Raw genomic sequence first — 72,089 nt, forward strand, 5'->3', positions numbered from 1 at the left:
AGGAGTGGAAGCTGTTCTTGTGCTGAAGCATTTTTTGCTACATCACACATCCATGCACAGAGATCCTTTGTGGATGTTCTGAAAAAGCTCTCGGCATAACAAAATGAATACAACTCTTTTCGGCTTCATTTAGCTTGAAATTGCATATGCTGTGTTTTTCTATCTCGTGTTTCTCTTAATGTATTTTATTGGGGGATTTTTCCTAATATGGTTGCGTACTGTACATGCCTGATGCTTTTGTTGTAGCCTGCTTAAATGGCTTTACTTAATTTACGGACGCTCATCCAGTCTGCTCTTATCTTCCCCTGCTGTATCTCATTATCTACCGCAGCAGATTTACCCCAGCCTCATTAAAGTTTCATCTTATTTAATCAGCTAATCTAAATAAGTTATGTCACACCTAAAGAAATAAGCCAAAGTACATTGTTCTTTGGATTTTTAGTGCATTACACACCCATATTACATTTCTTCACAATACTTTACAACAAGGGCTGTATGTAAGTATAGTAGGATTTTTCTTTCCTGGGATAAATGTGAAGAAATGTGCAGATAAATGTGAAGAAAAGAAATAAAAGTATATAGTAATTAACTAAATTCAAAACTGAAATGACTCTGAAACCTAAAGATCATCATAGACAGAAATATATTCAATAAAAATACAAATAACTCCAAAATTATCAGAAAAACCTTAGGAACATGACACTAAAGCATCATCAGTGACATGTCAGTGAGTGGATATCAGAAGACAGGATTTCATGACAGAATCCCAACCCACCTGCTACTAAAGAATTCTGTTTAAGAGGGGCAGCCAATAGGAGGACAGCTGGCTCAAAGAGAGTGTGGCCCTAAAAGGAAGTGGAGCTAAACCTGCTCATTACAGACTGCGGTTACACTCAGAGGATACACTAAGACCTATGATAAATTAACAAAGATTATTTTAAACTGGAAAATAAATGAAAAGAATGCAAAAATATAACTGGGCATAGTAGACATGATAGGTCCCCCTTTAAAAACTCCGGCAAGCCTTCAAGAAGTCCAGCTCAGCAACTCGATTTAGAGGAGGTGAGAGGCTAAAGCTCTCTGTTTCCGCATCCACCTACTAGTAAAAGCACCTAAAACCTAGATTTAAGTTCAATTCAATTTGATTTTTACAGTGCCAACTCTTAACAACAGTTGTTTCAGTAAACTTTTGACAGATGAGATTCCAATAAGGAGACATCACTTTGAAAACTGAACATGATTTAATGAGGTAGAGAAATTAATGTGTTTGGCGATTAGACTCCGATGACCCATCATGGCAGAACCAAATCCCCCCCAGAGTCTAGACGCTGGTGGTGGTGAAGATGAAGACTGAGGCTTAAGTAGAGCTCGGGCTGAGGTGTCTGAGGGGGAGATGAGGAGGAGGTGGGTTTCATAAAAGAGAGTTGGAAAGGGTGAATGGCAGAGAGCATAGATTTAAACCATGCAAAGCAGAGGCTGATCGGCTCAAACAAGGCAGGTGAGAAGGTGATTGGACTACATGTTAGTATTGAGACTGACAACTTGGGAAACTGTTAGTGATGTAAAGAAAAGAAAAGTAGCCCAACACCCAGGAAAGCAGGCAGAGTGATTACAGATCTTCCTCACTGAACTTAACGCACAAGCTTAAAAAACGCTTACCTGTCATGCTGCTGAAAATGTGCTTTTTTTCCCTGTGAAAAGTTTGCTTTAGCATCGATGTTCCTTTTCTTTAAGGAAAATAATATATAATTGAAATTATAAACTACATTTGAATCTGTTAAAGCCCAGTGACACACAGATGAGCCAATGTGATCAGGATGCCCAACAGGTGTATGCCACTAAAAGTCCTCTTAAACAGGTGGCACCACCGTCAGACTCCTGCAGCAGAGCCAGTAACTGTAGCTGTTACTGATTAAGTTCCTGTCCTTTAAGCATGTGTGTCTCATGGGCCTGAAGGAAAGTTACATTTCCACCTGGCGGAAAGAGATGACTGTAAGTAATTACGGCACTCCGCAGGGTGTACCAGGTGATAACTGTGGCAGACAGATTTAACAAGCAATCCTTGGACTTTATGTACGCAGCAGGAAAGTATTAAAAGCATGTAAACACAGCAGAAAGCAAGCCACACTCAAATATGACGTACACACGGGACATGCACAAATAAAGCTGCTTGTTTACAAAGTGATGTCTTATTAAATATTAAAATTATTCACATTTTTTAAAATATGTTTCAGCTTGCTTTGCCCACAACCTTGTTTTTTAAAGGCAGTAATCAACACGCATCAAAAATGCTCCAAAACCAAAAGGGACCTTACAACCAGCTAGAGAGCCAGATATTTCACTCAGCATTGAAATGAGTTGATTTTACACATGAATCAGGCCCGAGTCTTTTCCACAGTTGCTCTTTGACACATGGAGCACACAAGAAAGACTGTTCTGCTGGATCCAGCGTGCAGTAGATGGAACAACCTATAACCTCACTTTGACAGTGACTCGCTCTGCTTTCATGTAGGCGCAATCGGACATCACACAGACTTTGTGGAAGCGAGCTGACGATGAAAAGAGTGTGGCTGTCACATCTAACTACATTGAATTCTCACACACGGTTACAGCTTTGCATCGGTCAGGCGGCCAGAATGACTGCAAATGAAGCCACTGTGGTCTGGGTGTGCAAAGGAACTTTTTGTTTGATTTTCTGCTGGCGTGTTTGAGTGTTTGATAACTTCAGTAGATATACCATTTAAAAGTAGAGACTAGTGTTCATCTCCACTGAATTTGTTGGCATTTTCACAAATTAAAGGATCCATTTGTGACCTTTCTTTTTTAAACATTTCACACAGAAAAAAATTACTCTGCCCAACTCAGGAGACCAGGGAAAATAACATCTGTCACAGAATATGTCCATTAGGATTTCAAGGTTTGCTGCACAAGTAGACAGTTGGCTGGCATGCTAAAGCAGAAAAAACAGACAGAGGAAGAAAATCAATAATAATAATAATAATAATAATAATAATAATAACAAGAAAACAAGGTCATAGAAGCCTATCACGAGGAAACTGTGCTATGCTATGGAGTGCTGAGTACGTGGACAATGGCACTAAGGAGAAAACACAGCCTATATCAACAAAGGAGGGAAAAACAGGTGCAGAATAATAGGACAGGGAAGCAAACAATACACACTAATGTTGATATATATTTTGGTTATTTATTGGTTATATCCTTTAGGATTTAATGTCATCTTTACACATTTGTAACATTACATCCAACAGTTGGATAGATTTTTCACTCTGGATTACTGTATGAGACACAGTGTTCACCTGAAACATCTTGACTAACACCTCCTTGACTAACCGATCAGGACGTCAATCGGTGTCATTTTTCAAGTATGAAAATGTGCATGTACATTACCCAGTACTGAAAGCTGAATAGCCTATTTACACTGCTTACTGTCAGGGTGCTGGGTCTGAGCGACCCAGGGTCCCTGAGGAGTTATGGACATGTGTATTTTTGGTGCTGATGTTTCTCGTCTTCCTGGTTTGTGGGTTTGTGCGTGTGTGTGGATGTGTGTGTGCTGAGCACTGGTCTACAGGGGTCTTCATGCCTGGTGGGTGTGTCCTGCCAGGTGGCTGGTCACGCCTAAGGACCTCACACCTGCAGCTGATCTGGTTTGTCGGGGGAGCTATATAAGGGTGTAGCTGAGAGCTCCTCGACGCGGGATCATTGAGTTACACTCCAAGTTAGTGTGTGTCTAGTCTAGTCTAGTGTAGTGTCGTGCAGGTCGTGTATGCCCGCGGGAGTTGTGTTTGACGGCTGCCTCTGTTGTTTCCCTGCAGGAGGAGCGTGGAGCAGAAGAGGACAGCACGCATGGGGTGTGCGGAAACATGGGAGCAGAGAGCACAAGCACAGACGTTTGAGTGAGACACGACACGGGAGTCTAGGGAGCTACGGGGATTTATTGTTTACTGGTTATTTACTTCACTGTAAATAAACGCACTGTCTTCATTAAAGAGTCCAGCATTTGGGTCCTCCTTCTTCACACCCCCACGGTTGGCCAGCGTCAACCGTGACACTTCTTCAATATTTTAGGATAAAATAACTAAAGAAACTCCAAATCCAAAAAGAAATTTAGTAAAATTTCAAATTTACTCTTCGATTTTTAGAATTTATAGCTTTCTTGTTTATTCATGCATACTGTAAACTCTATTGTGCATGCTGGAAGCACAATGGTGCAGAAATTAGCACAGCAAATATGTCGATTGGTCAGGTTAAATTCTTATGTACAGATGTGGGATAAATATAACTTTAATTGAGAAGAGTGTCCCATTTCAGTTCCACTTCATTTGTGTTTGAATGAATAAATACTTACCTGTTTTAGTAGGTTCTTTTTTTTTTTTTGTACATTAAGGTACAAAATTATGACAAAAAGGTTTGTACACTTGTAGTTTGTTAGAAGTACAAACTACAAGAGTTAAAATAGTATGTCATGTTAAGGGTACGAACATAGCTGGACTGGCCATCGGGCATACCGGGCATTTGCCTGGTGGGCCGATGGTGATTTTTCGTTTTTATGGGCCTTTGTCTTTTTTTTCTTCTTCTTTTTTTTCTAACGGCATAAACAACGAAAGGTGGTGGATTGGCCAGATGCTGCTCCATGTGTAAAATGTAAAAATAACTCAGTTGTTTGGTGGTGGATATGGCGAAGCTTCCACAGAGGCCAGCAGGTGGATGAGGGAAAGGGGAGGCAGGAGGAGCAGAGACCCAAGGCGGCTGCCAGTCTGAGTTTCACGTGAACTGAACTTCAGGTAAGAAGTTATGACCTGCAGTCTGTCTGGGTCAGATATAAACCAAGTTTAGGTGGAGTTTATTTTTGTTGTGCTGACTTTTTACTGTCAGTTACAAATACAATAACTGGTACTGGGTACTAACTAGCATGACAGAGTTTCTATACAGCTGGGTGGGTGCTATGATGTTACTGAAAGTGAACTTGATTCATTAGGTTAGTTAGTAGAGTTGCCAACCGTCTGGTAAAAAAGGAATGTCCATACTCAGAGAAAATATTATGCAGTTCGTATTGAGCTGAAAAGGAACACAGTTTGTCCCGAACTTCAGCTAGAATGAAAAAGACACAAAGCTGGAGTTATTCTGTGTGTTTACGCTGTCAGCTGCCTCTTCTTCTCTCATTCTCTCCCCTCCCCCTCTCCTGTTTCTACTTCAATCATGAAACTGATCAATGATCAGCTGATCGGCTTTTCTCTCTTGTTTGTTTATCGCCCACTTTGCGCCAGAAAGAGGAAACCAGCAGATGTCGCGCTAAACAACAGCAGCACGTTTAAGCTTGATCAGCCGTTGTTAGAATTTATTTAATATTAATTTCTAGTATCAGCTGATGTTTGCTGGAGCCACAGCTGTAAAAGCTGCTGGTCATGATATCGGTTTGGATATGTGGTGAGAGGGAAACATGAAGATGAAACCAGGAGATGTCCTTACTGAATCATTAGAGCTGAACAGGTGATGGAGAAACAGGTTTACCTTATAGGTGACATGAATGAGTTGAAGGGAAGTTATGAACTGTTTCTGAGAGACAAATAACACCAGGATCCTTTTCTATGTAGCTGACAGCTGGTAACTGTGCAGGGGCGGGTCTAGCAAAGTTTTGCCAGGGGGGCCAGGTAGGGAAAAGGGGGGCACAAATAAATACTTTTCTTTCTTTTTCTCATTTAAAATGTCTCGCTTTTAATAAATAATTATCTGAATCTTACAACCAAAGTTTTTATATGACGTAAAATGTATAGAAATCATACATATACCAACAAGACTGTACATCACTGTCACTACAGTGTTTGTTTTCATTAAAAGGCTTTATGGCTTTAATACCTGGTGGGCCGGTCTCTAGTCAAAATGCCCAGGCTGATTTTTTGTCCCGGTCGAGCCCTGTCTGAAGTACAAACCTCCCCTTTAAAAAACTCCCAACGGGCCATCAAATAGTCAATAAGTTATTGTACAGCTCGTTGTTTTGGCACACCTGTTAATTAAAGCAGTTACAAAGAAGTTAATCATCATTGAATGTACCGTTGATAACAAAAGGTTGATAGCACATTTGATATAAAGTGGGAAACTATCCATACAGGTCAAAAATGTTCTTTGTAACAGGCTGTAAACTTGCTATTTGATACAGTTTAGTTGGGTGTTTTAGTCTGTTGGGACTGACTCAAGTCAAATGCCAGAAACTGCAGATTTTGACAGTTGGTTTTATTTTTCAGCTCTGGAAGTTGCCATTAGGTACAATGGCAGTCCTTTAGGGAGTACCGCTTCTGTGGCAAACTTTTGTAAGCCTAAAGGTACAATAAGGTGCTTTATTTTCTGAGTGTAGCAAGAATTTGGGGCAATTACACCTGCATGAATGAGAGTAGGTGTCACTTTATTTAGTCTTGCAGACAACTTGCTTGCACAGAAATATCTCATTAAAGTTTGCTGTCAGGCTGCAGTTCTGCTGTTTGTGTTGTGGTGCTTTGAACAATGAAATTTCCTCTCTGTGTGATGACAACATTGCCTGTGCGGCTTCATAAGGCCTCTAAAAACTGCTTGCTAACTTCCTTCTTGCTCACATGGTTTCCTGGCAATCTGCCATGCCCCCCTCCCCTCTCTCATCCTCCCCTCCCTGGGTCCATAAGGCCGTTGTGCTGCCTGTCCCGTGTGAGACAGGAAGCAAGGCCCTATGGACAGTGACCTCACCGCAGGAAGAAAGTAGAGGGTGTGTGTACTGTATGCGGTTGTGCAGGATTGTAGGTTGTGCTGCCGCAGTCACTACACAAACAGAACAAAGACACAAATTTGTATATTTTCAGAGGAAATTTTTAATGTGTACATGTCCAGCATGGCTTGTTAACACACTCTACTAGAGGTGAACACACAACACAAATGTATAAAATCTTACATTTTCTAAAGAAAATAAAAACACAACCAAACCCCCCAAAATTAAAATAATTGGAATGTTATTAACAGAAACAAATCGAGTTTGGAGAGAAAAATATGCACAAATCAAATCAAAATAAGACAAATGATCAAAGACAAACAGAGTTTTTTTTTTCCATCTAGTCCCACACAGGGTTGAAGGTTTTTTTCTGTTTGTTTTTTTTTTCTTTCTTTTTTTCAGAAAATCACTGAAACATTACTCCGGCAGTAATGAAGAGAGATGCTGTGAGATGCCATGGTTCATTATCGATGGTCAGCACAGAAGTGACTGAATCCTTCAAAATATACTCTTCTCTACAGTAGCTGCAGTTAGTGGATGGAAACAGTTTTCCTAAGTTACTCAACAGTTTCAGTGTCTGTTTGAAGCACGACGAGAGCTGATCCGCTGCAGACGGATGCTGAAAGTCATTTGTCAGGTGCTGTTTTTGTTTCATTCCCGAGCTGATCGGTCGGGTTTGCCGAGTGGTGATTTCAGATGAGTGGTTTCAGAGTGGATGGGCTCAGAGAGCAAGCTGAGATGCACTCTGGGAAAAGAGAGAAGCATCTGGACAACCCACAATCCCCTTGGCTGGGGTCACTGTAAGCCACAAAGTTAACCCAAGACAAACTGAAACAGGAAAACAGTCTGTCAAGTCCAACAGATTTAGTTTTAATCTTTTTTAGTTCGTTATTTATTAATCTGTTTTTCCTCCTAGAGTTTGGGTTTTGCACAGGGCTGATGCAACGACTTTTTGAAGCTTGCAGTGATTAGGCAGTGCAGAGATACACTGTGACAGTGGGAAGCTGCAAGCTAAAAAGCACACTGTGTGGAGAGAGAAGACACGGCTACAATACAACCTGGCTTCAGACCGATTGTGGAGATTTTAACAGATGTTCATTAAAAAGAACAAAACATCAGGGTTGAATGAGAAATGCTTAACGTGCAGTCTTTACAGAAACACATCCTGAGAGAGATGAAAGCTCAGACTGAGATCAGCATATCCTAACCTTACCTAAAATTTGCATTAAGGGTATGCACTTCAAAATGAACTTCAGCTTTTGCAAGCTTTGAATCTGAATGTGACATCAACAAAAATCAAAGAAAATCGTGTTAAAAGTTGCTGAACAAGGAGGTGGATCTACTAGCAAGTTTGCTGTGTGTGACAATAATGTGTTAGTGTGTATGTATTAGAGAGACAGAAAATAGGGGGAGGACAAAGAGAGTGAGAGAGAAGGCCATTGTTTTTATTATCTTCCCCCGGGCTTTGAGGGCTGGGCCGAGCGTGGAGAGACGTGGAGTGTGGGAGATTTACAGTCAGAACACAGGCCTAGCTTATAGAGAGGAGGGCTGATTAACTCAACACCTCTACATGCACACAAACAGGCATCAATCAGCCCTGACAGATCTCTTTCCTAACCTTTCAATACTTCTCTTCTGCTTGGTGTCCTGAGACAAATAAACTGTATTAAGCCCGCCAGTGTCCCCTCACAGAAAATCGCTCAAACTGCTGAATCACCAAAACTGTGTTTCTGCGTGAGGCAAACTCAGGTGCACTGGACCTCTCTTTCAGACTTTTGAAGTGGTTACTTTAGCTTTGAAGTGGTTAACTCCCTGTGGGCTCTCTGTTTGGAGGTTATAGAGGAGAATAGGAGGCTTAATAAAGAAGAACTCCATAAACAACTGGGTGTCTAGCGCAATGAGTAGGCACTTTCTGAGCCTGTCCAGACGCTGGGCTGTCTGAACGCTCATTGATGTGCCCGAAGGACCAAATGGAAGAGCAGGACAGTAGAGGAGAGGGGGAGGGAGTGCTTTTAAAGCTGATTAGCTGCGTCCGCCAACCCCTCCTTCCCCACAAAAGCTTCATGGTGAGGAGATGAGGGATGGACACGGGACACCGTTTCCTGGCAACTGCTATCGACCTGCCTCAGATCAATCTCCAGACTTCTGGTGACGGCTGAGTTTGCTCTTCCTTTTCCTCCTTTCAGTATGGGTATCCTGTTAACTTCAGGTCTGACTACTTAGGTGTCTCACTTTGCCCTATCTTCTCTTAGTGGGAGGCCTAGCAGAACAGCAGTATCAGGTTAGGCCAATGCACTTACACTTTTATCCATGGACAGAGTGCTGGTGCCCAGTTTAGAAGTTTAATGTGTTTCAACCAAAAAATGACAAGAACTGCAAAAAGCTGGCACCAAACATTGTTTTGGATTTGACAATGTTCTACAGAAAAATCCTCCCATGACTGTCTGCCATAATATCCGCAACACAGAAATGACCCCAACTACTATTCAAAATCTTTTATAATATTTGATTCTTCACCTGTGGAAATGTGGGCTTTATTAAAAGGCACCGAGGCAGAAATGGCTTTGCAGTATGAATGCTGCCAATAAGGAGGCTCTAAAGCATGCATGTGCTTATACAAAACTACAAGTGAAACACTTTGACAAGCTTTCTTAAACGAGGCCTGTCACCTACTGTAAGCGAAAGTTTCCTCTTTGGCCAGCACTGTTGCTGAACTTGCAAGGGAATCTGGGTCACATGGGCTGTTGCCAACTCTCTCTCCCTCTTCTCTTTGTCTCCTCCTTCTTCCCACCCTTCCTTATTCCTGAGATCTAAACTTTGCAAGCTCAGGGAGCCGAGGTCAGGCGTGTTCCCTCAGTCCTCCTTCCCCCTTTCCTTTTCTCAGCTGCAAGAAATTCAGACTCTCGATACCCTCCCCATTTGTGTAACCTGAGCTGGGTGAGCTGAGCCAACCCCCCACCCCCCAGGTCAGAGTGGCAGCTTAGTTCTAAATGCTACCTCAGATAAACCTTCCTCCAATTTATGTCTGAAATCAAACCTCTAAACACTTTCACTCACACACTCATTTTATGCCTTATCTTCAGGCATAAACTCATCACGATGAGATAAATTGCTGCCATTAAGAAAAATGTTGACTTTAAAAGGTCACCACACCTGGTTTTAGCCTTTCATGACTCTTTATCAGCGTAGTCACCGTTTTACACCAATTTTCCAATGTGTGTCTGAATGCACAGACAAAGACTGAGAACTCCGTGTAATAAAGAGGCAATTTTCTGTGCATGCCTTCTTGAGAGATGAAACGAAAGCCGACTGTTTTGACTCAGTAAGGTCAAAGTTTAGTTTAGAGGTTAACGGCATTTGCGCACACCTGCTGTTATTTGATGAGGAGGATTAGTCTGTGTTCACATAAGCCCTCATGGCCTGAGCCCACCCTGGTGCTTACAGTAAGACTGCATATCATCCCAGAAGTTTCTTTAACATAATACTAGCAGTAAAAGATGCATTATGTACTGCATGGTAGACGAGCTGCACTACGTGAATGCTCTGTAACAGCCTTAGCTTTGTTTCCCCCTTTTATGTCTCTCGCACACCCAGATGCTCTCCCTCCTGTGTTATTTCACAGTGAGCTGACTTTGTTCATTAACTATTAGTCCGTCTCCTTCACGGCACAAAGGACAGGTCTTATTTTTGACATAAAAGAGGATCTCTGAGAATTAGCCCCACAGTTGAGAACTAAAGGAAGAGGTCCCCTCTATAGTCTATTTATCCTTTCAGCCAGAGAGGTCTTTAACAAGACAAGCTTCCAAATAAGGGAAAGAAAGAAGGCAGACCTACTGTCCATCAGTGTGAACACAAGATATGGAAGGCATTAGTCATCTGACCTTAAAGGGTTAATTTATTTGCAGTGCCAGTGTTTCTATCTGTTATGTTGTATATTGTAATGTAATCATAAAAGTATACGGGCTGATATCAAAATGACTACATGATGGCCTGAAACAACCAGTGAGACAACCACAGAGAACGTGACAGTAACATAAAACACTGTGGAAGTTAATATTCTGTTTATCTTAAGGCAATCTTAATTCATGGACAGAAAACCAATTGACCGCTCTCTCTGTTGATTACAGAATTATGTGACTGTGTTGCTAGTTAATTCTGTCTCCTGGCATAAAAAACATGAGTGAGGTTGAAAAGCTTAAAAGCTTTTAGCTGCCGGACTGGAAAACTAAATTTTTTCCAGAGACAAAAGTGGATATAGACATAGACAGAGTAACACTGTGTGTCTGCAGAGTGCATCGATTTGTTTGTCAATGAAGTTAAATAGCCAATTGTCAGTCTTAGGCTACTGTATCATATACCTAGCAAAATGTCTTTTTTCACTACTTTGCATTGTCTAAATAAATAATATGTTCACCAGAAGGTTACAAGAAATTAAAAGTATGTAATAGCCGCACAGCTCTGGCTTTATTATCTTGTTTGTTTAAACCCTGTTTGACTGATATACATGTAACCTTCTCAGATCTCACAGTCAATACAGAGTTATTATTAACATAAATAGGAGAGACTGCAACAATAAGATTTAATGGTTTAAAAACAAACCTGCCCTCCTCTGACTAACAATCTGAACTCTGAATTAACCTTCAGACTTACAATCACACCCTAATCACCATCAACAAGAGTCAAAGAGAATAATATCTGAGCTCGTAGCAGGTCCCAAAACACCTCTTCACAGATTCTCCTGCAGAGAAAAGGAAAGACAAGAAACACGGAGCTGATGAGAGGAAGGAAAGAACCCTTCTGGACCCCACTTGAAGCACTGTGGTCTGTCTACAAATCTTTTTAATGCTTTGAATTTCTTCCTTTTGTGGCAACTGAGATAGCATAAGCTGATGTCAGGTTATTAGCGAGGAAAAAGCCCCTACGGAGATTAGGGGAAGGAGGAGGGCGGAGCAGAGATGTGAGAGAGAATAGACCGGCCTTCCTGGTTTAGAAGTAATAATAACAACAACAACAAAAAAGTCACATAAAATGAACCAAAACAAAAAGAACAAAACTATGTGCAAACTTCTCTCATATAAATAGACTACAGTCACTGCATTGTAGAGCACCATGGGAGACAGGAGGAGGTTAGAGAGGTGTGTGTCTATGTGTGTGTGTGTGTGTGCGTGTGTGTGTTTGAGAATGTAAGACATAAGTTACGCTCGCGTCTAGTTTGTGTGTATGTATCATTACAGTATTTGCATGGATCTACTACCACAGAGCTGCAGGAGCCACTGAGCACAGAGACTGGAGACAGATGGATCACTGGGAAGAGGGCTAGATTAGAGGAGGAGGGGGCATCTAAGGTTTAAATCAAGTTCAGCGTTCAAAGACCTAACATCAGGGGTCAGACCCAGTCCTGAAGTGAGCGTTTGCAGTGCACCAGCAGGCGTGGTGCCCCTTTGCTCTGCAGCGTGTTGATGATGGCATAGATCAGTCCCAGGATGCACAGCACCAGGACCAGTGGGATGGTTACCATCAGGATGCTCATGGTCCGCTCCTGGCTGTCGTCCACCTTCAGTACCACATCCACCTCATTGGTCTTCTCCTCACGTCCCTCGCGAGAGTCTTGATCTTTGTCACCGTCTGAACCTTTGTCTTTGTCCGTTCCCCCGCGATCTGTTCCGTCCCGGTCTTTGCCCTTGTCGCCGTCACGTCCTGCGTCGGGGTTAAATGGCGGGCGGCTTACGTCTGGGTATTTGCGGCCCGAGTCTGTGTCCGTGTCTCTGTCGGGATCCAGGTCCACGCTGCAGCCCATGAAATCTCTCAGGATGGATTTTGGATAGCCCGGTTCGCTTTTCATACGGTGGTTGTCAAACTTCCAGTACTTGGAACCCTTATAGAAGTAGGTGTATGCTGAAATATAAATGAAGAAAACATGAGCCCACAAAGAATGTTAAAGCATGACTAAAAGAATAATTAGAGTTTTTGAGAGATCTTTAAAGAGTTACCAGATAACTGACAGCTGCACAGATTAAACAAGATATTTGTACATCTTAGAGAGAATAACAGTCTGTATTTGTTCCCCATTAGAGAGAAGTAGGTGGTTTCTCCATAATTTGAAGGTTTATACTGAGCTACGCTAACATGATCATTTTTTAAAAAAAAAAATCTAAATTATATTGAGCCTCTTGTCTTACCCTTGGCAAAAAAATAAGATTAATATATTTATCAAAAAGTCAAACTGTTGCTTTAATAACTTCAATATTTTACTCTAAATTCTCTCTGTTCAGTTGAGGCAATTAAAATTACTCAAGTGGCTATTGTCAGTCCAATAATTGCTTATTTCTAACATATCTGCAAAGAAAAAGAACTCCCCACCCAGAATGTTCAATAAATCCAATCATAGCAAAGCTCAAAATCACCTTTTTTGGATTATTATAGTATTAAAATCAATAAAACTAACAAGCTGAGGGACTTCAATGAGGCAATCAGGTGAAGAATCCCTGTTTGCACTCTCTTCATCAGCAAAGAGGTGGAAGTACAAACTGTATGCTATAAAAGTATGCAGTTTTGGTCTAGTTTTCATCTATTATTTATGAATTGATGTTGCTTTTGAACGCCATTCAACTGAAGAACAGCCACTAAAAACAGCACGTTTTATGAAATCAGTGATTTCATAAACGATCTCAACAAGAGTGTGCACAACAACTCTTAATAGAAGTCAGCTACCAAGTTAAACACATGGTGAGCAAAAAATAATTCAAATAGACAAGAATAGAATTCAAAATAATTCAATTACATGAAACTCGTAAACTATAAATTTGCGTCCCTAGGAGTCAAGACACTGAATACTCCTCTCCAATAATGCACAGTAAAGCCAGAAGCATTTCACATGTCAGCTCAAAATCACACCCACACCCTCCCCCATCTCCTGATGACTGACCACACCCTGATTCTTTGTTTCAGGCATGTCTCAGTCTGCCACAGACCCTCTTCTCCCCTTTCCAAACACACACACATACACAGAAACTACACCGCTCACCTCCATCATCGCTGAGGAAGGCCCCCTTGGGATTAGAGGGCACTGACGTTCCCCAGACACTGATTGACTTCGGGTAGCCTCTGTCAGCTGAGCGAGACTGCTCGTTGAAGCGCCAGTACCTGAAGACAGAAAGCGGGAGAAGGTTGATACTGTTTATCAACTGTCTAAACAAGAACAGAGCAGACGTCTTCCTCAGTACACTACATGCTGGGTCTGCACAGAGTGCATATCACAGTACCGCTTCCCCAGAATACTTGTAGTTCTGTGAGTTAATATGCTGTGAGCGTTCTGTACACATATAAACCTTCAGGGCGTGTATTTTCACGCACCAAAGTCAAACCACTCACTTCGTGGTAGTGAAAAGAAAGTATGTTTGACATGAGCTTTTCTGCACAGTGGTACGGTTACGGGGTGTAGTTCAGTTAAAAATAGTTCCTACATCAATCAGCTCACAACAAGGTTTATGGATGGCTTCTGAGTAACTGAAACATGATTTCCAAAAGGAGTAGATTTTTATTCTATATAGAATAAAAACAGATGAGTGAAAAAAAATGCTGTTCTTACAGTTTTATTTCTGCTGGTATTTGGTTATAAAATCTAGAGAGTCAATGTCTGAAATCCATCTCACATCAGCCAGGATGAGAGTGAATTCACTACAATCATGATACTGATATCATGATAGTGACAGAGGAAAAGTCTGTGGACTGCCAAAATGAGTAAGATTCATCATTTATGGAGCATGACGGTCTGTACTAGATGTCGTAGCAATTTAGCATCTAACTGGTGAGATATTCCAGTCTGGAACAAAGCTGGACCAATCAACAAATTGCTGTTGACCTTTGTAGCTGGGACGAGTGCAAGTTGATCACTAGGTTTTTCAAGACATTGCTGCCCTCAATAAAAACAGAATGCAATAATTTGCTCATAAACCCTAATTTTATTAACAACAGAACACAAAGTATCAAATTCTTAAATTGACACATTTCACTGTTTCATGAAAAAGCTAATTTTGAATTTGAGGACATTAATATATCTCGGAAAAAATGCAGCGAGAGCAACGAAGGGCTGGAAATGCAAGTAGGACTAAGAAGAAACAGGTGAAGCAACTAATTAGGCTAACGGACAACAGATTGATAACAAGACTGTGTACAAGGAGAGCCTCTAAAAGCATCGAAAGGCACCATTAGCACTGAACGTTTTCTACAGGTTTTACAGAAACAAATGTTCCCACCAGATGCCCTTTTTTGTTTTTAAAAGGGAAGAAATGATATATTTCAAGAAGACAATGTTACACTGCATACTGCATCTCTTACAAAGAGAGGTTTTGTAGTAGAAGTGTCTGGGTGTTGAACTGGGCTGCCTGCAGTCACCAGCTAAAAATGTTTGGCACATCATGAAACGAACAGTACAACACAGAAGGCCCAGGACTGTTGAGCAGCTCATATCCCACGTCACACAAGAGCGGGACAATATTCCTCTCTGAAAATTTCAGCAAGTGGTCTCTGAGTCTGTAAACGTCAGTTCCCACACATTTGTGGACTGCTGTTAAACAAAGGAGATGCTGCACAGTGATAAACATGACCCTATTGTGTTTAACACTCCTTAGATTAAACATTTGATTTGTCAAGTGACCCTGCAAAAACTTGCCAAAAGCAACCAAACTACTGATATCCTTTTAATGCAATATACTCACAGTTCAGTGTCACTCAGACAGAGTATAGGACTATATTACCTGTCTCCTTGAAAGAAGTAAGTGTAGCCAGATGGCTCCCACCAGATGGCTGTATCTATTCGGTCGTAGGGAATATCTATACCATAATCGACTAGCTCAAGTGGGTAGCCTGGTTCCAGGTTAGCCTCTCTGAAAAGCCAGAATCTGTTTCCTGAGGAGAGGAGAGAAATTTTATGTGATGCTTTCTGATGTATACATTGGAGCATTCCCCTATCCACTCTTACCCTTATATGGAAAATGTTACCACACACAATCACATTGTATATGACATATATATGGTTACCCACACATCATAAACCTTCGAGAATGCTCGTGCACACATGTTTAATTTGCTAGCAATTACGGATAAGAACAGTCCCACAAACCAAACCAGCATTTACACACACTTGTAAATAATAAGAATGCAATAATGGATTATTGGCAAGCAATCAAAAAAAACTCAGCAGAAGTGAGTACGACATCCCTGACTACAGAGTTTGGGTTTGGCCTGTAATTATGCACAAGGAGTGGCTTGTCTCATGTCAGGCTAAAGCACATTTTGTTGCTGAAGGGAACGTTTTATTGTTTCTCACAGTATCTGACAGGGGGACTGTGTTTCACCATTACATCTCCTTTTGGCTTCATTCTGCCTTTCCCTCACCCGCCCATCCATCCACCCACTTCTGGCCCCTTGCTCCTCATTTAAAAAGAAAGCTCTACACTCAGCATCTGGATAGAACAAGAGGTTGACGCAATGCTTCCCAGGGTTCCTGCGGTGCACAGCCCTCATGTAAAATCCCATGACTTACTCCACAGCTTTTCAAGGCAATGCCAGAGCACTTCAGTGACATAAAAATCCGATGCCTTTTTTTCCCCTGGAAATCTTTTTCTACAGGGATGAACAATGTTGTTTCTATTACAGCTGGCCTTGTTTTGGACCGGAGCAGCAGGGAAACCTCTGGGTAACACAACAGCTGTGCAACTGGCTTACAGTAAAGATTTACTTTACCACACTACAGTAAATCAGTATAATACAAACATCAATTCATCCATGTATTACTGTATTTCAGAGAATGCACAGATGCAGGATATTTGTACAACAGCAGAATATCGTAAGACTTTGTGTTTTGGCTTAAGCGATGAGCTCGAATGTAGAAATTGGGCAGTGATGAAAAAATATACCCAGGAGCCTTACAGGTTGATTGAAGGGCTGGTGGAGCGGTAGAAACAGCAATTTTTCTGCATGAGCAGATCTCTAGACTGTGTGTCAGGGTTTCTTTACTGTCTCCATTGTGCTTTAGTTTGATTTGTCAGGTTGGCTGGCTTTTCTGTGCTTCTAGTTTCTAGTTTGGATATAAAATAATAAACAAAAAACAGTTCAGTTTATTGCTAATGTAAAAACATGTACAGTGTTAATATTTGGTGTCTGAATTAAAACAGTTGCCATTACTATTACTCAAAACCACATTTCAGATCCCAAAGTCACCAAAGGAAGAAAATCCTTTTGGGCCATTATTTGTAGCTACAACAGTTGGGACTACTATAATCCAGAGTTTATAACAAAACATGTCTTAGCTGGAGCCACAAAATTCATCAGCATTGACACACAATTTAAGTGAAACCTGTTTTAGTATTTCAATTCAAAGTAGTAGGACATAATATTGCTCATTAATCACAAAGATATGTCACTGAGTCAAAGTATCATGAAAACTTAGGATTGAGTTGAGGTGGGTTGAGAAGTGGCTTGCAGATGCACAGGATCTGTGGACAGGTTAAAGCACCATAAAGAGCGCAGGTGATATGAGGTTTGGAACTTGGAGGTGTTGAACGGTATCAGCTGATGTGGGCTTGTCTTATGATCAGCTGGTTGTGCCTGAAGCTGTGCTTGTTTCTTGGCCCATGATTGAAAACTCTATTTCACAAGTCTGCAAGAACTTGTGCACAACAGTGATAAGTGATTGCTTTAGTCACCACCAGAGAAAGTAAATGTATTGACTGATGCGATGGGTTTAAATACAGGTGTTCATAATAGGCATCCTATTGTTGTGCTTGTCCCCTTTAATCTTATACTCTGCCAGTTTCCTTTCTTCCCTCCCTCTTTCCTCTTCCTTTGTCTCACTCTTCCTTTGCTTAATGGCTTCTCGCCAAATGTTATGCAGAGTCTTGCCGATGACATCATTCTCCTCATTATCAACAGCTGCCCGAAAGCCCGAAGCACCCAGAATCAAGCAGCCGAGTTCTTCTTTTTTCATTCAACTTTATTCGCTGTTGTAAAAGACAAGCTGCTCTCAGAGTCTGTGCCAAAATAATGAGCTGTTCTAAAAAAGATTAATACTCAGCATGGTGAACACATTATGTACTGTTGCTTTCTTAAGGAATTGGGACTAAGGATATCTTTAACATTATCTGTAGAAGATAGAAAAAGCTGCAGTCAGTTTTACTGCTCATATAATGGATTGAAACTGCACTCGGGTTGAAAAAAGAAACCAGATGTGAGGGTTTTTTTTTGTTTTCTATGCACGAGAGTGCACATGTTTATGTGAGATATATTTATGGTCCATATGTCCAGAAAAAGTAAATACCTGATCTATAAAGGTGAAACAAATAGAATATTTCAACTCTGACATTAGCGAGACAGACTGATTTATGATAACACCTGGACCTACACACTAGATACAGATGTGTTTATCTCACATCTCTTATCTCTTTATCTAACTTTTATCTTTTTATTTTTTAAACTGCATAACCTAGAATTACTTTCTCAAGCCTGGATGCTTTGTCATAAATGCCCAATGCATGAATTCTTTTATTATGAATTTTGACCTTAACCTTTGACCTCTACAATCTAATCAGTTCAGTCTTGAGTCTAAGTGAATGGTTGTGCCAAATTAAATAAATAAATAAATTCCTCCAGTCATTCATTAGCACATTCGTGATTGGGATGGATGTGCGGTCAAAGGGACCCTGATCTTTGACCTCTTTTTACCAAAATCTAATCAGTCATCTCTGCTGTTTCCACTGATTGTTGGAGGCTGAAAACTGCAGGCTTACATCCACTAATATGCATTGTTCTTTACGGTTACTAAGCAATAAACTGAATTAATCCCATTTGACTTCTCATATTTGGTATCAAGGTGACATAAATCCTTTACAAAAAGAGAATACATGTAAGAATAGTAACAGCATGAGTGTGCAAGACAAGTCATCACAGTCATCATCTACAGAATAGGAAGCATGCATCCATCAGTATGTGCACCAGTATTATCGGCTTACCTTTAAAGAAGACGAACCTGCCATCATGTCTCTCATATGCAGCATCAATGTCGCCAGGGAGACCCCTCCAAAAGTGACCGATTGGCATGGGGTAGTTATCCAGAACCCTGTTCCTACGCACACGCCAGAACCAGCGGCCCTGAGGGGACACAGTACGAAAGTTTGGCTTAGTTTCTTATCTTTTCAGTTAGTTTTAAGAACTCGCTCCTAGCTAAGACTCAAGGAAATACAATGACTGCCAAGTAAATCGATGACAGGAGTGCAGGAGGGGAAGAGCTTCATATCACATCCTTAGCTTTAAAAACAATTCTATTCATAGAACATGCAAAAAGATGCAATAAGAAATATTTTCTCAAGTCATCCATGCAGTCACCCCAGCTGAGGTCACATACACTGTTGCTTTTTTGTCCTCTATGCCAAGCAAACTGAGCTCTGCAGGATAATTAGACCAGAATGTACAATAAACTAACAATAGCAGAACACTAGCAGGCTAATAATAGTCAGTCTCTGCTCTGCTGGTTTTATCATGTTCCCTCACTGCAGTCTCTCTGTTGATCAGTCTGCCATGAGATGCACTTTAATAAAGAACTGTGGTGTTTGTTTGTCACGTCAGTGACACAAAACAAAGAAAAAGAAAATGCATATTTTTACCCTTCATGACACTTTGGTTAGTGAACACTCATATCTACTGCAAACAAGCAGCAGACAGAGTTTAACCAGCAGCCCCTCGACTCATTCATAACTGGTGAGTCAGTAGCCCTGCTTGTCCTGGATGCTATAACAGTAAAATGCTGGGTGCTGCTTCTTTCTGGCAAGCACTGCTAGTTTTGTCCTTCATGCAGGACACACTCGCAGACAGCACGGCGCGGCACAGTACAGAACACACTGGAGATGTGTTGGTGAGTGAGACAGAACAGGGCTGAATCCAACTGGATGCTCATCCATTTGTCTGGTCGGACAGGTCCTTTCCTACTGAATTAACCATATTAGAGCAGATCTCAGTGTGGGAGTTTCATTACTGAGAACTGCTCAGTGTGCTGGCTCTCTTTATGTCGAGACCTTCTGCTGTGAAGTGGACAAAAGAAAGAAACTTTTCCTGAAGAATGACAGCACCTTTTTTCCTTTAATGAACAGGACTCCATAGAGAAAAGAGTGGAACTGGTGTGCTCCGAATTACTCCTACTCATTCAGGGAGCAATTTTGTCTGTGCAGAATAATAGCAGAGAAAACCAATGTCATATAATTTATTTGAATTTGGACGAAAGCTGACCGACAGACCAATGTTTCCATGCATAAAGCCTCACTGTCCTCGGCTAAAAATGAAGAAATAAAGATGACTGTATTATAGTATTACAACCTTGCAATTAACTTTCAGGCCAAGCTGGGGAGGAGTGATAGAGAGAAATTTGAATAAATGATAATTACAGCTCAAAATCAACAAACCTTGATATAACCACATGAATAAATCTAACCAGTGAATATATATTTATTGCTTTTTGTCTGCATTTGCTCTGATCAGGTAATTTCTATTTTTGAAGCTCATTAAGAACTGGTTAATTTTGGACAATGAATAATAATGTCTCATGACGTTAATGAAACCCATGAAGACAGACATTAACGTCTGCGATGAAACCCAAGAGTACAAATATAACTGCTTGACCGTGTGTAGCATATGTCCAGGCAGTCAGATTTCAGAGTGTGTAATGACTGGTCAGTGTCACACACACTTAAGAGTCCAAGACAGGAGCTATTCATGGACTGATCTGAGTATTTGGGGAGGGACGGGGGGTGCAGTGGTCTTCTGTGTGGACTACAAAGCAAATGAAAGATCCCACAAGCAAGAAATATTCACATCTTTGTGTTTTTTCAGCTCTGCAAACACCCCAGATCAATTTCGCTATCTATTCAATGTCAGACGTCAAAACAGCAGAGCAACATTTCTGGAGGTGAAACTGAGGCTTCTTTAAAGTAAAGCCTGCATGTCCCCTGCCCCACTCAGTATAATATCTGCAGCTCTCTTCACTAGTCAATGCTATCAACACTGGACACCTTTTCTGGCCTCTCCCATGGAAACATGTAATTACTTATCTTTGCAGAGCTGCACTATGTATAAACCAACGCCAGACGAAAGAAGATCTGAAATGCATGGGATGAAATGGAGCCCTACTTGCTGCTGAAAGTTCAATAAATTCAATAAATTCAATTGAACACACAGCACCTGCACAGTGAAAAAGTACTGGAAAAGCTGATTAAATAATATCAAAATACCTATATAATAAATGAGAGAGGAGCTGCAGCCAATAACACGATCAGTTTAAATACTAGCATCTACAAGACAAATCTTATAAAGGTTAAGACTCAGTTAATATCTAACTGCTGCCGCAGCTAATGTTTTGTGTGGGCCCAGAGGCTCTTTAAACACCTGACCAACCCTCAAACCCTTTTAACTGTTCTCAGTCTCATAAAAGAACACCAGCTCCGTGGGTTTACAATCCACAAGCACCTGATTGAAAACAGACCCCTTGTTGGCTGCGTGCACGCCATTTGTCGTAACTCGTTTCTCAGGAAAATAATAACTAATATATTGAAACGGTGGAGTTGTCATGAAAGCTCCTTTCCTGGAAGATGACTTAATTTCCAAGGAAGGTCATACTTGGAAATAAACTCATGGTGGCAGAACTTTTCCATGTATTGCTTAATGAAGCGCCCTGAAGCAGTTGCTGTGATTTGGCGTTATATGCATAAAATTGAATTTAATTGAATTTAATGTTCACAACTTTACAAAGACTCTCAATTTCTTAATCCGCAAACCATTTACCTTGAAGACAAACATCTCTCCTCGGAGCATAGCAACAGTGTCAAAGTTCCCCTCACAGATATTGGGTCCATAATGATCTGGCCTTTCGGTGGTCCTGGGCCTATCAGGTTGCCGGGGAGGTGTTTGAGGTGGTCTGGGCTCTGGGCGACGTGGTGCCACTGTAGGCAAGGCCTGGGTGGGACTGCTGTCAGGAGGACCTTCAGGAAGTCACAGACACAATACTTTAAACTGAGTGGATAACTGGTTACAATTTAATATCAAGAATAAGATTTCATGTCTGCATCATTTAAAAGATACGTGTGAGGATTAAAAATAAACTCCTACCATAGATCTGTTGTATCCCCCGCCGGTCATCCTCTGGCAACTGGAAGTTCTCCGTTTCCATCCACTGGTAGAAGGGAGCCATGATGGCTAGAGGATTGTTGGAATGCTCTAAGCCCAGGGCGTGTCCCAGCTCGTGGACTGCTACCAGGAAGAGGTCATTACCTGTATGAATAAGAGATAAGTTAGAATAAAAGAGGAGAGAGGCAAACAAATAAAGGGCTCACAAAAGCTAACCGAGTGCAAGTTGCACTGCAGTACAAAATGCAAGATGGAAACCCCCAACAAAGTAAACCACACCCAGTGCTTGCTTAGTGGGTTCAATCCAGTCTTAAAGTTTCCACAATCTCTATCCCTCAACATAGAGAGATTTTTATAGGCAGAGGATTTAACAAATTTGTAATATCAGACACAATAGCCTTTAAGATAGAGATTTTCCTGTTGTGAAGATTTTATTTCTTGTCATGAAGAACAAAGATGTCTGGATCTTTAGTTTCTTGGATTATGTGGATGTATCAAGATTCTTAAATTCACAGAACGCTCAGTTTGCTTGGGGCGTAGGTGTTGTAGAGTTCAGTCATTGTTAGAGTCCTGAAAATGTTGTTATCAAAGTGTAAACGCAACACTCTTTACAGAGTTCTGTGTTATAAACTCAGCTTGTCTCCACAGTCACAACACTTCAGTGCACCAGCTGTGCACACATCTTCACATCCTCCAGGCAGAATGTGTAGTTTCCACAGCATTCGCAAGCACATCTGCAACTAGGGCTGGGCGATATGGTCTAAAAGCCATATCGCGGTATAATTTGAAGCATGTGGGGTAACGATATATATCGCGATATAGTCTGTTCTTCTGTATAACGTATTTTCCACACTATAAGGGGCACTTAAAATCCTTTAATGTGCCATATCTATGAATTCTGGTTGTGCTTACTAACCTTGAACCGATTTTATGTGGTATACAGCGCACAGAAATCTGGCAAAAATGTTTTAGTACAACTTTGGTAAGCTACGAAGCCGCACCACTTGTTGGATTGTTGGAGCATTACGGCTGCCGCAATCAGGAGCCCTGCGGAGTAATTTGGGTCCAAAACTCCGTCTGCTTTAGGTCCCAAAGTCAAACAAACACTGCAGCATCACTGAGAGTTAAAAACTAAAGCTAAATTCTTTCATCTTTAATAAAATGATCAGCATTGCTGCTTTACCAGGTGTAACAATTAAGTTTAACATCCAGGCATTCATGAAAACAGAATTTATTAAATCCAGTTAGCAGGAAGCAGGTTTCCACCTAAACATGATATGCCATGTTCTGACTGAGAGATTTCTAAAAAACATTAAAACATACAGCTGCTATCACTTCCAACATAAATGAAGACAGGAAACTAAATAGCAGTGACTTTTGTAGGGTTACTGAAGTTGGACTAGCTGGTATATAATTGTGTCCTACGTGATCGCTAGTGACACAGCTATGTTAGCATAATATTAGCATAATATAAACAGTGAAGCTAGAGGATGAACGCTAACGTTTTTCCACTCGATAAAAGTGCTCCTTCTCTTTGTTATTACTGTCGCCCGGCATAATTTGCAGATGATATTGCTTGTAGCCGCTGCCATGCTTTCAACCAAAACAGGCGCAGCTTGATGACACCATCAACATGTGCTATCGCAGGAGAGCGGTATAGTCAAAATCTCTACCGTTCGCCAGATTTGTATCGTTTCTACCATATACCGTTCATACCGCCCACCCTCATCTGCAACCAAGTGTAATTTTCAACTTGCAGCAAGTTCTATTAACATTGACCCTCCAACATGCAGTCGATCTTCCGAGTAATCCATCCAACTGCAATCCAAGATGGTGGAATTGGAGTTTGTTCGACCACAGGAGACCATAAGAGAATCAAGGAAGCTGAGAGACATCAAGGACCACAACATTGTGACCTGACCAGCAAGCCCACAGCAAAACACGAGAAAGGAAGTACTGTGGTAGGTGATTAACAACTTTCAAACTAAGAGCAAGGGGACTGTCTGGTGGTAAACTGATCATTGTCTTTGACAGATGACAAATCCCAAATAAATCACAAAATATTAAACAATACATAAAAACTGTTGGTTTACAGACATACAGGGATGATCAAAGTTCATGAAAAAACTGGGGACGTATAACTTTGTACAGAATGATGGAAAATTCAACACGCATTCTTGAGCATCTTACACATACATGACTGAACAACGTATAACAAGTCTACATATCTGTAACATATCAGATAAAATGAATAGGAACGTCTGTTCATTCTTTTCTATTTATCACACAAAAATCTCCTCAGATCTAAAACATTAATCACACACGGGCATGCTAATGACTGCTGATATGAATCTGTATGCATTTCTATCCCGTTTAACCCACCAAGACATCCTGTTATCCACTGCCACTGCAATAATATCACTCTGTGCAGCTGTGACGTAGTGACCACTGCAGACCAACATCCTCTCAGAACAAAAGACTACTTTGAGATTTTTTTTTAAAGAAAAATAGAGAGAAACCAGGTTTACATTTTTCACGTCATATTCTATAAGTTCATCTCTAAAGCGAAGCCAGCACACAGCTGGGTACTTCCCTTCCAGTCAATACCTCTTTGTTGCTTTTCACCCTAGGCTCCGGCCTGAGTGACCTTTGAACTTCCTACCCATTTTGTTCACCCTATAATTGGCCATACAGATTGGTCAGATTGGTGCCAGTGACATCATGCTGTTTGGTGTACTGGTGATGTCACTGCTGTACGTGGAACAGAAGGGGGGGCGCTGTAGATTCCTTATTTTGTGCATCTCCTCATTTCCTCTTTGAAACACACACAGGATACACACAGTTCATCTTGTAATTCCAGAGTCACATGAATGTCCTCATGGCATGCTAAGCACCAGCTAACACTCGAGGGGAGAAAATAGAAGAGGGTAAGACAGAGTGGTAGAGATAGCTCAGGATGAATGAAGAGAGATAAAGAGCCCTTTGTGAGGTAACTGTGACTACCAGTTTGACAGAGAAAAGCAAGATTGCACTTCAAACGCTTTAGCCTGGTTAGGTTCAGCCGGTGCCTCTACTGCTAATTCACACACATACATTTGACCTATTTCAACTCCCTAAAGCTTTGTTCCCTTGTTTATCATGCCTCACACCTCATTCATCCACCACAGGGAGACTATCAGTGTAAAAAAGGGCAGACTAAAGCACCAGCTAGACAACCAAAATCCACTACCCAAGTTTGCTCTGCCTTTTGCCAGAAACTTACTCATCATCATCAGTCTCATCTGACCACAAAAGCTTCTGACCTTTTACCGTTACCAGCTTACCACATTTTATCTGAGCGAAAGGTGTTTGAGTTTTGTGGATAATGTGTAAAAGCTGTTTTTGTTTTCCCTGCCAGAAAGCCTGATTAATCACACTGTGCGTCACAAGGTTCACACCAAAACTCTTTAGCCTAGTAGAAGAGCTCTTTCTGAAGCTGAGGTCAAGGAAAGGGAAAGAAAACACCATGATGAGTGGATCAAATGCATTTGTGCTTTTATCGTCAGCTGCTGTCTTTAATTTTTTATGCCCATTGATTGCTAAGCTGTGTTTGTCTGATGCAACTCAAAAAGAGGTCAGAGGTGAGAGCTCATTTTGTTCTGAGGACCCTTCAGCGAAGCATATGCTGACTAAGGCTTTAACGTCACTCTTCAAGTCTTGTTTTTTCTTTCAGCACATCTGCTGCTCTAAGAATAATCTTCTTTCTGCACATTAGACAAATAACCCCTGTTATGTTGACTAAAAGTCTTCATCAACATCATTTCTTTGTTTCATTGTGTTCATTTTTTAACTCGTCCTAAAATGGGACCAGACGAACTGATTTATTATTTCAGCCTTTTTTCAGTCCATTGACTTTAGTTACTACTAACAGCTAATCCACATATTTTTTGACCATTTTTTTGAAAGTTGAAACTATTATGCCTCAATTATTTTCTTATGCAAAAAATTCAATTGGTTTATCCATACAGGTATCCATTCAATTGTTAGAGATCTGTATTTGTAATTGTATTTCTAATTTTAACCTGTTATTATTTATCCATTATAGTTAATGTATTTATCCATACCTGTATCTAACAATTTTGACTGCTAACCATCCAACATGAACTTCAATTGAAAGTGGAAGAAAATGGGTAGACTACATATATGATATTTAAAGGTTTAAAAAACTGAGAAAGAAAATTTTTGCTGTTAAAAATAAATACTTGTGACTTTCAACTGTCACTCCATCAGGCACTTACTAGACCAGGGGTGGGGAACTCCAGGCCTCAAGGGCTGGTGTCTTGTGAGTTTTAGATCTCACCCTGGGTCAACACACCTGAATCAAATGATCAGTTCATTGCCAGGCCTCTGGAGATCTTTTAGACATGTTGAGGAGGTAATTTACCCTTTAAATCAGCTATGCTGGATCAAGGACACATCTAAAACCTGCAGGACACTGGCCCTTGAGGCCTGAAATTCCACCACCCCTGTACTAGACCAATCTGCATGACCTCCGTCCTCTGAAAGAAAATAACAAAGAAAAACTTGCATGTCACATAAAAGGCTACATTTTTGACAAGACTGACTACTTAGACACGGCAACTAAAGTGAAGACCACAATGAAATTTAGCGGCACTTTGCTTTCAAGCGGTGTAAGTAGCATGGTGCAGCAAAAGGACCAGTCTCCACATCTCCCAAGTGGAACACACTCCCACTTATGGTGGCATTCCATCCATCCCTGTGATCCTGCAACACGTCCCACACACAACTGATCACACAGATACAGGCTTGTACATGCACACACACACAATACTTAGCTGTGTGTGTCAGCTGGATATGCAGATAACAGACAGGCCGAAAAAGGCTTTTGTTGAAAAGCAAAGTCCCCATTTAAGCAGCAACAGCATTTTTGTCATTCTTCACTTCTGCATGTAACTAGCTTAGTGCTTGTCACTGTTGTTAAGGTTTTTAACTGGTCAACATGGGCTCATCCTACCAAAGGATGCCTGAGGGCATAAATATGAGCATAAAATATTTGACTTACTTCAATATGATCCGTCTAATAATTTGTCTTTATAAAGCCAATAACTGTTAGAAGCAGCATCTACACCCAGACCAAGTTAGAAATGAAGCTTCTTCTCTCATCAACCCAGAATTATTACATTATGGTGACTTATAGAATCGTTTTTCCTCCGGACATAACGCCTGTTTAAGTCTGTCCTTAGTGAATCCTCTAATGGGATAACTTCTTGATACAGTATTGTTTTCAAAATCACATAAAAATGGGCAGCACCATCCTGATCTGTTCTGCATCTGTTGTGATCATTCAGTATACAAATAACTAAGACAGAATGGGTAAATATACTTTGTAGCTTTTTAGGGTGAGTAATAATTTATCTTAAAGTTTGGCAGGTCACCTCAGGGTCTTTTCAGGTATGAGGAAGTTAGAACTCAACCTTTTTTGTATGGGATTTTAAACAAAAGACAATATACCCCTTCCAAGTAAGCATACTAGTACTGGCTCAAATTTAACAATTATGAGTTTTTGACTCAGTGTAAGAACATTGTCCAGATGGGTTTACCAATGTGGCTACATGACTAAAAACATTTATGATCCAAGTTAAATTATGAACAGTTTTGATTTTTTAAGACCTTTTAATAGTAAATGCGTTTTTAAGACATTTTGAGCATTTATTTTAGAATTTTAAGGATTTTTGTTTTTAGGGGAGAGTCATGGCTATGGCTCTAGTCAGGACAAAGATGTTAACATTATCACTTGGGGTATATTTCAAATTTATAAGGGGGTACATTGGGATAAAGACTGAGAGATGTCACAGGGAGTCCACTTTTAAAGGTAAGTGGAGCAGCTGAGCCTGACAAATGAGAGATGATGTAAGTGGCTGAGCCTTGCCAACTCCAGTTAGCTGTGGGGGAAATCCACGGGGACAGCTGTTATATAGATCCATTACAACCGGCACAACATGACACGACCAGTGCTGAAAACTGCTCATCAGCTGGGCCCCCACAAAAACGCCTCAATCATCCACTTCTACAAAGAATTTAACCAAATAACACACTGTTGATATCCAAACCCTTAAGACAAAAGCCACAAAACAACAATCTGTCTCTTGGCAATAAAACGTTCTCCTATATTATCAGCCAAGATGATTTTTAAAGTCTAAAAAATAATAAAATCCATAATGTAACAGATTGAAAGGAATCTTTTACCTTGTACATTATGGTTCCCTATGGTCCATGGTTCATCAGAGTCAAAATGCGTGTCTCCACCCATTCCAGGTCCAGGGAAGTAGGCATGAGCCAGAAAGCCCCCCTCCCCATCAAAAGGAGAGCTGTCTCCATGAAAACCTGAAGCGAAGAAGATCATGATGTCGGGCTCCTTACGGCGTCCATATTTGATGTCCTGGTAGGGGATTTCGTCAAAGCTCAGTGGGGTGACCCTCTCCCAGACTTTAAAGGCCCGCCTGATGGCCTCAAACGAGTTATACTCTCCAATTTTTGGAGTGTAGTTCTGAATACTATGGGGAAAAAGAGAGAAATAGAAAAAGGAGAGTGGCCAATATAAGTTTGAAGTAAAATGTATTAAGCATTAATGTTTTTCATTTATATGCTGTTAGAAATTGTCAGTGTCTGGAAAGTTTGAAGAAGATGAGAGCAAACATCTTCAGACGAGGCAAGTTTAAGTTCTAGCACATTGCGGCAAATGTATACTTAATATAAAAAACATAAAAAAGCAACATATAAAAGCCGACTTTACTCAAGCCTCAAACAGACAGAGATTACATTCACTTCCTCTCTGTACTGTACATTTGCGGCAGATCGGCTCATCTTTGTTGTTACCTGTAAGTGAGGTGCTTTTTGTTCCATTTATGTCCAGTGAGGGCATAACGTTTCCGCCGAACGTTGGTTTTGATCTGGCCTCCAAACTTGTCAGGCACACCGCAGCGGGGTCTCTTCATAGCACTGTAGGAGATGAAAGAAGTGGTGTGTGTGTGTGTGTGTGTTTATGTTGAGAGGATGAAGCAACCAAGAGAAGAGATGAAGGGGAGCATTACATTAAACCTTCTTGTCCTGCTATATTTTTGTGAGCAGTTTGTCTCAAGCAGCTGTCTATTCTTTCACACCACAGAGGATTTTTTTACCAGCATTCTGGGACAAATCAATGAATAAAGGATTAAAATGGATTGTTTAGTTAAAATTTAGGACTCGTGTGTACTGCCAGTTTATTTGGGCCTCATTAATGGATATACTGTACTAAAACACTACAGTTAAGTCATGCTGACCTTAGAGTTTGAGCGTCGATCTGTCCAGTGACCTCCAAACCGTAGAATCGCTGCATGTCACTGATAGCATCGGACAGGATCTGAGCTGATCGCATGGTCGACATCTGTCTGCTAGCCTGGGGCAGGTAACCGTACATCCTCAGCCATGCCTATAATCAACATTACAAAAACTGTATCATCTGGAGCATGTTTATTTGAATTTAAGCTCATTAGAAAAAACTAAATATTATCAAAAGACCAAATATAAAAATAGCATACTTTTCATTTTAACAGCTTAGTCTACACAGGCGAGCCTGTGGAACAATAGACTTTTAAGAAGAACACAGCAACAGCTGTTTTATAAGCATATTAGCAGTTAAAGCACTGAAGAGCTAAAAACCATAACGTTTGACTTCTACATGGCTTCTGTAACATGTTGACATGACAGAGACTTGCCTTGATCTTTGTGGGAAAGCTGCTCATATTTATTATTTCTTCAAGTGTACAATCCTGGTTTCCCACCAAGCCTGAGCTGACCCACCATATTTTTGGTTAAGTGTGTTAATATATTTTCTTAGCTTACTTTTCCTGTTTCTGTGCATAAAAATGTCTCAAAGGCATTTGTTATACCTCGTACTGTTTTACCTGTTCACATGATAACTGTCCACTTATGTCAACTATTCAAAGTAGGTTAAACACATTCATCACTGTATGTAAACAGGGTTAAATGTGACTGAGTGTGCTTGTGTAGGCCATGCTGGAAGTTGGTAATACACTCCCCTGTGTGTCTGTTTCCCTCTTCTCTCCAGCTGTTGCAGCCGCCTGATCTAATAACTTTTACTGTGTAAACCCTGCCTCTTAAAAAAGTAAATTGCTCTTTCAAAACGTATTCTGCTGTGAGTTGTGCTGTATTTAATGCTTGGTATACAAACTGAAGAAAACTTAGTGGGGCCTTCAGCATGTGATGTATTAGTGGAGCATGAGCCCAGTAGTGTGGAGGGTGGGGGTTAATGACAGACTTGAGGGAGAAAACATGATACTTGTCTCAATCATAGATGACGCAAAGACTATTCCACCTGTTATGTAGAAACCCAATATCACAGGCGTTTGTGCACACACACTCACACATACAAACATGCACACACGTGCACACACTCACACATGCAAACATGCACACACACGCACACACAGAAAAACCCCTCCATATTGGGGTAGTCTGTGATACTGACACTCATACACATAGTCACATTCCCAGTGGTAGTTCAGGGATTTGTTACCGTGTGTGTGTGTGTGTGTGCATGTTTGGTAACGCATGTGCTATAGCTACGTCTCTGTTCTCAGCTCTCAAGATCACACCCATCTTTCACAATGCAAAATGCTACCTGATAAAGGCCTTTATTTACTTGACCACTCCTACAGAGGCATAAACTGACTCGTCCTTTTCAGTGTTTTTTTCTTTTTGTCTCACACTCATCTTATAACCATGATAGGCTTGTTACCCCTCCCCCTGCAGCTTGAGCTGGATAAGTGGAAGAAAACCGAATGATGGATTAGTGGATGGATGGTAATAAACAAGCCATAAGGGCAAATGCTACTACTTCACAGTGGACAAAACAAGAAATACTTTGCCTGCTTGTGTTCTTCTATGATTAGATGCGATGAACTACCATAAAGGGAACATAACGCCTGACTGATTATTCACTCCAGGTTCTCATGGCATTTCATGAGCTCAATTAAGGTAGTGAATGACTCCTGTCACCCTTTAACTTATGGTGTTTGTTGAATCAGCACCTTCTTTCTATTTACCTGAAGCCAACAGGTTTGTTTTGTTAAAAAAACAAAAATGTATTAGGTGCTTCACCAACGTTATACAGCTGCAGATCATTTAGAAAACTCATCTTCCAAAAAAAAAGATTATCTTTTAGTAAAACACAGTTAGTTTCCCCAAAACCTCACAAGCACCAGTATTTCTGTGCTTGGTCTGGGTCTGTCAAATGAAAAAGTTCCCAGTGAAAACACAAGTAACACAAAGGTAAAGTACAGTGAGGCAAACAGATCATTATACAGCACCTGAGAGCTTTGTATTTACACTGCGGTCTATTCAATCACCAGCTGAAGTTTAAGCATGAAAAACCAAAGCATTTCAGCTCTAAGCCAGTGAAGCACTTTGGCCCATGCAGGAGCTTCTTCATTCACCACCTTACAGGTTTTAACCAAAGGTTATGTGATCTAATACTTGCCATTTACACTCTAATAACATTGTTTTTTGTTTGCATTGGTAAGAAAACCTCAGAACAAAAGCTTTTCTGGCAGTAGAGTCATTTGTTAGCACTGTGATTAAGTGTGCATATGTGTGCGTTCGTGTTTTGGAGCAGGAAGAAGTGTAGAGGTCAACTGGATGTGACCCTGACCCACCTCTGACTTAAGATAAGGAAGTTGCAAACACACACGTACAAACTAACTTACATTTCCTGAAAGACTTATCTAAGGACTCTCTCTCTCTTACAAAGTCATGGCAAAGAAAACAGGTGTTGTTGTTGAAAAGGCGCTCTTTTCCTTTCAAATAACTTTAGCATGTATGTTTTTACTATTTAACAAAAACAGACACCCCTCTTATACTTTCTACAGCTGCAGTTACTCAAAGATCTGAGAAAATGTTGCCATTAGAGAATGCACACCAGGCTGCACGTTTCACTTCTCAATTTTTAAATGTTAAATGTCAAAAACACATCACCCAAATGACAGAGAATCTGTAAAAAGAATTACTGATTTTCACTTCATCTCAGCAAATGCTCTTCACATTTCCTACTGTCCATCAAAGCAAACCAAGCAGTCTGCAACACTGTAATAGAGCAACCAATGGACAATTGACCAGAGCAGACACAGAGGAAGGAGCAGTGGAGAGAAATATCAATTTCTATCTGAATTCCAATAAAAGCATGCACACACACACACACACACACACGCGCACACACACACACACACACAGAGTGGGTGAGCCGAGAAAGACCCTGAGTTTATTTCCCTCTATGCAGAAGACTGAGTCACAGGTAACATCACATACAGTGCTGTGAAAAAGTATTTGCTGCTTTCCTGATTTCTTCGTTTTTTGCTTGTGACATTTAACTGCGATAAATATGCAAAAAATTAAGAAACCAGGAAGGGGCAGATATTTTTTTAACAGCACTGTATATCACAGAACAGTTTACCATATCTATGCTGCCTAAGCCCAGCCAGATTTAACTGAGGCTGCCCACTGAGTGCACAATACACTGATAGAAACTCTGCAATGCAAAGAAAAGTCTGCCTTCTAAAGAATCTTTTGTCATGTCAGCCACTTGCTTTTCTCCTCTGTGATCAGCATCTCCACATGGTTGCTGTAATAATACCTGATAAAAACAGTAATTGCCTTCATGCCTTTATGTTCAGTGTTTTTGTGGAAGGCATCTGCTGTTGTCTCTACATGTGTTTTCTCTGTCCCATTGCTTTTAAATCTATGTATATTTACAACAGGCTGTTGTCAGGTACAAGGGCAGAGTTTCAGTGCTATTAGGAAGACGTATGGGGGCTTATGAACCCTCACCTCCATCGTCTAAAGTAGTAAAGTACTTCTGCCTGGCTGCTCACTTTCCCTCGTCAGCTGAGCTGAATACAAAACAACGTAAGGAATAGGAGAGGCCTCGTGTGTGTATGTGTGTGTGTGCACGTTGGGCCTCGTCTATTAAATGGTCTTTCAAAGAGTCCTTGAGCTTACCTGCCAAAACCAGACCCAGCAATATACAGGGAGTTGTAAAACCTGGCAATGTGTGTGTGTGTGTAAGTGAGAGAGCATTTGTGTGTGTCCACCACAATGTCAGCCAAGATACTAACAGCTTTTATTCCGAGGCTTGGTCTGCTGCCATCTTTTACCTTCTGACGTCCTACCAAGAGGATGGATAAGTAAATGAGAAGTGAGAGAGAAAGTGAGACCGACAGAGGAGGAGGAAACAGAAGAGATTTGTATTTGTTTAATTTGGAGGGATCAGAAATGCAAGAAAGTCATGCAGGCTTTCCTTTGTCATCTGTCGGTTTATTTTAACAAGTCAATTTTACCAAATGATGTTGAGATGCACTTAACACTGGTTGCTTAGTTTATTCAGACACTTCTCCAAACCCTGTTACAGCAGTGCAGTCTATCAGTGGGGGTTCATTTAACACATAATGGAAATAAGTTATGTGATTTAAAAAGAAAAATGATGTAAATCTAACCATAACATTAGTCTTATCACAGCTGCCTGTAATGACCTTAAACAAACTACCGTTGGCTCAATGCTCAATAACTAGCTAGTTAATATGAACTAATTCATTCTCACCTATGCTTTAATAATTAAGAATTTCTTGTCTTGTTATCAGCGTTCTTCCATTCAGATCAAAAATACAAACTGAAATTCTCTATCAAAAATCAAGGTATGAACCACACTCTGATTTTACATCCAGACATGTAATTGTAATTTTTAAAATATTTCATGCTGCTAGAAGTGTTATGGGCTAGATTCAGCCCAAGACATATCTCACACAATAGCAAAGCTGAGGTCGGACAGAAGCTGTTGTGGCGTCGGTGTGGCTTCAGCAGTCAACTCTTAAGACTTGCATTTCATTTAGACTTCTCTGTTTCTCTCTTTTTGTGAGCTGATCTAAACACTTGTGGTTTGAAACATAAAAAACTGACAAGCTTGCGCTGCAGTTCAAAGGAGTGTCCAGTGCTGAGCAGCATTACCTGCTGTTCACATGACAAATAATAACAGCAATAAAAAGTTTAGAGTAATCCACAGTGGAGTCAATCATGCAATGATCTGATGTTTAGCATTTTTACCTCAGAGTAATGAAGTTCAAAAACAGGAACGTACAAACTATCTACAAGTTTGCACTGGTTTCTCTCACCATTGAAACACATGATAGGTAAACCCTGATTATTTTAGCCTACAGTAGTCCACAGTTGCGTCACTATTTTTGACACTTCTTGTGGAAAATAGCACAGAATTAACGGCTGTCGCAGCGTTTATCATATTCAAATACTTGTAAACACAAAGAGCACAATGTCTCTAATGCACAATAAGAAATATCATTCCCCTTCCATCATGTCCCCAACCGTCACTGTAGTATATATGTGTGAATATGATAGTCGATCACAAGGAAGTGGAGGGACAGTGTGCAGAACCTGAAGAGATGGAAGTTTGCAGATTGGATGGCTGCAAAGAGAATAGCAGTCTACTTGTGTGCTGCAATAAGTCACCTATTACCCCCTCCTCTTACCACTCTCACTGTTTCAGCTACAAATTGTTGCTGAACACATTTTGCATTCTCTCTATAAACCAAGCTTTTCTTATCATGTCCATGTCTGCACTCCCTCATCCGCTCTCTCTCCCTCTTATTCAAAACTTTTCTCTCACAGTTCCCTCTCCTCAGACAAGAGGGTCCATTGTATTTCCTGACATGCCCTGGAGTCCCAGGCCCAGCATGCATTTGCACAGTGTGTGTGTGTGTGTGTCCCAGTTAGAGAACAGCTGTCACATTCAGCCATCACATGCCGCACAGCTGAGACAGAGCGCTACCTTCCCCGTCAACTCCCTCCATCTTTGTCCCTCCTTCCCTCTTTCATAAACAAATCTATCCAATTCCTCTCTGTGTTTCCCTTCTGCTAATCAAAATATCTCAGATTCTTGTCACACACACTAATAATCCCTCTCTTTTTCCTCTTTTCTTTTAACCTCCCACTTCATCCTTTTTGTCCAGACAGAGTAGGAGTTGAGGCCACATTCTAAAAACACAGCCTGAAGAGAGGATCAGACTTCCAGATAGAGTACTTCAATATGTGTATAGATTTCAAAACAGGTATTTAATTTAATTTTAACACAATACAACACAGATTGGCTTCTTTAAAACAAACCAAAATATATATTATTTAATTTTGTATGTTGATTACGTTGTACAATATACACTCATTTCTTCTTTCTTCTGTTATTACTACTGAAATTCAAGCATATTTTGCACTCACACATTGAAAATACCAAAACATAAATCTATAGTGAGCGATGGCGAATGTTCTTAGACTTCATTTATTCAGTGTGTCTATCAGAGCCTTCACTAAAGCAAGTTCTTGCCTCCCATTAAATTGTGTGAAAAATTAGGTGAGTCATCAACAAACAACAGCTCTTCTTCTAAGGTTGTAAAATAACATACTGTAATCTGACAGTCTCCACCCTGCAAGATTTACTGAACAATTTCTGATTTTCAGACTAAGCGATCAGTTTTTGTGTTGCTGCGAAACACTAAGATTATCCTAGCTGGTCAAGTGGAAAGATGGATGCTAAAGGTGCCTATTATAATTTATTTTAAGGCAGCATTTGTATATTTGCAAAATGAATCATAGCGCTTATGGCATAGCACAAGAATTGTCACCATGTTTTCTGCATACTGACTTTACTTGGGCGGGCAAAGCCAAGTAAAGGGTGGAAAATGTTTTTTAGGCATTTGAGAGAACTGCATGATCACGTAAGTAATGGGTAATCTCCAAGTTCTTGACAGCAGACCCACCAGGTCACATTTGTGGTGATCATCAGTGACATTTCTTTGCCTATCAAGAGCGACTCTGTTGGAGAAACTCCAGTTTCACTGTTGTGGGCAGCAGGTGACAATATTCTTTGTTCTGCTCTGAAGCTCAGTTGGGCTCACAGACTGTACATAAAAGATGGATCTAGTCACCATCACTTACTGGATAATAAATGTGCATTGTGAAACCTCAACCTAGCTTTATGAATCATCATCAGCTTAGATTTTAGAAACCAGAGGTCACAAGTTCATGGAGGATCTGTCGTTGGAACCAAGGAACATGGCATAATCTTTCTTTCTGGTGCTAACAGGCGCCAAAATGTACACATTAACTTCCTGTTGTTTTCACTATTATTCACAACTGCCAACTGAGATCATCGCCTCATTATGAAAACGTTTACTGAGGCCCTGTTGGCCACTACAAAGAATACAAGTTGGGTTTCAGACCAGAAAGCTCCACCTTTCAAACATCTCCCTATACAGGGACACTACAACCACGCTAACCTGCAGCAGGTGGATAACTAGAGCCACTGCTGCAAGCTTACTGAGCAGAACAAGGATTGTCACCATCTGGCACAGATGAAGAGAAGCTCACTGATGACGCAGCTAATTATTGCTCCATTATTTTGAAATCACTAAGTGTATATGTATATATAAATATAGTGTCATTCTTCAGTAAGTGCTGCACTCCACAAACATACAATTTCTGTTTACCATATTAGCTGTTATTACATCAAATGGCAGATTTCTCAATAATTTATTATTATTCATATAATTCTAATTGTCTACATATTACACTAAAACTTATCAACTTCAAAAGTGCAGTTATTTGAGTTATTTTATCATGCCCAAGAAAGCTGTATAATATATATATATATATATATATATATATATATATATATATATATATATATATATATATATGTATATATATTTTAATGGTTACCCTAGAAATGCTTGGAGGGTAACTCTGTCCTGATTTTCATACATATTAAGTTTTTCTGAGCCATGTTTTTTTTTTCTTTTTTAAAATATACTAAGTTGGAAGCGGTCAAGGATTTCTCCAGATACTCAAACCGTATGTGCCTCAACAAATTAGAAAAGCACAGTTCCCAGGATGCACCAACCTCTGCATGTATGGAGCACTCCTAAGGTTAAACTGACAACATGGGTTCAATTGTTACAAACACACATGCACATTTAGCAACAAGCGGCTAGGAATTTCTCATCAGTCCACACAATGTGGAAACTCTTTGTCTGCCTTTGTGCATAAGCACACACCTGCACACACACAGACAAACACACATTCACCACAACTATGTTAACAGCTAATCAGGAAATGTTGTAAACTGACCGACAACCAGACAGCAACACCCCCACACCAAGATCAGTGAGTTTGGTAATGCAAGCTCACCTCTAATGATTGGGAGGTCTCAGTGTCTGTCAGTCTGTCTCTTTCTCTTTGTCAATCTACACACAACAGAAACTCCAGCACTGGTTAACTTTTTGTCAACTCTTATCTGTTTTTGTCTCTCAAAACAAACAAGTGTGATGGATGAACTGCTGGACTGGTGAAGTAAGGGTACAAGAAGCACTGGTTCAAGTTCCAACTTGATACTCTGGCATTTACTGACACACCTAAGTACACATGGAATAAATATGTACCACTGGTTTCACTGGTTACAAGGAAGCGAAACCTACAAAAAAAGAAATAGCCAGTGGATATTTGAGAAATGAGCTGGCTTCCAAAACAGTTTATGAAACTTTGGCTCTTCAGGTAATGATTAGTCACAAAGCATCTTTGCATGTGTGTACTTAAGATTAACCATTTACTTAAGTTAACTGGCAGCATATGGGCTCAAAATGTGGTCATAAATATTTTGTACTTGTAAATTGGTTTTGTACTTGTAAAAAAGATTTGTATGTGTAAAAAAAATTTGTGCGTGCGTAAAAAAGATTTGTATGTGTAAAAAAAGTTTGTGCGTGCATAAAAAAGACTTGTATGTGTAAAAAAGATTTGTGCGTGCGTAAAAAAGATTTGTATGTGTAAAAAAGATTTGTGCATGTGTAAAAAAGATTTGTGTGTGGACTTAGCCAAAAAAAAACCCTGCAAGTTACAAGTACGAATTTTGACCCTATTTTTCTTCCTTTAAGCTGATTGGTCAATGTCATGTCAATCACAAATTAAACAATCCAATCAGAGAACAGATGGGTTTGGCTGTCGGAGGGGCACTTTTTTGAACTGCAGGTCCTTGAAGGGTAATCTCTATATAAATATCCGATAGCAGTTAGGTCCCCTTACTTTCAGCAGCTGTTGAAAGGATAAAGTTGTGGTATATCAGTGGTTAGAAATACCATTATTACTTTAGGATTAGTTTAACACAAAGTTAGGGCTGACCCGGGACCATTGCTGTGAGTCACAGCGCGCAGCATAAAAGTCCTTTCACATCGGAGGCAGGATGTGCTGCTAATGCTAATTGCTAACTAAAAGCAAAGGATCCAGAATTTGTTGCTGGCTGCTGGGCTCTGAGGGTTTTTGCAGCAGCTCTACCTGTACTAGATGCACCTGCTCCTTGTCGTTTTTATCTCTGACTTTATGTCCTCTACAAGAGTTTCTGGGGTTTTTTTTGCTAGTTCTTCAAATGTTCAATAAAAACATGTATGCTAATTCATAACGAAGAAAGCTTTGTAATGAAGACTGTCATTTCCAAAACACTGCCCGCCCCCACCCCGCGGTCTGCAGCGCTGTTGAAAAGGCTGTGGAAGTCCCTGTATTAAACACGTAGTCCTGTGACACAAAAATCACCAAACTCAGACGACCACAGACTGTTTTCCTTCGTGGTGATGAAGGAAAACGCTGGGTTGGCATGTAAAAGGGCATTTATTCCCTTCAAAGACCTGCAGTTCAAAAAAAGCGCCCCTTCGACAGCCAAACCCATCTGTTCTCTGATTGGATTGTTACATTTGTGATTGACATGACATTGACCAATCAGATGAAAGGAAGAAAAATAGGGTCAAAATTCGTACTTGTAACTTGCAGGGGTTTTTTTGGGCCAAGTCCACACACAAATCTTTTTTACACATGCACAAATCTTTTTTACACACGCACAAATCTTTTTTACACATACAAATCTTTTTTACGCACGCACAAATCTTTTTTACACATACAAATCTTTTTTACACACACAAATTTTTTTTACACATACAAATCTTTTTTACAAGTACAAAACCGATTTACAAGTACAAAATATTTATGACCACATTTTGAGCCCATAGGCAGCATTCCTACATTCAGGCATAGCGCTCATTAAAGGAGGACAAAAACTGAAAAACTACAATATATACATTTACTAAAAGATGCATAATTTCTGAGCCATCAGCTGCCAATACTAGGACATTTTTTTTCACAAAATGTCTAAAAACATTATTTGTGAGAAAGTTTTAATTACAACATAGAACTATTATTGCCAAGTGTTGTTGTTGTTGCCAACCAGCCTTCACACACAGATATATGCAGATATATGTGATGTGTGTTTAATGGAGGGAAAAGTTTTAAATGTGTACAGAAACATTTATGTGCTATCAAAAGTCTAAAGTGTGTGTAATTAACCTGTAATTAACAGGTGACACACGCGCATGTAAGCAGGTGACTTTCCCAAACCTGATAACAGACATAATAGTGGCTTGTTGCACTCTTGACGCTCACATCTGCACCCAAGCAAACAGAAAAAAGAGCACAAAAGGAAACCCTGCCTAAATCTGTGTTAACTCAGCGGGGAAACACTAAGATTAAATGAAAGAAATAAACGATATATTTTTGTTTGAAAGCGAAACAAAATTGTGTTCCAATATATCACTCCAGTATTACATTATCGCCGGATGTGCTAGAGTTTTCAAACTGTGAAAAATGCAGAAATACGTGTATTAAAAAGAGGTGAAAAGCAAAATTAAGTGTCTGATGCACATTTGCTGGGGAGGGACCGTCAAATGTTCCACTTAAGGTGTTCCCTCGAAATACTCATACAAAACCAACATCATCGTGTAACAGGAGGTAAACGGATCGTGTGCTCTGCCTTATTTTTGATAGGCATGGACATATTGCGCTTCCAAGAATAACTATCAAGTCAGTACGCCGTTTAACAGTTTAACCAGCACAACTATGGTTAATTTAATTAACGTGATATTATAGAAATATACACCCAAGTCAAACAGAATTCTTTATGGCAAAACAGTGGAGAATCCCTGCTTTGTGTTGACTGCTTAAAATAAAGCATTTCGATCATTTGCGATGCCTAAAGGCGCCCGAAGCCTCTCACATCTTCTGTGCCGTCTTACCTCTGTGTTAAACGCGCTCTCTTCCGCTGCACGCGCTCCTACAGCACACAGCCAAAGCGCGAGGAGGGTGCGTCTCCAGAGCAACCAGAAGCAGCTGTCCCGCGAGCTAGTGGCCATGGTGCGGGCTCGAGGGGAGCTCCTTCGTTGTAGTTCGATCCCAAGGGTTAAATAAGATCTCTCAGTCGTGTTTTACTCGCTGGTTTGTGCCGTAAAAAGAACCCAAACTTTAGTAAACTAGTCCCTACAGTCTGCAGCAATCTTCAAGAGCGCATCTGCGAACTGCCGAAGAGCTCCATCCCTGATACAGTTACAATTTCTACATAAAAGTAAGCAAAATGTTCCCGTGAGTGCACACAGCTCGTTTTTTTTTTACTCCGCTGGCAGCGAGTGTCACCTTCCTTCGCGGACTGAGCTCTTATCAGAAGCGGGAGTTGCCCAGGAGAGCGCACGCCTCATTTAATTTGAATCAAAATCGCTCCTTAATTAGTAACCTCCAACGTGCACTTCAAAAAAAGAACCAGCAATGACCATTATCAGGAAACTGTGTTTACCACGGGAAAGCTTGACATTAATTTTACTGCGATCATGTCCAGATCCGGTGAGCTAATAACCGCGTCTCGTGATAATAATGCCCAAAATAGTGCAGCTGAATTTAACCAGAGCAGCAAAGTTGCAAAGTCCAAAGTTCAGCACACTTGACCGATTCCTTCAGCAGCAGCTGCAAGAAATAAACAGTCGAATATGAATGTTTCAGATCGGGACCTGTCCTTTAAAAACACAAATTAGACGGTTTCTTTGCCCTTTAAATATCCAGTTTTCCCTGTTCTCGGAGGAAATGTTCTCGGGAGCCCGGTACTTTGTTAGTTGCGTTCAGTCCTGTCCTGAAACAGGTCCCGTGTTGTCACCCTCCGGGACCGGGACGGACAATGGTCCTCAGATCCTGCTGTTACTGCACCTGGATCACGCTAACGGCGTTTTCCTGCAGTGCCTTTCAAAATAAACACATAGTCGGGCTTGATTGTGGGGAGGAGTCAAAGAGGATGCAAAACTTAAATTCTCCAATTTTTCTCATTTATTTTCACAATAATATTTCATCTCACCACCAAAAAGAATATTAAGAAGGAAAGTGATTAAATCATGTTTTGGCTTATCCAAAAGGAGCACAAATAGCACACATTAATTAACATGAGAACTTGGGTCCGTAAAAATTCGGAATTCAGTTTTAGGCAGTCTGATGGCATTTAGAGAAAGAGTGAAAACTATCTGCTGCTGGGTAAGGAAATACTTTTTTTAAGCTGCACTTATTTGATAAACTTGATAAACATTTGATATAGGCATCAACGAAAGTGTAGCCTAACTCCACTATCTTCTATTAATGATAGCTATACACGATTTTTAAAAAATTATTTTGAAGATAACGCACTTCCGGTATTAGCTTATCTGATCCAAAATTGACGCTCTTATTAGTCGGACTGATGTGGTTTTCCACCAAAACGAGATAATCGACTACATTACATACACACACACACACACACACACACACACACTACTAATTATAAGATATGCGATGTATAAGGTGACTATAAACTTCTATAAACTCAGTCATCAATCAATGTGACATCACTGATATTGTAAGTTCCCTTGAGTAACATTCCTTAACTATTGTTCCACAGAATTTCTGCTATTGTTATAAGTTAACAAAAAAAGAACAAACTTTGTTTTGTTTAGAAACTAAGAAGGTGGCTGATAGGCAGTCAGCATGGATTAGGGTGAGATGAAAGAACCTGTCATCAGTCAGAGAGGTTGCTTAGACAGAGATGTCCCTATCAGTGGATCTAATCTAAGACAAGAGGAAACACCTCCCTGCTGAATGTCTCCAGTTTAACAATAAAACCCTTTAACTGCTTCCAAATCCAAACATAAGGGTTAATGGGGTCTTGATGTTTTAAGAATATGTCATTTATGCAGTGCTTGATATTGCAGGATAGTGCAGCAAAACAGTTCAGTGAACTTTTAGCTAGAGGTCTTTACATGGGAAGAGGTGATGTTTTCAATCCGTTTGCACAGTGTTTGTAAAGAATTATTTCTTCAGAACTTGAATGTCAGCACATACAAATCAGCATATAGTACATTCAAAGTCGACTCTTCCAAACACTTTTTATTGTAAACTGTGTTGCATGTGTGTGTTGAGTATTTACAGTTGTGGTCATAAGTACATACACTCATCATGGGCATTAGTGGTAATTAGGGGCTTTGCATGATTTCTTTGACCTTATACATCAGTTTATACACACATAAATTAAAAAGAAAAAGTAATGTAATCAACACACTGAGATAAACTATATAACTGTGACAACATTATTGTTGTTGTTGTTGTTGTTTGTGAATTTAAATTGGAGCATTTCCACTCAGGAGAGTTTCATCATTCATAATCTAAAATAAAGCACAAGTACTTCAAATTTTTTAAATAAACACAGTATTTGAAAAAACTTACTCCGTTAGACTTAAGCACTTTATTGAAGTTTGGAGAAAGGTTAACTAGTGCTAAAGAATTTTCATCCAGCTTTGTGAAAAATAAAAAAAAAACATAAGCGACAGCAATTCAGTAAACATGTTTTGACAAATAGGAATTTCACATCTTGGGAATATCCACATTAATATGGTTTGTAGTTCTCTTTTCTGATTTTACAAATAGAAAATTTGTGTTATCACAACTTTTTTTGGTTTTTTTGGTTTTGATCTTCCTCCAGGTGAGCAGCCATTAGATACTGCTTACATTACAGACTGAAGGTGAGCTATGTTCACATCAACTAACCAAACACACAAAAATCCATATTTTACGGGCAGCATTTGTATCTCAACAAGAAAAGTGAAATCACGCAAAACACAATAGCTCATATAAGCACTGCAATACATACTAATAGTGTTTTGGATATGTATTATTTTGTGTTATGCTATTGTATAGATTACAGAAATTTATCAGAAACACTGTAATGCGTAATTCCGTTATTCTATTTACTGTAGTCCAGTAATAAAAACAGGTTATATATCATCATATACGTACCATACATGCACTTGTAAGACCTCAATGTACACTGTGTACATGTAAAATGTAAATGTATAGAAACAGTCTGGTTTATTCAGTATGATCATGTTTATTCCACTTTAGTGTTTTTCATTGTTTGTTGTAAGGGCCACCTGCCAGAATGGACACCTGCATGATGAGCCAGTAGAGCTGCCAACAGACTAACATGAAGTGCCACAAATACACAAACATATAGATGGCCTCTAAATCTACATTAGACTTGAGTTGGTGGCTTTAATTCTAGTTCATATGATAACAATACCAGGTTCATGCATCTCTCACCACAACCTCCTCTGTGGCCTGGCATCAGACTCAGGAACTTTGTTGTCACAGTGGAAAAGAAACATAATGGAAAATAAAAAGTGGGATGTGTTCACTCATTTGTATGTTTATGAAAAAAGTTCATAATATTTAGTATAAAAAGAAGAAAAAAGAAAAACAACCAGCTGAAGTTGTTTTTAAGGTTGTTTTGATGCACTACTGCCATCTGTTGGTCATAGCGGTGACATACTGCAATTGGCCTGTGACGATAAATTGCCTTAAATTTCAGAATAAATTAGCATCTAAAAAGATAACTTAGTGCTGAATGTGTAAACAGATAGATAGATAGATAGATAGATAGATAGATAGATAGATAGATAGATAGATAGATAGATAGATAGATAGATCGATCTCTGTCAGCACGTTTTTATTTAAAAAATAATTTACATGAAATGGCAACAAGTTCCTACAAATATTTCCAGGTTTTTTTATTTGCCTTTGTCCTGCTGTCACCTCAGCTGTGTTCTGCACTCTATTCATATAAAATCATTTTAACTGGGACTCGTCAACGTGCAAAGGTAAGCTTTGCTTCGGCTGTCTTTATGTTGGTGATCTAGGTAAGCTTTCTGTATTGATGCTAATATTACAGCTGTAATATTATCGTTGTTTTCTTTTTACTCTGCATTTAAAAAATAATTGTTAATATGTTCAGATGTAAATGTTGTAGGTGTTAGTCTTCTTTTTTCCGCCATAGGTACTTTTTTAAACAACATAATTTTGTGCATTGTTTGTGAAAAATATGTTGTTAAACATTTTATTACACATACATATTATATTGTATATGTTATATTATAACATAACATGATGTTATGTTATTTTTATTGTTGTAAGTAACCACTTGTTGATTCACAACAGGCTGTTTGTTCAAGTCTTTTCACTGTGACCGATAGAAATCAGTGTTAATCGATATCCTGATTGGTATTAGGAAGTATTCCTGAGATAGAATGACAAAAAATATTTTACCCGTGGTCAAAGAAGTGTTTTTTGATTACTGGGTGGTGGTCCAGGGTTGCGTGGACTTCTTCTTGGGCCTCCCTACTTCTGCTGGGATGGACGTGCAGTTGCTGGTGGTATGTATGGCCTCAAGTTTCCAGTACTCTTGAGGGCTGCTAATGTACCTGTGGGCCGATATGCCAATATTTCTTTTTCGTTGTCAATATTATTACACAGGCCCTGTGAGCGGTGACAGCAGACCATTTGTTAATTTCCATTGCTGACACTGTCCAATCAAATCTCTTAATGTAACGGGCCCCTCCCATACCTTCCCTATTTGTTTGTGCACCTTGTAGAACAACGTTTAGTATTGAAGTGGTTGATACAGATGGACAAAGAAAAGCTAAAATGTTGAAAGAGAAATAGAAAAAGAAAAAATAAATAGTCAAAGAAAAATGTGCCAAGTAAGCCCTGCTGACACAAGAGGGTACTGTTTCTAATGCTACCAAGAAGTACTCTAGGAGGGAAAGCAGCCCCAGAAACAGTGCGGCGGGGCAAGGTATAATTAATATGGACATAACTAAGAAAGGAGGGAAATAAAATTAATAGCAAGTGTGCAGTTTTCAAGTGTCACTTGCTGCACTGCAGTGAAACTGAGATGTCCTAACCCAACAGGTGTACCTGTTGATTAGAAAGAGATTAGAAAGAAATACTGTTTTAGTATCAATATACATATTATGTGTATGGATGTGATATTTTACATAAATAATTTTTTTTTTTAATTGCACAAATAGTATGTATACACTTAAGTGGGCCATATGCTGTTTTAACCAACTAAAAATGTCAGGGCCAATTTTTATTTATATATATTTTTTGTCCAGGGGTGGGTGCAGAAGATTGTCTGGGGGGATTTGTGATAGATCGATTGCACCAAGTGAAACTGAAGGTTTACAAGAATGTAGTGTGACTAGATTTGATGTGTAGTTTGGAGGCACTAGCAAAATGACAGAAGGCAGAACTGAAGGTTGCAGAGTTGAAGCTGTTACGATTTTCATTGGGAGTGACCAGAATAGACAAGATTAAAAACAGATCTATCAGTGGGACAGATCAGTGTGAGCTGTTTGGAGACAAAGTTAGAGAGGCAAGGATGGGATACTTTGGCCATGTGGCGGGATAGTGGATATATTACACAAAGGATGTTGAACATGGAGCTGCTAGGGAGAGAGTAAAGAAGAAGACCTCAGGGGAGGCATGCATCATAGAGTTTAGAGTGGTCTTAAAGCCCACAGACCTTCCACAAATTTGTCTCTTAAATTAAAAGGTTTTATGTTCTATTATATCTCAATAAAACTTAAACCTCATCAGGCATCATCTACCATTTTAGTTTTTTCGAATCATTTCTGTCCACTATACAGGATGAAGTGCTGGCTTCTCTGGTGGCTGGTGTTTTTTGTGTCACACCAACCCTCTGCATGTCCTCCCCTAAAAACAGACTGAACACAATGGAAGATCAAAGTTCAGGAGGTCAGGGTTCCTGCAAGGATCAGTGTCAGAAAGGTAGGCTGCTTTCATTTTGTCCGAAGGCTGTTGTTTCCATGCTTCAGGGTGAATGTCTCACCTACAGATCTTTGTTCTTCTGTAACACAAGTAAATCAGAATGTACCAAAGTTTTCAGGTGGAAATGTGACAGATTCTGTAGGACTCAATTAACTTGAATTTAGTGAAAATGTGCATATATTTTATTTCTTTTAATTAACAGATGATTCCTGTTGCTGTATGAACCATGTAGACAACAATCTTAAAAAGGGAAGCCTTGATGACGCTATCAAGTAAACTCATTCGTTCCAAATCATAGCATAGTTTTTTTGATTGTTTTTACCCTTTTGGAGTTTAATACTTTTGAAAACTCTTTGATCAAATATGTACGTAAGAGTGAACGGCAGAGAGTTGAGATTTTAAGGTATTTAAGACAGTTTGTGGTATGAAAATAATGAAAGTCTTTACAACAACCTAATATTTTCTTGTCCTTTTTCACAAGAGCAATTATGCAGCTAGAAGAGTTTCTAGAGGAAGAAGAAATAAAAGGAACTGTTTCCTCAATGAGTTCTGACAATGTTGTTACCCTCGTGTATAAACCCAGTGTTTCCTTTTAAAGTACCTTTCCACAACCTTTATGTCCAAACCATGAATGAATACCAGATGACGAAGTCTGTTCCTGACCTTCCTATACTCCAGATCGTTCCCCTGAGATACACATCCAGTGATGGCTGTATCATCAGAGAACTTCTGAAGGTCACAATTAGAGGTGTTGTATCTTAAGTCAGATGTGTAGAAGTTAAAGAGGAAGGGAGAGAGCACCGTCCGCTGAGAGGGCCTCCACCTGGGACACACAGTCCTGAAGGCTAACATATTATGGGATGTTTTTGAGGTAGTCGATTACCCATGGAGTAAGGCAGGGGTGTCAAACAGTCCGAAACAGACTCCAATGTAGCCAACAGTAGGCTTTAGAAAATGTGAAGGGTAAAAAGTTTTAGACTTAGCTGTGTTTTTATATCCTTTGCTCTTAATACAGACCTCCTTCCCTTCTATACTACACTCTGGAATGAATTTAGTATTATAAAAACAATTGAATGACAGAAAACTTGTTTTTTTTTTTTGACTATCTAATTTCGGGGGTAATAATTACAGAACAGTAATTATGTAATATCCCTCCATTCTGCTCTGACCTCTGCCATCAACAAGGCATTTTCTTCCAGAGAACTGATGCTCACTGGATACTTTTTCCACAAAGGAAACATCCCAGTAGATCAACAGTTCCTGAATTACTCAGTCACCAGTGGGTTGCTGCCATGTATTTGGCTTTTTAGACATTTGCATTAATGAGCCTTTACATTACTGCCATCTTGTGGCCACAGTTGGCTATTTTCTCTGAAAGTGTTTCATAATCTTACAAAACTGCAGCTCTTGTTTTAAGGGCATGTTCATCTCCCATTAGCAAAGACTGGAGCATATCCCAGCTACCATAGAGCGAGAGGCCAGGTACACCCTGGACAGGTCACCAGCCTGACCCAGGGCTTGAAGTAACAAACACACAGTCAGTAAATGTATGGTCGGTTTATGTATCTACATCTGATTTGCGATGGTGGCTTGAATTCAAGTTTAAAAAAACAGTACCAGGTTCATATATCTCACAGATCTGTCTGTGTCCTGGCATCAAATTCAGGCATTTTGTTGTTATTCATCATTTACAATGCAAAAATTAAAACTAATAAACTAATAAAAATATTCTTTGTTCATAGTTATTTAAAAAGAAAATGATAAACCAATACACAGGTTGAGATACACGTTGTTTACAAGTTCTTCCAGGCTTCAATATTAACTTGATAACCTTGATAACAGGAAGAAAATCACAAAACATACAAAACTGAAAATTTCATAGGTTATGTTTAATTTGATTGTTTGTTTGGTTTTTTGTTGTTTTGGGCGGTCCTAGCAGTGAAATACAGCACTTAGCCTCTGATGACAAATTGGTTTAAATTAAATCTAATTAAAACATAGGCATGACTTCTTTAGACATTTACAAGTGAGGGACCATATACAGAGGGCTACAACAATACTCACCAATCAAACGGTCTCTAAATGTGAAAAGCAGATATTTCAGCCAAAACTTAGAACTTCTATAAAAATTTGTTATGGCCTGTTAACAGAATTTGGGGTGAATGACACAACCAATTTGAAGAGGACTTGGGAAAAGGAATTAAATATAGAGATCAGTGACGAGGTATGGGACAAAGTTTGGGAGAATGCTAAATCTCTGAGTGTCTGTAATAAAGTTAAGGCAATCCAAATTAAAATCACAGAGCTACACAGAGCTCACATATCACCTTTTCAACGCCATAAATACAATTCAGACCTTTCTCCGCTGTGCCCTAAATGTAAAATAGAGGTGGGCAACCTCACGCACTGTCTATGGTCCTGCCAGAAAATACAACAATTCTGGTTCCTCATAAAGTGTGAACTGGATAAGATCTTCACCACTGACACTGAATGCAATCCACTGTGTATGCTACTTGGAGTGGCAAATGACAAAATTAGGGGGAAGTTTGGAAAGCAGCTCTATGCACTGTTAACATTCTGTGCAAGGAAATGTGTCCTCTTGAACTGGATCACGGACACGGCCCCATCTAAGATTCAATGGCACCGGACGGTACTGGAATATGTGTCACTAGATTTCCTGACATGCAAGCTACATAGTCGGGACAAAAAGTTTCATAAAATATGGGACCCATTTATGGCGTATGTCGGTTTGGACATTTCTGCTATTTTCTCACGGGCCTTGGTATAATGCAAGCAAATCACTGCTATTCTACATATATGTATTGTTAATCGTATCTCATAATCAAAATGTCTGGATTTTCCACTTATTTCTCTGTATTCATGAGCCGGGTTGCCTGTTTGTTTGTTTTGTCTGTTTTGTTTCGTTCTGCTATGTTGTTGTTGGGTTTTTTTTTTTGTTCTTTTTTTTTATTGTTGGTTTTTTTTGTTGGTTTTTTTGGTTGTTTGTCTGTTTGTTTAATCTTGGTGTCAGTGTAAAGTTTAAAACTCAATAAACACACAGTTATAAAAAAAAAAATCTAATTAAAAGTATCATCTAAAAAGAAACTTAGTGCTGAATGTTTCTATAGAATGTAAATACAGTGTCCAGTACTAAGTGCAATTTTAAGTCCAAGTTTCACTAATTTAATGTCAGCCTGTATTTGCTGGTCACTGGTGTGTCCATGAAAGAAGAGATGAATATATTTTTAGTTTTCTGTCAGCCGACGCTTCCTCTTTTTTATTCAAAGAGTAATTTACATGAAATGCCAGCAAGATCCAAACAATCTTTTCAGAGTTACTCATTTGTTTTTTCCCTGCTGGCACATCAGCTCTGCTCCTGATTCTGCTCAGATAAAAGGGACTAAGCACCATGCAAAGGTAGGCTATGCTTTGGCTGTCTTTATGTTACAGATCTAATTCAGGTTTTTGGCCTTTTCTTCCATACAAATTTACTTGGTAATATGAAGACATATAAATGTAAATACTGTAGCTCAGGAGGTAGAGCAGGTCATCCACTAATTGGAAGGTTGGTTGGTGCTTCAATCCTGGCTGCTACATCTGCATACCAAGTGTCCTTGGGCAAGATAATACCGTGTTGCTTTTTGAGGAATCCATCGGAGTTTGATTGTTCAATAGAAAACACTCAGGCATATAAAAAGGGCTTGCATGAATGAGGCATGTCGTGTGCTTTCAGTGCTCCGTGATAGTAGAAAACTGCTACGTAAGAACCGGTCCATTTATTATGTTATTGTTTAACATCAGGAATTCCGTTATTAATATAACTTTTAGTAGTGGTAGTGTAAGAGATGCAGCATAAGTGGAGTCAACCTATAAAATTTGGCTTTTTCCGGCCTTTTCCCATCTTACTTGGAAGGTTAACCTCCTGAGGTGTCTTGTTGTACTGCTGTACTTCCTGTGGTTTCTCTTCTTTGGAACTAATATTTCTTGTGTTTCCACTAAGACTAGAACTCTTGACCCTATTACTATTTAGGTGTATTACTAGGGATGGGTATTGATAAGATTTTCATGATTCCGATTCCATTTTAGATTCTGTTTAACGATTCGATTCTTTATCGATTCTTTTTAAAAAAAAAGGAGAACACTAAGGTCGATTAGCTTAGAACTTTGTTTTACATCTTCTCTTTGAACAAGATAGAAATTTAGGAGTAACATGGCCTTACAAACCCAACAGTGAGATCTTAAGAGATCCACAGCCTATGGCTCTTCAATGGGGTGTCACAGGGTCCCCAGGAAAAAAATTGTAAATGTAAAATAATAAAATAAATATTCTTCTGTAGCAATAACAAAGTATAACATAAATTATTCTGTAGCAATTACACAAGAATATCCGGTAATGTCCCTGCCTACAATTAAACACATTCACTTACCGAAAATCGGGGGCATCTGCTGTGGCAAATGGGTGCAAGCCTTTGACCACAAACTCAGTCACTGCTCGGTGACATTCGTCTATCCTGGCCTGAAAGGAGACGCTACCGGTAAACTGCAGCGAGAACTGCCAGCATCTGAGCCAGCCAGACTCTGTCTCTCTCATCATGGTCACCTAAATGCACAGTAATGGCAGGTTTTGTAATAAGGCAGATCGCGCTAACATAATATGCACTGTTAGTTGATTATTTACCTGCCGCATTAACGGGAGAGGACGTGCAAACGTTACCGCTGCTGCTGGGTTGAGATTCACGAGTCCGGAGCGGAATTAAAAACACGACATTCATTTAAGGTCATCGCGTGTTTAGTGAGCAAATGCTTTTGCATATTCGTAGTGTTTCCTCCCTTAAATGAAATATCTACTTTGCAAGTATTGCAAGTTGCCCTGTTGTCATCCGTTCTCGTAAAGTATAACCAAACTTTTGAGCGTTTAAGCCGCTTAGGCGTCGTGTTTCCTGCCAGGTAAATGACGCTCCGCAACATGGTGACGTCATTCGGGGCGACTGGAATCGATAAGGGAATCGTTTGCAAAAATGGCAAACAATTCCAAGGAATTGAAACAGTGGGAACCGGTTCTCAACAAGAACCGGTTTTCGATACCCATCCCGTATTACTATTTATTATTTTCTGAATTATTATTAACAGCAATGAGGTCGATATTGTGAAGAAGCAGGTCTGCTGATTCCCATATTGCTCTTTCTAAGAACAATATGCAACTAATATGTAAATAATATATAACATCCTGTTGTGTGTCACCCATTTTTGACTCACAGCAGGATGTTTATGCATGGGCTTGAATGTGACCATGGAGGAATGTCCCCAGTTAATGTGGGAATTATTATAAATTTAATCCAATAATAAAACAAATAAATAAATTTTGTATAAAGAGTGGGCATATAGGATTATTTGTCTGTTGTCACTGTGTGGTGCTGAGGTCAGATTCTAAGAGCAGCTCCTGTAATCACAAAGAGAAGAGAATTATCACAAACTGCCAAATGTTTACAAGTTCTTCCAGGCTTCAATATTAACTTGATAACCTTGATAACAGGAAGAAAATCACAAAACATACAAAACTGAAAATTTCATAGTTTATGTTTAATTTGATTGTTTGTTTGGTTTTTTGTTGTTTTGGGGGGTCCTAGCAGTGAAATACAGCACTTAGCCTCTGATGACAAATTGGCTTAAATTAAATCTAATTAAAAATATCATCTAAAAAGAAACTTAGTGCTGAATGTTTCTATAGAATGTAAATACAGTGTCCAGTACTAAGTGCAATTTTAAGTCCAAGTTTCACTAATTTAATGTCAGCCTGTATTTGCCGGTCACTGGTGTGTCCGTGAAAGAAGAGATGAATATATTTTTAGTTTTCTGTCAGCCGATGCTTCCTCTTTTTTATTCAAAGAGTAATTTACATGAAATGCCAGCAAGATCCAAACAATCTTTTCAGAGTTACTCATTTGTTTTTTCCCTGCTGGCACATCAGCTCTGCTCCTGATTCTGCTCAGATAAAAGGGACTCAGCACCATGCAAAGGTAGGCTATGCTTTGGCTGTCTTTATGTTACAGATCTAATTCAGGTTTTTGGCCTTTTCTTGCAGAAAAATTTGGTAATATGAAGACATATAAATGTAAATACTGTAGCTCAGGAGGTAGAGCAGGTCATCCACTAATTGGAAAGTTGGTTGGTTGGTTCAATCCTGGCTGCTACGTCTGCATACTAAGGCTATGTCCACACGTACACGGGTATTTTTGAAAACGGAGATTTTCCGTTTTCGTTTTAAAAAATAATCCCGTCCACACATAAAGTCAGAAATTAAGGAAAACGCTGCTAGGAACATGCCAAAGCAACAGGTGGCGCTATATTCCTAACCGTGTAGAAATGTTGGCCAATCAGAAGTCTAGAAGCCTCGGTGGGAAAAAGTAAACAAAGATGGGGCATAGAAGCAGAACCGAGTCCTATGTGTGGAGGGACAGTAACTGTGTGTGTATATGTCAGCATTTAAACACTGCAGAGAGTACAATTAACAGTAATAGTATTGTAGAAATTCATTTCACCGAAACAATAACGTGGCGCACACTGTGACGTCAAAAAAGGCGCACACCTTTGACGCTGCGTTTTCTCAGTTTTTCTCGTCCACACCTAAATGCAAAAACGGAGTTTTAGAAAATATCCACCCTGGCAGGAGTTTTTAGAAATCTCAGTTTTCAGTGACCGAAAACGCCGTTTACGTGTGGACGAAAGGTGCAATAGAAAAATCTGCGTTTTCAAAAATACCCACGTACGTGTGGACGTAGCCTAAGTGTCCTTGGGCAAGATACTAATGCCATGTTGCTTTCTGACGAATCCATCAGAGTTTGATTGTTCAATAGACAACACGCAGGCATATAAAAAGGGCTTGCATGAATGAGGCGTGTTGTGTGCTTTCAGTGCTTTGTGAGAGTAGAAAAGTGTTATATAAGAACCAATCCATTTATTGTGTTAATGTTTAATATCAGGTATTCCATTAATTAATATTCTAATTTTTAGTAGTGGTAGTGTAAGAGATGTAGCACAAGTGGACACAGTCTATATAATTTGGCTTTTTTAGGCCTTACTTTGAAGGTTAGCTTCCCGAGGTGTCTATTTGTAGTTGTACTTCCGGCTGTTTCTGTTCTTTGGAACTAATATTTCTTCATGTGTTTCCACTAAGACTAGAACTCTCTTATTTTCGGAATGATTATTAAAAGCAATGAGATCGATATTGTAGAGAGGCAGGTCTGCTGATTCCCATATTGCTCTTTCTAAGAACAATATGCAAATCATATGTAAATAATATATAACATCCTATTGTGTGTCACCCATTGTTGACTCACACCTGGTTGTTTGTGCATGTGCTTGAATGTGACCAAAGAAAAATGCCCCCAGTTAATTTGGAAATTATTATAAATTTACTCCAATAATAAAACAATACAATTAAGTGAATTTAATACAATGAGTGGGCATATAGGATATTTGTCTGTTGTCACTATGTTCGTCTTGTAATCGGAAGGTTGCCTGTTCGAGTCCCGGCTCGGACAGTCTCGGTCGTTGTGTCCTTGGGCAAGACACTTCAGCCGTTACCTACTGGTTTAGGGCCCGGATGGCTTGGGGATAGAAGCTCCCCTTGAGTCTCTCTGTCCTTGTTCGGATGATGGCATCCTTCATAGACTTAAAAGCTCTAAGAACCCACAGACTTCAGACAAATTTCACTCTTGAATCCAAAAGTCTTATGTTCTAATATAGCTTAATAAAAGTTACTAAACTTTAAAGTTGCTTTGACGAAGGGAGAACCTCTTCCATGACATAGCCTGTGATTGGGTTTAAAGGACAGACACTGTTTCAAATGAATTCTCTCTATTTCACAGGATGAAGTGGCAGCTTCTCTGGTGGCTGGTGTTTTTTCTGTCACACCAACCCTCTGCATGTCCTCCTCCAAACAAAAACTGCAACACAATGCAATATGAAAATTCGGGAGGTCAGGGTTCCTGCGAGGATCAGTGTCAGAATACAGGTAGGATGTTTTAATCAGTATCAATATCAATTGTATTTCTGCGGCACATTTAAAAGCAACAAAATTGACCAAAGTGCTTCACAATTAGTGAAGAACAATAGAAAAACATATACAGAAAAAGACAATATATTTAACATAAGAAAAAACAAACAAATATAAAAAATATAAAACAAGTTTGATGGTACTCAAACTTAAATTGAATTAAAAGCCAACATAAAAAAGTGAGTTTTAAGACGGGATTTGAAAGGCTGTATAGACTCTGAATATGAATATTGACTGGAAACTTAATCCAGAGTCTAAGTGCTGCACCTACGAAGGCCCGATCTCCTCTATGATTCAGTCGAGACCTCGGCTGTACTAAGAGCATCTGGATAGATGATCTCAGTGCTCTTTTGGGGTTATATATGTTGAGGAGTTTGCTTAAATAACTGGGTGCCATGCCATTTAAAAGTTTAAAAGAATCTTAAAATCAATACGAATACAGAGAAGGAGCCAGTGTCAAGTTGCTCACTGGAGCAATGTGTTCATACAATCTAACAACTGTTAAAAGACATGCAGCAGCATTTTGGAATAACTGCAAGCGATGGACAGGTGAGTGTTGAAGACCCAAATAGAGAGAACTGCAGTAATCCAGTCTAGAGGTGATGAAGGCATGAATAGGTTTTTCTAGGTCCTTAGGAGAAAGATAAGGCTTCGCTTGGCAATTTCACGTAACTTGTAAAAACTGTTTTCCACAACTGTGGACACTTGCTTCTCTAATTTAAAAGAGCCATCTAAAAACACTCTGAGATTTCTTACATTGTGAGAATGATGGACCAAGAGGACCAAGGGTATCAGTTAACTTATCCAAAGGGACATAACTTCCAAAAACAATAACTTCTGTCTTATTGTTTTACTGTGTTTTCGATCACTGAAAATGGAGATTTTTTAAAAACTCCTCCCATGGTGGAGATTTTCGAAAACTCAGTTTTTGTGTTTAGGTGTTGACGAGGAAAACTGAGATTTGGGCTGTGTCTCAATTCAGGGGCTGCCTCCTTTGGAGGCTGGCTTTGAAGGCCGATTATGTCACAGCGATGCAGCGAAGTCCCAATTCAAAGGCTTCTCCAAATGCGACAACAAATGCGTCCTTCATTTCCCCAAATTTGAAGGATGCGTCGGGTGTATCCTTCGTGGCCCAACTTATTCCAGAATTCATAGCGCAGCCCAGCCAATTCCACTTTCTACAATGGCAGCGGCTACTTAGTTGTAATATTACTGGTATTACCCTTTTCAATAATTTATTATTTAAACTATTATTTATAATATTTGGACAATAATATAAAAATACTTTTCAAATGCGGCAATAGCGGAGGAGCGCAACTAAAAAGATTGAAATATTACTCTTTCTGGGTCACAAAATAAACTTTTAACATCAGGCGAGAATGTAGCTGTGTAAACTTCAAATATCTGCTCTGTTTATCAAGACATCATATATTTGCAAAAGTACTCTGACGTTTTTGGAGACATCTGTTACCCACCAGCTCGATAGCTGACCGGGAGGTCAAGGCTCACTAGAGTAGGCGAGAACCCCAGACTCCCAGCACATTGTTTTCAGATTACTCGCTACTCAGGTTAAACATGATATATAAGTCACTTAGATAACTTAAAAATGTTATTGTTTAGCTTTTTTCAGTATTTTATTTGTTCCTGAGTAAATTGGTTTGGCTGAGATTAAAGTTATAGTTTTCACACAGTTGAATAAACGTCAAACAGAAAACTGATTAAATAGAAGTGTGAGATGGTAGAGAATTTACTCCAGTGTCCTGTTATAGTTTACATAGCAAGGAGTAGATGGCTGAGTTTATTAAATTCCGCTGAGACAGCGGTGACGCAAATCTGAAGGCTACACTGTCCAATTTCACAGATTCGCACTTCCGGCCTTGTTGGTCTTTGGAGGACCTGGCCCACGTGTAGACCACGAAGGCCAGGTCCTCTAAAGGATGCAGCCCCTGATTTGAGACACTGCTTTAGTCACGCAACATCAAAGGTGTGTGCCTTTTTTGACGTTATGCTGTGCGCCAGGTTATTGTTTACATGAGATTAATTTCTACAATGGCGGATATAGACAAATTGCTGTTGCTGTTAATCTAGTTTTTACATGCTTACATATACCAACACAGTAACTGTCCCTCCATTTAAAAAGACAGAGGCGTTAGAGTAAACTTCTCCATTCAACACAGACGCTCTCACAACCTAAATCTCAACGCAGATGTCGGATTTGAATAAATTACATTTTTTAAATTAAATTTATGTCTGCTGTATGCATTTTTTTTATTCCTAAGTTGTGAGTCTACGCAGCAGCCAAAATACTGTCTTTGATTATTAACACTTGAAATGATCAAGGTACTTGAAAAGTAACACAAAATTAGCTGCCTTTCCAAAAAAACACCAAAAATTTTCAGAAGTACTTGAGGTTTGTCTGTGAAGGTTCTCAGTCATCCAGGTCATTGTAGTCTGAGGAGCTTGGAAAGAAAAGCATCTGGAGCTTCTTCAATTCTAAGGTCAAATGGTGGAGAGTCCATGTGCCTCTGGGGGGGACACTCCCATAGGGCTTTAATCTGGAACTCTCCACCATTTGACCTTAGAATTGAAGAAGCTTCTCGGATGTCACTTGAAACGTCTTCAAGCAACTTAAGGAAGTCCAGATGCTTTTCTTTCCAAGCTCCTTAGACTACTTGAGGTTTACTCTTTCCCTGTGCGTGTATGCGCCCAGGTGAGCTGTCTGCGGTCCGGGACGGGACGGAGTAACTCCGTCGCAGATGTCATCAGCATAACAGTGAAAGGGAATGTTGTATTTCCTGAAAATAGATCCCAAAGGCAGCATGTATAAAGAGACCCAGAACAGACTCCTGTGGCACACCACAACAAATAGGGGCAGAGGAAGGGGAGTATTTCCCAAAAGCAACAGAAAAAAAATCTCTCTGACAGGTATGATTTAAACCATGATAAAACTGTGCCTTTAAGACCAACAACGTGTTCAAGTCTTGGTAAAAGAATGTTATGATAAACTGTGTCAGAGGCGGCAGTCAAATCTAAAACTGCTAAAACAGAAAAACAACCTGAGTCGACAGTTAAAAGAAGATCATTAAAAACTCTTAAAAGTGCAATTTCAGTACTGTGATGAGAACCAGACTGGAACCCTTCCCAAATGCCATGAGCATCTAAAAAGGTCTGAAGTTGGCTTTGCAAAAACTGCATAAAAAGCACTTGCAGTAACAAAAACATAATATTCCAGAAACACGCTTTACCGATCCGATCAGCTGTTCGTAACACTTCCTACGTCCATCAGCGCAAACTATCGCATGTCCGCCATGACCTGCCCGGAACCGGAAGTGACGTCATTTTGCGGAAATGTAGTTTTTTACCATCAGGGCCTTATGAGCCTATACTGGTGTTTTTAAAAGTTATGTTTGACTTTATGACTTTCTGTATCGTTTCTGGGATGCTTAGGACTCAAATTACACTGCTGGAAATAGTTTATTTTGATGCATATGCTGTTTTTTTTGCAAATTTGCATTATAATATTTATTTTTGTTTTTCCTGCAGTATATAAAAATTGGTGTATTTCAAAAATAAAAATATGAAGACACTCAAAATAAATTTCCTGTGGTGGGAAACTATTTTGTGCAACTTTTTTGTATTTACAGTTTTGAGGGATAAGCCTCTTAAATTTCTCTAACTAGAAATATATGTTAAAAAAACAAAAACGATTTTCAATTTTTTGGTAGTTTATCGCACTTTTTTGCAATTTATATAATTACTATGCACTTAATGCAGACATATTATTACAATTTTGGCTATAATGGTTGTATTGATGTATATCAACTTGAAATGCTCCCAAAAATGGCATTACAGCATGTAAAAATGTAATATAAGCTCTGGCGGACTTGGTTCTATGGTAGGTCTTAAAGGGTTAATAGTGGGTTGCACAACAGCATGTTGAAAGCAGCTGGTACACAACCTAATGACAAGGAATTTAATAAGAGTAAAACATTAGGCCCAATAATGTGAAGAGCTTCCTTGAAAAGGCGAGAAGGAAGAATATCCTGAGGGGTATTAGAAGGTCTTAAATGATCAATTACTTCCGTTAAGACAGAAAAAGTCACAGGCTCAAACTGATGAAAATGAGCTGAGTGCTTAGAGAGAAGATCTAGGTCAAACACTGCCTGTGAATGTGGAGACCGTAAAGCGGATATTCTTTTAATAAAGTGCAGAGGAAGTCTCCATGGGAACAGTGGCACAGGGGTTAATCACAGAATTAAACATTTTAAAAAGAACTCGGGGCTTGTGACTGACCTGTGACTAAGATGCTTGTTTCTATGCGTTAGGTTTGAAGTGTCTCTCCCACGCATCTTTGTTCTTGGGTAATACAGTAAATAAAAATGTACCAGAGTTTACAGGTGAAAATGTGAGAACTCCTGTAGGACTTTTAGATATTAAATTAATATAGTAAAATTAATGTAGTAAAAATGTGAAAATTGATGTTATTTTACAGATGATTCCTGCTGCTATATGAACTATGTAGACAACATTTTGGAAACTGGAAGCCTTGATGACACTATCAAGTAAACACTCTCATTCCAAATCACAGCACACTTTTTTATTTCAATTGTTTGGAGTTTTATGTGCGTAGGAGTACAACACAGAGTTAAGATTTTAAGGTATATAAGGCTTATAGTGTAGTATAAGAATTAATGAGAGACAGCAAAATGAGTCATGCTGATATTTTCTTGTCCTTTTCCACAAGCGCAATTGAGAAACTAGAAGATTTCATAGCGAAAGCAAAAATAAACGGGAACCATTTAGCAATGACTTCTGACCATGTTGTTGCTCTCCAGTATGAACCCAATGACATGTTCAACGGCTTCGATATTCATGCGAGTGATAAGGTATTTAAAAAAATCTGATTTCATATTAATTTAAAAATTATTGTGACAGTAACTAACTTTCTTTAAAAGGATGTGCATACATACATTCATTTTCTGGTTATGATTTTTTTTTAATATGAAAATATTTATTATCACTGTAAAGAAAAAAAGATGGAATGTTTGACATTGGGAAATCAATAGGATACAAACAGTGTACATGTATATTGCTTACATTTTTCATAAGCAACAAAACAGGTTGTATATTATTACTTTTGCTATGTAGCACCTCAACATTTACTTTATAGATTAAAATTTGGTGCTGCTTCAAAGAGTATGAATCTTAATGATGTGTTATGTAGTTCCGGATTAGATGCTTAAATATATTTAATTATTTTCCTAATATTCATTGTCAGAACATTATTTTAGTTTTTTTGCAACAAAGAAATCATACCCATCAGTCTTAGTTGAGAGTTTCATTGTGTTATTACAGGCATTCACATGAATGAATGTTTCTCTTCTTGTTTTTGGCATTGTGTTGATAATATAGGAAATATCATATGATCATCTTCCAAGCAGAACAGTGAGTGTTCAGCTGCCGAAAGAACTGAATCCTGGACTGAACAACACGATTGTGTTCCTCAAGCTCAAGTGGCCTGAAAAGAAACAGGTCAGGGAGATGATTTTGTGTTATAAAATTTACATTTTGTGTATGTGCATAGATTTCACAATGCTAACTCAACTTCTTTGTTTGCAGACCATATGAACTAGACATATGCACCAGAAATGCTGACTTTGAGTGCACATTATCATCAACATTACATTTGTATTTTTTATTTTACAATTTTCATGGGTCATGCTATACAACTAGCTTAAATGCTGAACCACTAATAAAATAATTAAAGTAAAATTGCACTGCAGTAACTTATTGTCCACAAGTTTTCCATTACCACACAACATGAATCACAATAACTTACAGTTGAAATGTATCAGCTGAGGAGGCACAGTTACTTTAATGTTTGGGCTTAGACCCCCAAGTGTCATGGTCTTGGGTCATGTGACCCAGTGTTTCTGAGTTTCATGTTATTTTGTTATTTCATCTGTATTCGAGTTTCTTTTCAGTTATCTAGTTATTCGGTCATGCGTAGTTTGCAGTTTAGTTCATGGTTTATCAGGTTCCCCATGTGTCATGTTTACGTCTCCATGTTTCCTGTTCTATTTTGAAAGACTCCAGTGTTCTTTGTTCATTGTATTTAGTTTCACTTCCGCTGTCCTGTCATTAGGTTCATGTGTTTCAGCTGTGCTCCCATGTGTGGCCACTTCCCTTGATCATCCCTTGTGTGTATTTAGTCTTTGTGTTTCTTTCAGTCAGGGTCGAGTCGTCTATTTAACTTCCCCATGTTATGTCAGGTTTCAGGACTCCGTGCTGGTCATGGTGCTTTCATGTATACGTTTCATAGTTGTTTCATGTTCCAGCACAGAGTCCTGTTTATAGCTGACTCAGTCATATTCATTATTGTCACCTTGTCAGTTTTTAGTTTTCCCATTTCAGCTTTTAGTTTTGTTCTGCCTGCTTTCTGTTGTTTGCCACGTTAATCAGCCAAAATCAAAGCTCGCTTTTCATTTCAAGTTCAGTACTGTCTCCTCATCTGTGTCTGCACCTGGATCCTCACACTCCCACACCCGGCCCGCCTCCCGCAGACCGTGATAGTACGACTCGACCATGTCAGTTCCAGTAGACATTCCAAAGGAGGTCAGGGAGGAGCTGGCGAGGCTCCGCCACATCATGGATTCCATCTGCGGGTCCAGGGATCCTATGGCAGTGAGCATTGGATTGGTGGCTGCGGACGCCACCTCTCTAAAAGAGCCGCGCCTCAGCCAGATGACGCAACTTGTGGAAACTTTTGATTCTCTGGCCCCGCTAAAAGAGGGGCTCCGCGCCCACGTGCTAGCTCAACCTGTCAGGGGTGCTGCCTTGCCTCAGCATCACTGTCTCACGGCCCCAAGGGGATTTGGGTTGACTTGCTGAGGCTACACTCCAACCCGGAATCGTCTGAATCCACGTCTCCACCAGGGGCCAGCCACTCGCCCTCACTGTCTCGGTCTGACCACCTGCCTCCTGCCTCGTTTCTGGCAAGGATGTGTTCAGATGCCGAGGACTCAGCCATCACTTCACCATCAGCTGCCGTGTCATCAGCTCCCCTTGAGCCCGCTGCTAGGAGAAGGCGGCGTCTGCGCCGCAATCGCTGCCCGCCACGGTTAGAGTCACCATCTTCCACGCAGCAACTGGCAGAGGTGAGTCAGAGTGGTGCTTGTTTTGCTCCCTCTGGGCAGGGAGGATTAAAGACAATTAATTTAGAAGGAACAGACTCATGCACTATGGACTGCAAAGCATTTTTGCCGGGTTCCTCCGAGCTAAGAATTGAAACTGCCGAAGCTGTGAAATCCAGCTCTAAGGAGTTTAAGACTGCTTTCATCTCTGTGCTCCCCGGACGGGAGATTGAGCGCTCGACTCCCAAACTAACCGGGGACCCACAGGTTTTCTTCTGCTTTCCCTTTGAACGAAGAGACTGTTATTCCTTCTGGGGCCTGTAACTATCTTGATTTAGCTTGTGTTCCTAAAAATGATCAATACAATCCTGGTGAGTGCAAGAGAGGCAGTTGAGAATTACGTTTTTCTACACCTGTGTTAAATGTATTAAAGACCGAGGATAATGACTCTGAACACACCTGTGTGGTTGAAGTCAAAACTCTATGTTCAGTGATCAATAATTTGGACATAACTGCCAGATTAATGTTTCCATGTCGGGAACTCACTTTGAGTGTAAAGGAAGCGAATATGTGTTCGGACCATGTGAATCTAATGACTGTTTTCCTCAGGGATACTTATTCTAAAGTTGTGGTACAAAAGACTGTTTTTCGTTAGCTCTTCCTGAACCTAGGATTTCTTCCTCACAGATTATTTTTCCGGAGGCTGAGTGTTCTAGCTCAATCATTTTTAAGAACTGTGTCACCACTTGTAAGTAAAATTTATTTATAGCACAATTCACAGATAAAAATCACAAAGTGCTTCACAATAAAACCAAAAATACAAATAAAATAATATAAAACAGTGAAAAAATTAATGTCTGGCTGAGTGTCTGGCCTCGACAGACACTCAACCCCTGGAGGCTTGGGGGCCAGTACAGTTTGTTCACCCTTTAGCGCAGTCCTTAGCACAGTTGCCAGCTCAGCCTGAAGTTCAGTTGCCAGCTCAGCCAGCAGTTTAGATCCTGTCACTAGTTCAGCCACATATTTTCTCACCAGCTCAGGCATCAATTCAGTCTCCAGTTCTGTTATCCTCACAGTTCCCTGTTCAACCACCACCTTTATCGCCTGAGAGCTCTACTGAATTCTCTCAGCCCACCTCAGCTGCTTCCCCTGGGAGCTCTGCTGGGCTGTCTCAGTGTTCTGTCTCTACTGAGACCTCGTGCGTGCTGTCCCCACAGTCTGCAGCAACTTTCACCGAGGGCTCAGGCAAGCCCATCCAGCCCACAATAGACTATGTGTTGCCGGAGCCTGAAAGGCAACCCGAGCTGGCTGTCCATTTCACAGAGATCCAGCTAACTTCGCCTCAGCCAGAGGTTTCCACACCGTCTGGCCTTGCATCTGCTCCAGCCGGAGAACCCAGCCAGCATCAGGTCAAGTCAGCTGGGGGGCCCAAGGGGCCTGTCCAGCCTCATGTTTCGCCAGCTGGAGGTTCCAAGGGGCCTGTCCAGCCATCTGCCAATGCTGGAGGATCTGTGGGGCTCGTTCAGCCCTCAGTGCCACCATCAACGCCACCTGATCCGTCACCATCTGGCCCACGTCCAGCACCGCACGGTCGGTGGCAACTTTTCAGGCCATCTGTGGTGTCATGGACAGCCTCCTGAGTTCTCTTACCGCTGTGGCTCAGGGGGTTGGGAAGCGTATCTGTAACCGGAAGGTCGCCGGTTCGATCCCCGGGCTCTCTATCCTGGTCGTTGTGTCCTTGGGCAAGACACTTTACCCTACCGCCTACTGGTGTTGGCCATAGGGGCCGATGGCGCGATATGGCAGCCTCGCTTCTGTCAGTCTGCCCCAGGGCAGCTGTGGCTACAACTGTAGCTTGCCTCCACCAGTGTGTGAATGCGAGAGTGAATGAATAGTGGCATTGTAAAGCGCTTTGGGTGCCTTGAAAATCCAATCCATTATTATTATTATTATTATTGTCTACCTCGCGGCCGACCTCCGGACCCACTCCTTCGCCGCTGCTTTCCGTGCAGCCAGCCTCAGGAGCAGTTTTGCTTTGGACTCTTGTGTTGTCAGCAGGTCGGGTCGACCTTTGGAATGGAAGCTTCATGGACTCTTGTCTTGCTGACCTCCAGGTCGACCTCCAGAACCATCTTGTTTTGAACTTTGTACCTTGAACCTTCAAAGTTATGCTTTCTTGACCTTTTTTCTTTTTTTTTCTCTGCTCACGTTTGGTCTGGGGTCCTTGTTGGGGTTTTTGTTGGTTGGTTTAAGGCTCGCTTTTCATTTCAAGTTCAGTACTGTCTCCTCGTCTGTGTCTGCACCTGGATCCTTCCACTCCCACACACGGTCCATCCTCCGCAGACCGTGACACCAAGGTGCTCAAGTAACAAGTCCACATGAACGCCAGGCCCCAATGTTTTCTAGTAAATCTCTGCATTATAGTGAAATAAATTTTAGACACTTCAGGTCTCAATGATTTAATAGTGCTATTTATTGGAGTATGTTCTCTTGCCTGGAAATATATGAAAATTAGTGGATTGTTGTTATTAGTATTACTGGTAGAGCAGCAGAGTTAAAATGCATCATGTTCATGTTACGATCATATAATTTTACCAAGGAATTAAAATGGACTGTGCTCTGATCTCTGCACATCATACTAGTAAGAGAAACACAACAAATTATTGTGAGTGCGAAAATAATTGAATTTGAAATTCAGTTTAAAAATTTTTATGCTGTTCTTAAAAATTCTTTGAGTACTTCTGTTACAATTCCATTTTGCATAATCTGTCATGTTCCTGGGTCTTTTGACCCAGCGTTTTGTGTTTTCTATTATTGTGATGTATTTTGGTTCTGCTTTTCTTGCTCTTTGGTTTTTGGTTCTGTTCTTCCTCAGTTTAGTGTTTAGTCATTTCTGCCTGTGTATTCCTCTGTGTAAAGTCCGTGTTTCTTAGTCTGTGGCTTTGCATGTGTGAGTTCCTGTTTTATTTTGAAGGTCTGTGCCTCTTGTCAGTGTCAGTTTTGCTTCCCCTTGTCTCGTTATGTCCAACTAATCCCAGCCACGTCTCCCTGCTGTTTCCCATTCCCCGATTGCCCTGTGTATTTAAGCCCTGTGTTTTCGTGTGTGTTGCTGGTTCGTCTGCGTGATCTCCCGCCGTCTCATGTTTTCTCTCAGTGTCTCCCTGCATCTCTGTTTTTGGTTTCAGGTTTGTTTTGTTAGTTTTTCCAGTTTAGGTTGTATTCTCGCATCACCGTTTCTGTTTGTTTTCACCCACCTTATAAAATAAAGCTTACTCTCATCAGAAGTTGCATCTTGGGTCCTATTCTCCAACTCCACACGTCTGCCATGCCAGACGTAACTTGATCACTCTAAATATGAACTTGCAGTCAACTTCATAGGTGCTGTATTGTATTGTTAGTGTGCAGAAACTATTTTTGTACTGATCCTTTACTATGCTGTGTATTCAGGATTATTTAAAACTATTTAATAGCAATTTTCCCATCAAACACTAGCTCACATACAGTGCTTTTAGTGATTAAAGGAAAACTCCACCAATAGAGCCTTTAAAAATAATTTTATATCCAGTGTGTTTTGTTTTTGTTTTTTTTCTCTAAAATTTTGTAAATCATGCAGATAGAGGACCCTCATGACATAAGTTTGTTTTCAACATCATACCTTATGACTCAATGAGCTAATGTTTAAGTAAACTGTGGTGAAAACGTGGAATATGTCAACGTTTTCACCACAGGAACATTAATTTAATGTTTAATTTAGTGATATAATAGTGCAGTCATTTATTTATTTAAAAAATGCTGATGATGTGAGTAACAGTGCATTAGTTTCTAAACTTTTCTAATGCTGAGCTTATAAATTTAAAGACCCCTTTGGGAGCTGCTCCAATTTTAGTGATAAGAAGAAACACACATCGGGGCCAGTGGCTGTAGCTCAGGAGGTAGAGCAGGTCACCTCCTAAGGTTGGCGGTTTGATCCCTGTCTGCTCCAGTCTGTGAGCCAAATATCGTTGGGCACATAGTAACCACAAGTTGCTTTCTGATGTGTGAATAAAGCATTCAGAGTAAAAAATTGCTATATAAGAACAAATCCATTTACCATTATTTTTTTACATTTTGTTTTTAAATATGGAGATATTAAGAGTTCAGCTTTCACACAGGCTGTAATATTTTACAAAACAAGATGTGGCACATTCAACCAACTGTGCAGAAATAGATGCTCTTTAGCTCTTTGCAATAATGCATAAAATGTGATTACAGTAAATACAATTTAATATGCAGTTTTATGTAAGAAGGTTTATGCCCACGGGAAAAATCAACAACACCTTTAAATATGATGCAAATAATAGTAGATGTATTTCAGAATAGACAAAGCTTAGATTAATCTGTCTTGTGAAAACCAACTGATGAATTTGTGTTTTATTGTAGAGGATTTTAGGACCCCAATATGAAGTGTATGATCAAGCACTGGTTGGCCTGAGTGTGGAGGGCAAGAACATATCAGGACTACAGCAGCGTGTCAACATCACCATCAACCTTACCAAGAAAATAAATGTAAATGCTTCTGAATTTTATCATTTACTCTATTTTGGCCTGTTAACATTATGTTATTAAATACATTTTATATTCAACAAATTCACATAAATTAGGTATGTGTAATAAAAACACGTTAACATGTAATATTTCTGTGATGTAGGAAACCCAAAACGCCTTATGCCACTTCTTTAACTTGTCAAGAAAAAGTGAGTAACCAAGCTTCACATTATCATTAGTGTCTAACATGAATATTTATTTTATAAACCGGAGTCATTGTTGTTTGTGGTTTTTCTCAAGATCACAAAGGTGCGCTGATATGACCTGGATGTAATAGCATCTTATGCATAACTGATCTCTTTGTTTGACTTAGCAGTTTTCAGTCAGGATGGATGCATTACCCTATGGACACGTGGTGAAAATCATCTCACCTGTTCCTGTGACCATCTCACATACTTTGCTGTGCTCCTGGTAGGAGTCAACATATTCATTATAAAAAGTCTAATTCAAGAATTATGTGTCTTTAGACTTAAGGATACTTCATCAACAAAATATTGACAAACACCTCAGTAATAGTGAAATCTCTCTTCATTTATCTTAACAACCATTTTCTGATCTGCTTCACAGTTGGCAGGTGTGTTACTAATAATCCAACACGTTCATGCTGAGTTTGACATAGTTTAACTATATGTTTCTCATGCTTCAGTAAAAAGTTGTTCTGTGCTACTTTTTTCCCCAGTAGTGACGCTGTGTGTGTGTGTGGAGAGGCAAACATAAAAACACAGATGTGTTTCTCTGTCTTTGTGAAGACATTAGTGACTGGAATAACGGCATTACAAGTAACGGCGTTACTAACAGCCTAATATATACGCATGTTTTTTTACTGTCTAAGGACAGCGCTAGCAAGCACTCTCTGCTTATTACCAAAAAAAAAAAAAAAAGGCTGTGATGTTCTCCTTTGTAGTGGACAGAAATATTTGGAGTGGCACAAATAATTTGTGTGGCATCTTATTCAATGCAGAACACCTGATTGTTATGTTAATAGTTTGAAATGGTTATAAAAAAATCAAGGTAAAAGGTAAATGGCTGCAAATAACTTTGTTGTTTGCAAAACTTGTGCATAGGATTTTAAAATTGACAATTTATATTTGTATTTAAATTTATGAAATATGATTCATTAAACATGTTTGTGGTTGTTACAGTAAAAAATATAACTTTTTCTATTCCGATTTTATGTTTTTTGTCTGATTGTAGATCAATTGTTAATACAGTATGTGAAAATGAAAACATAACTTTAAATTCAGACACGTTAGGTTGTGCTGAAAAGGATGATACCAAACAAGGCAAAGTAAATAGTTTTTCAAGGCAAACTGTAACTCAGTTACTAACTCAGTTACTTTTTTGAAGAAGTAACTAGTAACTATAATTAATTACTTGCCCAACACTGGAAGACATTCACTGAATTTAATCTGTTCCTAAGTCCTTTAATTCAAAGTTTAACCATCATAAGAAATCACGTCCTAAATTAAACTAACTTTGATTATTTTAATGATTTATAGAGCATTTACTGAAAAACTTGAAAATTCAACATTTCAACCCTGGAGTGTTTTTAACGATATTACAGTACTTTTCTTTCTTTACTTCTGTTACCCATCCTAATCTCTTTTTTCCTTTTCATTTGAATGTTGTAGATCAAGGTCACAGAACTTGCCCTATATGGTTTGGGACCCATAGGAAAAAAACATAAATTGAAAGTTAGATTAACTTTAGGAACATGAATAGTGTATTTGCTAAAAGCTTGTTGGGAATCAGTTTGTTGGTGCAAATATATTATTCAATGCCCTTAAACCTGTGTTACTTTTGCCATTTTTCATAGGATGAACTGAAGAAATGGGGAAAAAAACAAACAAACTGTGCTTTTGCAACAAACTGCTAGTAACAATGATACAAACTAGTTTAAAATAAAATTATAAGAAGAATCCTTAGAAGCTAAATATAAAGAAATGAGGGGTGACTTAAGACTTTCATGATACTAACATTACTGCATGCTTAAAATGATACTCTGTCAACATAGAAAGATGCCCTTGATCTGTATCATTCCTGATACTACCACTAGATGCCAAAACAAAAATCTCCACATAGTCATCTTTTCCTGCTACAAATGCTCACTTTACAACTCATGACTGTAATCTTTATTCCTCTGTTAGTGCCATCTGTACTCATCCAATGTTCATTGTTTAATTGATTTGTCCCCATCTTATCTGTGTAATTTTTCTCTAATCTACATCAGCTCTTTATACTTTGTGTGTCTTTTTGTTTTGAATTTTAACTCACAATGGAGATGCTGCAAAATAATGTGAAAGTGTATTTTCTCCACAGGTCACTGCTTCCCCATCACCTAAAGACCAGGAGATTTTAACATACATCACTCTGATTGGCTGCAGTCTGTCTCTTTTTACCCTCGTCATCACTGTTTTTCTCTTCATCACAAATAGGTAATTATCTGTTTTCTGATTGATGACATCCTTCAAAACTTAATCCTCCCTATTTCTAATAGCATCCTCCTCTCCTGCTCCCATCAACTCTTCAGCATTTTCTCTCATCAGTCTCGCCTCACTTATTGTCAATTAATTATCCTTTTTGTCTTTTTTGCATTATTTTAATCTTTTTCCTCTAATCCCATCGTTTCTCATCTGTATTGTCTTTATTCTCTTTCCTTCTTTCTTCCTTACTGGATTTTCCATTTTTTTCCAAACAAAATATGACCAAATAATCTGCTTGAAAGTTGTCACTTAGCATGAATCACAACTCCTGTATTTGCCAGAAAAGGCAGAGAAGATGTTTCTATGAGGGTTCACATCAACCTCGTGATTGCACTGATCCTCCTCAACCTGCACTTCCTGCCCAATCAAGCAGCGGCAGCAGTGTCCTCCTCTGGGCTCTGTTTATACATGGCTCTTGCCCTTCACTACTCTCTGCTGGCCACTTTCATCTGGACGGCTTTGGAGGGATTCCACCTCTACCTTCTCTTAGTCAAAGTCTTCAACATCTACATCAAGAGATATCTGCTCAAACTCGGCGTGGTGGGATGGGGTGAGTGGAATAATTTAGGCATGAAGCTGTTTATCATCATGATCATCATCTGAATAATTCAATTCAATTTTATTTATATAGCGCTAAATCACAACAACAGTCACCTCAAGGTGCTTTATATTGTATAACTGTTCAGTTCTTGTGTTTCAGGTGTTCCTGCAGTCATTGTGTCAGTGGTGGTGATCATAGACAGAGGCTTTTATGGCCATGTCCCTCTGGACAACTCCAACAAAACTGCAATGTAATTCATATTTATTCATAAAATAAATCATACTTTCTGTATCTTGGCATGTTCACACTGTAGTCCTTTGTCATAAATGTAACATAAACGTTAGGCAGCAAACCCAGTTTCACCAAGCATCTAATTTGACAAAATTAAAATACTGAGAAGTTTCTGGTATATTTAACCACATGTATCTCAATCATCTGCAATAACACCTCTATGAAGTACAAAATGTAAAAGACTAAAACACGGATCACCTACACTCCCTTTTTTTAGATGCTATATAACCAATAACTATGTAAAGATGGGAACTACAGTGGGACTGTTCAGCTTGGTGTTCCTCTTTAACATGTTTATGTTTGGAGCGACAATCAGACGTGTCTGGATTCTACGCAAAAGCACAGAGGTACGGGCAGTTTTATGTTGCTATTGAAATTGATGTTTTCTATGTCAATATGTTCTGTGAAATCTCAAAAAGCAACAAGAAATTAGTCTATTTAACAACAAAAATGAAGACTATCCCTTGTCACCATTGTTAATTTTTATTTAATATGCATAGCTTCCTTTTAAAGGTTAGACTGTAGGATGGGCTGTCTGTTAGCGTTTAAGTCAAAGTAAATTCTATGAAAATATTGATCTGATCACTTAAGTAGGAAAGGAAGTTATTAAATGTTCTTAATCAGTTTCAGCTGCTTTGATACAGACGTCGACAAAATTGTTGGTACCCTTCGGACAATGAAAGAAAACCTCACAATGGTCACAGAAATAACTTTAAATTTGCCAAAAGTAATTATCAATAAAACAAATCTATAAATCTTAACCAATGAAAGCCAAACATTGCTTTTCAACCATGCTTCAACTGAGTTATTTAACATATAAATGCATGAAACAGGCCTGGATAAAAATGATGGTACTCCTAGGAAAGAATAAAAATGATGTGACCAAAGGAAATGTTAATCCAAGGTGTGTCCACTAATCACCATTACAGGTAGACAATCTTGTAATCAGTCAGTGTGCCTACATATAGGACTCCAGGTTGTCACTGTGTTGTTTGGTGACATGGTGTGTACCACACTCAACATGGACCAGAGGAAGCAAAAGAAAGAGTTGTCTCAGGAGATTAGAAAGTAAATCATAGACAAGCATGTTAAAGGTAAAGACTATAAGACTATCTCCAAGCAGCTAGATGTTCCTGTGACTACAGTTGCCCATGTCATTCAGAAATTTAAGATCCATGCGACTGTAGCCAACCTCCCTTGACGTGGCCGCAGGAGGAAAATTTATGACAAGTCAAAGAGACGGATAACCTGAATGGTAACAAAAGAGCCCAGAAAGACTTCTAAAGAGAACCAAGCTGAACTTCATGCTCAGAGGACATCAGTGTCAGATCGCACTATCCGTCGTTTGAGCCAAAGTGGGCTACATGGGAGACAACCAAGGAGGACACAATTGTTGAAAACAAATCATAAAAAAGCCAGGCTGGAATATGCCAAACTACATGTTGACAAGCCACAAAGGTTGGCTTCTGGAGAGAAATGTGCTGGCCAGTGTCAGAAAGCTTGGTCTCAGTCGCAGGTCATGGGTCTTACAACGGGACAACACACACAGCTAGAAACACCCAAGGATGGCTAAGAGGGAAACATTGGACTATTTTAAAGTGGCCTTCTATGAGCCCTGACCTCAATCCTATTGATCATCTTTGGAAGGAGCTGAAACATGCAATCTGGAAAAGGTGCCCTTCAAACTGGAAACAACTGGAGCAGTTTGCTCATGAGGAGTGGGACAAAATACCTGTTGAGAGGTGCAGAAGTCTCATTGACAGTTACAGGGATCATTTGATTGCAGTGATTGCCTTAAAAGGTTGTGGAACAAAATATAAAGTTGTGGGTACCATCATTTTTGTCCAGGCCTGTTTCATCCATTTATTTTTTAAATAACTCAGTAGAAGCATGGTTGAAAAGCAATATCTGACATTCATTGGTTAAGATTTATAGATTTTTTTAAAATTGATTATTACTTTTGGCAGATTAGTTATTTCTGTGACCATTGTGAGTTTTTCTTTCATTGACCGAAGGGTACCAACAATTTTGTCCACGTCTGTATTAATGAAATTAACAACAGGAACCCTGACTGCCATTAGGTATAGGGTGTGTGTGTGTATGTATGTGTATACACACACACACACACGCACGCGCACACACACACACACACACACACACACACACGCACACACTATAGGAATGAGAGATCTCTCTCTATCTGTCGCTGAGGGACTGTCTGCTGCTCGTCAAATACATTTTATTATTAAAATGTTGACCCTGTGCTAACTTGCATATGACAAATAAAACTGAAATCCTTGGCCCCATTGTCAGACCCTAAACTGGACCATTTGGCCCTTGGTTCCTCCTGGCACATGACAATTTTGGCCTCATGTGGTGAGAGTGTGCAAACAGTTACTGTTGGATGAAGGAACTGATAATATTCACTGCCCCCACAAACATCTGACCTAAATTCAACAGAACACTTCTGGGACATTATGTTTTGGTCCATCCGATGCTGCCAATTTGCAGCTCAACTGTCCAAGAGTTCAGTGATTCCCTGGTGATCTGGGAGGATTTCCCCAAAGACATCATCCATCGTCTCATTAGGAGCATGTGCATGTTGCCAGACATGCGTATAAGCACATGGGAGCCTACAAACAAAGAACCATTTTGAGGGGCTGAAATGAAGTTTCAGCAAAACAAATCAGCCTGTTGCTTCATTTTTCCGTTTAGTTGGGCTCACTGTGAATTTAGATTTTGATAATATTATTTTTATTCAAATAGCATGGCATCCTTTCGCGTCTAACACATTAACCAGTCCATTTCAGCATTGATTTTTTTCCCAATGAGATGTTCTTTTGCCATTGTTGCTGTTATGTTGTTCCTCTAATTATTTTGAGCAATGCATTATATTTGTAGTCATTTATTTACAAAGGAAAAACAACACATACCTTGATTAGTAAAAATGATTCTTCAAACACAT

General features: G+C 39.6%; 2 protein-coding genes across 2 annotated transcripts in view; one reads left to right on the forward strand and one right to left on the reverse strand.

Annotated features, from left to right (window-relative positions):
- Positions 1–9,474: 9,474 nt before the first annotated feature.
- On the reverse strand, positions 9,475–41,114 carry mmp15b (matrix metallopeptidase 15b). The gene is made up of 10 exons (XM_084927345.1): positions 40,141–41,114; positions 29,239–29,387; positions 28,796–28,918; positions 28,166–28,473; positions 21,902–22,063; positions 21,578–21,774; positions 18,760–18,898; positions 15,508–15,658; positions 13,776–13,894; positions 9,475–12,646 (listed from the first exon to the last, which is right to left on the reverse strand). Exons 1-10 carry the CDS (start codon positions 40,255–40,257, stop codon positions 12,138–12,140), a joined length of 1,974 nt encoding a protein of 657 aa, XP_084783471.1. The 5' UTR covers positions 40,258–41,114; the 3' UTR covers positions 9,475–12,137.
- A 19,563-nt stretch (positions 41,115–60,677) lies between these two features.
- LOC146393173 (uncharacterized) overlaps positions 60,678–72,089 on the forward strand; it is a 13,270-nt gene continuing 1,858 nt past the window's right edge. The window contains exons 1-11 of the mRNA XM_084925043.1: positions 60,678–60,921; positions 61,029–61,249; positions 62,302–62,815; positions 63,284–63,339; positions 65,645–65,770; positions 65,913–65,958; positions 66,126–66,220; positions 68,129–68,244; positions 68,574–68,842; positions 68,993–69,083; positions 69,342–69,471. Coding sequence (XP_084781169.1) covers positions 60,678–60,921; positions 61,029–61,249; positions 62,302–62,815; positions 63,284–63,339; positions 65,645–65,770; positions 65,913–65,958; positions 66,126–66,220; positions 68,129–68,244; positions 68,574–68,842; positions 68,993–69,083; positions 69,342–69,471 — 1,908 coding nt within the window. The remainder of the gene's footprint in view (positions 60,922–61,028; positions 61,250–62,301; positions 62,816–63,283; positions 63,340–65,644; positions 65,771–65,912; positions 65,959–66,125; positions 66,221–68,128; positions 68,245–68,573; positions 68,843–68,992; positions 69,084–69,341; positions 69,472–72,089) is intronic.

Source organism: Perissodus microlepis, chromosome 1 (genome assembly GCF_051167445.1).
Source record: "Perissodus microlepis isolate ML-2025 ecotype Zambia chromosome 1, ASM5116744v1, whole genome shotgun sequence".
Taxonomy (NCBI): Eukaryota; Metazoa; Chordata; class Actinopteri; order Cichliformes; family Cichlidae; genus Perissodus; species Perissodus microlepis.

Bases quoted from the DNA above. Each gene is read 5' to 3' on its own strand.
- mmp15b (XM_084927345.1), bottom strand. From the start codon at position 40,257: ATGGCCACTAGCTCGCGGGACAGCTGCTTCTGGTTGCTCTGGAGACGC. The intron at 28,474-28,795 runs GTAACAACAAAG...TTTTCCCCATAG, and splicing joins AAAAAGCACCTCACTTACAG to TATTCAGAACTACACTCCAA. The intron at 22,064-28,165 runs GTAAAAGATTCC...TTATTCATACAG, and splicing joins AGGGAACCATAATGTACAAG to GTAATGACCTCTTCCTGGTA.